The sequence below is a fragment of the Rhinoraja longicauda genome, chromosome 1 (assembly GCF_053455715.1).
Source record: "Rhinoraja longicauda isolate Sanriku21f chromosome 1, sRhiLon1.1, whole genome shotgun sequence".
Lineage (NCBI taxonomy): Eukaryota > Metazoa > Chordata > Chondrichthyes > Rajiformes > Arhynchobatidae > Rhinoraja > Rhinoraja longicauda.
Genome location: NC_135953.1, coordinates 110,569,611 through 110,641,699, shown reverse-complemented (window position 1 = coordinate 110,641,699; position 72,089 = coordinate 110,569,611). Strand labels below are relative to the sequence as shown.

General features: G+C 41.5%; 2 long non-coding RNA genes across 2 annotated transcripts; both read left to right on the top strand.

Moving 5' to 3' along the window:
* Positions 1-26,317: 26,317 nt before the first annotated feature.
* LOC144600348 (uncharacterized) lies at positions 26,318-32,216 on the top strand. The gene is made up of 4 exons (XR_013548119.1): positions 26,318-26,383; positions 27,338-27,400; positions 27,947-28,000; positions 32,138-32,216. It is a non-coding gene; the product is annotated as an uncharacterized LOC144600348 (long non-coding RNA).
* Positions 32,217-45,620: 13,404 nt separating this feature from the next.
* Positions 45,621-57,475, top strand: LOC144600354 (uncharacterized). The gene is made up of 3 exons (XR_013548125.1): positions 45,621-45,736; positions 50,903-51,023; positions 57,340-57,475. It is a non-coding gene; the product is annotated as an uncharacterized LOC144600354 (long non-coding RNA).
* The last annotated feature ends 14,614 nt before the right edge of the window (positions 57,476-72,089 follow it).

Sequence of the window (72,089 nt, the reverse complement as noted above, 5' to 3'; positions counted from 1 at the left end):
GAGAATAGTTAACCTTTGAATTTCTCAACCCAATAGGAGATGGTGGATCAGTCACTGAGCATATTTCATAAATTCAGAAGTTCATGAGTTATAGGAGCAGAATTAGGCCGTTCTGCCCATCGTCTACTCCACCATTCAATCGTGGCTGATCGATCTTTCCCTCTCAACCCCATTCTCCTGCCTTCGCCCCATAACCCCTGACACCCGTACAAATCAATTTCAGAGAGCGAGATCGATAGATTTTTGGATATTAAGGGAACTGAGAAACGAGGTGTCAATGGTGTTGAAGTAAAAGATAGGCCATAATCTTATTGAATGGTGGAACATGTGGGAGGGACCAAATAGCATGCTTTAGCTTTTAATTCTCATGATATGTTCTTATCTGCATTCCTGTTGAGGAACCTGTGAATGAAGAAGACCATGGAATCTTCTTTGATGAGTTCTTTGAATGACCAAATGTCCATGAGAAAAGAGAAGTATCTGCCTATGTGTGTCTTCCTGACCAGATCAGGAGAACTTCCCCACCACCTGAACCAGCATTTTGCGTTTGAGCTGGTCATTTAACTGCTCCCACTGAGACAGGAGACGTTGGTAAATTGGCAATTTTCCACACGATTAGTAAAATACACAATCCTTTGAATATCCATGCACATGAATAAGTTAGGTTCCCCGCAGCCCTGCACAGAATTGTCAGAAGTCCCAGGCACATCACTGTTTTTGTATGTCCTTCTGTCTCGTCTTTGGATTTTGGAGTCCGATTGCAGTGGGAAGAAGCCGTTCTTAAGTCTAGGCATCTGAGTGTTCAACCTCTTGAATCTTTTCCCAGAAAGCACGTGACAAATAGGAATGGCCAGGGTGGCAGGCATCCTTGGTGATTCTTCCAGTCTTCCTGATGCAACGTGTAGATGGACTGGATGGAAGGAAGTGACGAGCATGTGATGGACTGGGCTGTGTTTACTGTTCTCTGCAGGTTCAGGTAGTCAAGAGCAGAACAGTTGCCATACCAGGCCAACATGTATCCCACCAGATTACTTTCTGTAAATGGGCTGCATGAGTGTCAGCGGTCAGAGGGGATCGGGTGCCGGAGATCGGTCGAGGACGCGGCATCGAGAACAAAGAGGGACCAGGCATGGGGGGGGGAGGGGTGGGCACCAAGAGAACAAAGAGGGACCCAGCGTGGGGAGGCTTCCGAGAACAAAAAGCGACTATTGGGGACTGCATTGAACACTTTGTAACTTTGTCAGCACCCGAAACGTGGCGACTCTTTGCTTACTTTGTGTATGCAAAACAAATAATTTTAACACTGCAATACTCCACACCACAGTCACAACTATAACCACCCTTCTCACTTGCACTCACATCACTCTGCCTCCTGGCATGGACAAGATGGGCTGAAGGTTCATTCCACTGCATAACACCCAGCATTATCCCAACAAGTTATGTAGCCTCTGGGACCAGGCAAAGTTCCATAGCTTGCACAATATATCAATTTTATCAGGATAATCTGCGGTGCTGTGGCTTCATGCTGACCTCTATGGAGTTCTAGCCCCGGGATGTGCAGTGTGATTAGAGGAGTAATTTTGGAGAAGGCTTGTGTGTCAGCAGATGCTGGGATGAGGTTTAGTGGAAATGGTTGTGCGAACTATAGTTTAGACTACAGATGTTGGCCAAGGAAAATTATCGTCTGAAAGCTCGACAGGGATATCACCGGATGTTAGTGTGAAGCTGTATCAGTAATCACATGAACCACACAGCATATATATCTCCCGCAAGTGTGAAGGGAACTGCCAGCCAGTGAAGCAATGCCAATGCATTTTATCGTTCATTGGATCACTGCTTCTCCATGTCCTCAGATAAATTCTGGAGAGGATTTGGATATTAAAAAATAAATAAATGAAGAAACAGAATATACTGCTTTCTTTCCTCACAATTTTTATTTTAAAATTCAACAAATATAGTCACGGTGCAAAATGAATGGAAAATGATTTGGGAACTTTTACAATCAGCTTTAAATCTGGTCAATAAAAATGACACATCATGTTATCTGGCATTATGGAGAGATTTCATCTAATCTTCATAAGTTATCAACATTGCAATTGTTGCCGGGACATTTGTTCCAAATGTCAAATGTTAGAATAATTGTGAGAAGATTCGATCTAATTGCTTTCCCTTATATAAAAACAATTTTTTAGATCACTTTTGTGATTACACTGGGGGAAAAAAACAAGTGATGGCTACTTTCCTGTTGTATAAACAAATAATTGACATCAATCAGAAATAACCTTTCACAACCATACTATGATCGTATCCAATGAAATTCAATATTTGGCTGTTGTAGCTTCATTTCCTACATATTATCCCATTCTCTCAATCGGATTGACATGAACAGCCAAATTATGAATTTGAATTTGAAGTTGTGAATTTGTGGAATTCTCTGCCAAATCACTGGATGGATTTAAGAGCGAGTTAGATAGAGCTCTCGGGTCTAGTGGAATTAAGGGATATGGGGAGAAGGCAGGCACGGGGTATTGATTGGGGACGATCAGCCATGATCACAATGAATGGCGGTGCTGGGCCGAAGGGCCGAATGGCCTCCTCCTGCACCTATTTTCTATGTTTCTGTTTCCAAGAATAGAGTTTAGATTTGGGCAACTGCCAGAAAGAGCGTTTCAGTGCTTTCTGTCATCTCACATTTGAGTCAAGGTTGAAGAGAGAGTATTTTAAATTAATTAATTTCACCAGAGGACCTCCACTTAAAATGTATGAAGGGTTGAAACTTGTCATTTCTATTGTAATTATTTCATGTGAAGTATTTTGAATTTTGTTTGAGCAGTTTTGGTGGTGAACATTACAAAAGCAATTTGTAGCTCCTTTGAGAGGAAGCAATCATTTCAGTATCCATTTGTGTGAATATCTCAATGCATACAGGGCAGCACGGTGGCATAGCGGTTGAGTTGTTGGCTTGGAGTGGCAGAGACCCGGATTCGATCCTGACTGTGTGGGTTTTCTCCAGGTGCTCTGGTTTTCTACCACACTCCAAAGATGTACAGGTTTGCAGGATAATTGGCTTCGGTAAAAAAAGGTAAATTGTCCCTAGTGTGTAGGATAGGGCTAATGTATGGGGATTGCTGGTCAGCATGGACTCAGTAGGCCGAAGGGCCTGTTTCCGCGCTGTATCTCTAAAATAAAATTTTTAAAAGGCTGAAAGGTTGCTGAAAAAACAAACTTAAACAAGTCTGCTGCTTCCATGTGCACAGTCATATCATATCATATCATATCATATATATACAGCACGGAAACAGGCCTTTTCGGCCCACCAAGTCCGCGCCGCCCAGCGATCCCCGCACATTAACACTATCCTACACCCACTAGGGACAATTTTTACATTTTACCCAGTCAATTAACCTACATACCTGCACATCTTTGGAGTCATGATATAAATAAAAAGCTAAACATCTGATACTGATCTCACTGCCCAAAAAGTCACCCATTCTTTCTCTCCAGAGATGCTGTCTGTCCCGCTGAGTTACTCCAGCATTTCGTGTCTATCTTTGGTTTAAACCAGCATCTGCAGCTCCCTCCTTCACATATGTTAGGTGTGGGACCATTCTCAATACAAATAAAAACATCTCTGAATGACATCAAAGGGCATTAGATACTCTCTACGGTGTCAGCTGAATCTATAACAATTGTGGGAAGAAATAGAGGAAAGAGATTGAGAATCTTATGTCATGGTGTGATGACAATAACCTAACCCTTAACGTCAGCAAGGCAAAGAGATGTTTGTTAACCTAAAGAAGCAAGGTGGTGAAGACAGTCTTGTCCTCATCAAAGGAACTACAGTAGAGATGGCTGGCAGCTTCAAGTTCCTCAGCATTTATATCACTAACAATCTAACCTGGTCCCTCCATACTGATGCAATGATCAAGAAGGCATATGGCATATTTACTTTCCTAGGTGTCTGAGAAGATTCAGCATGTCCACGAGCATTCTCTACAACATCTAAAGATGCACAATAGAAAGTATTCTGATGAGATGCATCTCAGCCTAGAATGGCGACTGCTTTTCCTTTGACAGCCTGAACCTACAATGACTGGTGAACACAGTCAAGTCCATCACAAGCTTGTCACTTGCTTCCAATCTAGTCCACCTTCATGGTGCATTGCATCAGGAAGGCAGGAAGTATCGTCAAAAATGCCTGCCACCCTGGCCAGTTCCTTTTCTCTCTTCTACTTTCTGGGAAAAGATATGGGAGTTTGAAAGCTTGGACACACAAGCTTAAGAATTTTTTTTCCCCACAGCTAACCAATTCCTGAACCAAATACCACCTTCACTTCCCCTTACCAAAGGTGCTGCCAAGTATTTCTGTTCTCAACAATATCTCATTCAGCTATTCCATTGTTGTACTTTAATATTTTTTGCAATATTTCAGATTACACTACAATCTTGGACCATTCTGCTGTTTTCACTCATCATATTTATTGTTGTATTTATCATTACTGCATGCATACTGCTTGCTTTGTGAGCTTCATGTGAACAAATAATTTAATTGCACCTTAGTGTATATGGCAATAAATTAATCTAATCTAACCTTGTGGATTTCCTCCAGGAAAATACCTTGGGTCATGCAAAAGCTCCCTTGTGGCAGCACGTGTAGTCAACCCTTCTGTTACAGGCAGCTATGAGGAGCTTTGACGGACACTACTTGTAACCCTTGACGATGAGGTCTCTTTGACAGATGGGATATGAGATGCCTGGCAGAGTGGGCAGATTGGTATTTTGCGAGGTTGTGCGCCCCTTTCCCCACCTGTACAGGTATTCCCGATATATGCGCCCAATTCTCAGCCTCTTAAATACCATCATGAGTGCTTCTTCTCCATTTTGAGTGGTCATAAGCCAGAGGTTCTCAGAAGTCAATGTGGATGTTCCATTGAGCCTTTGAGCACTTGCCATTGCCCACCTGGTAAACCCTCCTGTGACAGGGATCCGAATAGATTGTCTGTTTTGAGAGTCTGATGCTGGACAAGTGAGCTACACACCCAGCACAATGTAAGGAGACTGTGTGCAGCTATAGTCTCAATGCAGGGGAGATACTGAACAAGAACTGGCTATCCATGGTCAAGAATCCATTGAGGCCAACTAGCAAAAATATTGAATGTTTCTGTCATCAGCAGGTGGGCATAACATAAAGAAGGTTTCAGCAAGCTGCTGGAAAGAGAAACCAAAGATTCTTCATGTGCAAACTTGACGATATCAGCAAGAACTGATATCAGTTCTGATTTCAACAAGAACTATGGATACTCTATCGATTGCATCTGGGCGGCCATGGTGGTGCAGCGGCGGAGTTGCTGCCTTACAGCACTTGCAGCATCGGAGACCCGGATTCGATCCCGACTACAGGTGCTGTCTGTACGGAGTTTTTACGTTCTCCCCGTGACCGCGTCGGTTTTCTTCAAGATCTTCGGTTTCCTCCCACACCCCAAACACATACAGTTATGTAGGTAAATTGGCTTGGTGTGTGTGTAAATTGTCCCTAGAGTGTGTAGGATAGTGTTAATGTGCGAGGGTTGCTGGTCGTTGTGGACTCTGTGGGCCAAAGGGCCTGTTACCAGGCTGTATCTCTAAACTAAACTAAAAACTAAAAAGCATCCTGCGGTGATATATCTGACATGCAAATAGTTTTAAAGCAACCTAATCTGATTCCCTCCTGGAACTTTGCTCCGAAGCCATGATTGACATTGACCAAACAATTTAGAATACAATGAAGGGTTGTATATATCAGTTTACCAATCAGGCCTTAAGTCTGTTCTGTCATTCAATTAAATGTCAGCAGATTTCTATTGAATTGCATTCGTCTACCATTTCTCAATAATTATATTCAAGTCCAGTTGATTTCTGATTAAAATGGGAGCGGTAAAAATTTAATTGAACAGCATGGCAATTAGTTCATTGATAAGTTTGCTTAATGAAACATTTCTGCAATTAAACTACAAACTTGTTTAATTGCATACTTATTTGCACCCCTGACCAAACACGTGGTTAATCTCCTCAATAAAAGAGATATCTACTGTGATTCCCTGAGTGTTGGGAACAGGCGAGTATAATAGAGGAGAAGTATCCAAGAGTACAGGTACACAGTCCCTGAAAAAGGTGTCTCAGTCAATTGTGTGGTCAATAATACCTCTGGTACATTATAGACAATAGACAATAGGTGCAGGAGGAGGCCATTCGGCCCTTCGAGCCAGCACCGCCATTCAATGTGATCATGGCTGATCATTCACAATCAGTAACCCGTTCCTGCCTTCTCCCCATACCCCCTTACTCTGCTATCCTTAAGAGCTCTATCCAGCTCTCTCTTGAATGCATTCAGAGAATTGGCCTCCACTGCCTTCTGAGTCACAACTCTCTGACTGAAAAAGTTTTTCCTCATCTCCGTTCTAAATGGCCTACCCCTTATTCTTAAACTGTGGCCTCTTGTTCTGGACTCCCCCAACATTGGGAACATGTTTCCTGCCTCTAACGTGTCCAACCCCTTAATAATCTTATACGTTTCGATAAGATCCCCTCTCATCCTTCTAAATTCCAGTGTATACAAGCCTAGTCGCTCCAGTCTTTCAACATTGGCCTTCATCAGTCAGGGTATTGGGAATAGAAGTTGGGATAAAAGGACACCAGGTTTCATCTGAGGAAGGGTCCCGACCCGCTGAGTTCTTCAGCACTTTGCGTCCTTTTGTGTAAACCAGCATCTGCAGTTGCTTGTTTCTACATAGAGGTCAGGACGTTATGTTGCAATCAGACAAAACATTGATGAAGCTACATTTGGAGAATTATGTTCATCTTGGACTACTCTGCTAGAGGGAGGATATTGTTCAGCTGGAAAGAGTGCAGGGAGGATTTACGAGGGCGTTGTCAGGATTTGAGGGCCTGAGCTAAAGGGAAAGGCTTGGACTTTATTCTTTGGAGCGCAGGAGGCTGAGTGGTGATCTAATAATGGTATATAAAATCATGAGGGGAATTGATAGAGTGAATGCACATACTTTTACTCAGGGTAGGTGAAACAAGAACCAGAGGACATAGGTATAAGGTGAGAAGGGAAGGATTAATAGCTACCTTAGCGGCAACATTTTCACATAGATGGTGGTATTATGGAACAAACTGCCACAGGAGGTGGTTGAGGTAGGTACTATAAAGGCATTTAAAAGACTCAGACAGGTACATGGATAGGAAAGGTTTAGAGATCTGTGGTCAAATGCATGCAAATGGGACTAGCTTAGATGGGGGCATTTGGGTCGCCATGGACAAGTTGGGCCATGGCCTATTTCCCTGCTCTATGACTCTATGACTCTCTGACTCCATGACTGTGTGTGTGTGTGTGTGTGTGTGTTCACACAGGGTGAGGTGAAATGTATAAAAGATTAATTTTTAATAATTTCTTGGAACTGAATTGTATTGCCTTCACTGGTGTAACAGCTCTGATTTGATCATTTGCTTCTGGGTTTGGAATGAGTAGAAAATTTGTTTTCAACTTCAAATTTCCTAGGAAGATATGGACATGCATCTTCTGCTGAATATTAAGCAGAAATCCATCCCAATGAACAGTATATCATTCCCCACCACTCAAACTTATTATTCACGGACTTTTGATAATTTTTTGGAATAGTCTTTTGAGGAAGATCTGCAAGGAACATGAGTTAAGGGCCTGTCCCACTTAGGCGATTTTAAGGCGACTGCCGGTGACTAGGCTGTCGCCGACAGTTCGCCGGGGTGTCGCGGGTGTGATCGTGAGGAGTCTTCCAAAAATCATAGTGGATCTCAGCGCGTCGCTGAGAAATCATCCAGTTTGAAATTTCTCGACGACAGCTGGCTTGTCAACAGGTATCGTTGCTTATTGCAGGCACTGTCACATGCTGTCCCCAGGTTTGATAGGTTCTCTTAGATGCATTTAGAAGCAGATAATATTAAAATAAGTAAAGTCATTTCAAAATACCATAAAATGCTTGTGTTTAACCAATTTACTTACTGTCAGGACATTTGACAGGTAGATTGGAGGCGACAGTTTGACGGTCAGGTAAGCGTGGGAATTTTTGCGATGTTTATGGCCATCAGCCATTACATTTAAAGTGGGCTCCCAACCCAGATATGCAACCCAGAAACCAGATATGCATCTCCCATACATTTTCAAAGAATGCTCACACACTTTACACAAAAATCCACTTAACCACTTTATAAAAAAAAAAAAATTTGATACTGCTATTGGTAAACTGGAAGTCAATCCAGTTTATGCTTTGTTACAGTGAAGCTTGGTTTTTAGGTAACCCATACAAGATGTTATAGTTCAAAACTCTCAAGTACTTACCAACTTGTCAGTGATTTCAATGAACATTAGGACGCCGGAGAAGCATTGACAGCGTGGGAATTTCGCGATGTTTCCGAAGACGCTGTAATCTCGACCTGACTCATCATTATCGTGGTCATTGTCGTCGGGCAAAAGAAAATGTTGGCGATCTGCTATGACTTTGACAGTCGTCGGCAGTCGCCAAAAAAATCGCCTAAAGTGGGACAGGCCCTTTAGTGTATGTGTCTAGAAACTGAACTGCACCTTTATTTTGGGCAAAACACAAAGTGCAGGAGACTGGAGGTGAAGAGAGAGATTACCGGATATACCGTAAGAATCAATGAAAGTATGCATGATTGAGGCACACATCAGATGGAAGGTCTTGTGTACCAGAGAACTCAGGAGATGCTACAGAGTGACCACAAGAAGAGGTTGTCTTAACCAGGAGTGAGAATCTACTCAGAATTAAACAGTTGCAAGAAATTTCATGATCTTCCAACAAGTGTCAAGGTGAGCTGCTGATCACACAAATACACGCATGCACACATTAACCCACGTGCACTCATGCACACACTAGCATTCATGCACACATGTACTCATGCACACACTGGCACTCGTGCACACATGCACTCATGCACACACTAGCACACATGTACTCATGCACACACTAGCACTCATGTACTCATGCACACACTAGTATTCATGTACACATGTACTCATGCACCCACTGGCACTTGTGCACACATGTACTCATGCACTCATGGGCACTTGTGCACACATGCACTCATGCACACACTAGCACACATGTACTCATGCACACACTATCACTCATGCACACATGTACTCATGCAGACACAAGCACACATACACACATGCACTCATGCACACACAAGCACACATACACACATGCACTCATGCATTCATGCATGCACTAGCACTCATGCACACATGCACACACTGGCACTTGTGCACACATACACTCATGCACACACTGGCACATGTGCACACATACACTCATGCACACGCTGGCACTTGTGCACACATGTATGCATGCACATATGCACTCATGCACACATGCACTCATGCCTGCACATATGCACGCACATTTTCTCCACTTGGAGTAGCAGGATATAGTGGGGGAAGAATAGGAAGAGCAAAGGAAGGTGCAGTTGATGGAGGAGCAGGAGGCAAGAATGGAGGGGGAGGAGGCAAATGTTGATGTGAATGCTGATCATGAGCGCGGTGTATCATTGCACCAGACACCCCATAACACCACCTCAGCAACTGGCATCACAAGGACACAGTTCAGGGGCAGAAACACAGTGACTTGCATTATCTGGATCAGCAGCAGGTATAAGGCACCTGGTGAGACAAGTCGCTGGAAGGGGTCCGCGCATCCAGACTGTCCCAGAGAAGTCATAGGAGGAGCACAATTTGGATGCTCACATGAACAAGCTGAAATATACACACATCAAGACAGTTTACACATTATCAGTCAAATCTGAGGGGATACTAAAATGCATGGATAATTCCATCTCCATGTTCTAACAGGCGGTGATCTGGGCCAGGGCCATTGACTTTGGAATGCAACTTGACCACTGAGGTTGGGATTCTTCATGATGAGAGTCAAGGTCAACTGAATAGTTTCCTGTTAGTCCTGTGGATTACGCCCACTCTAGCAGAAAGCTTGCCGGTGGTCTGCAGTGAGATTCGGTCTCCATGGGTTATAGTCAAGCCCTTGGGTGCCAGCATGAAGCAAACATAAGAGAAAGACACGTTTCTGCAATCAGTCAAACCTGAAGAGGATGCTCCATAGGTAGGCATGGTCTCAACCTGAAACGTCACCCATTCCTTCTCTCCAGAGATGCTGCCTGTCCCACTGAATTACTCCAGCATTTTGTGTCTACCTTCGATTTAAACCAGCATCTTCAGTTGTTTCCGACGAGGATGCTCCATATGTTCTTTTAATTGACAAGAATCAAAGGCTGAGAAAGGCTCTGTATATTAGTTCCTGCGTCTCCATGCATTTCCCCAGGCAATATCACACCATGAAGAACAAGTCCACAGTGGCAGACATTAGAGAGACTGCAGTTAACAGAGTCACATTTTTCTCCTTTCTAGGAGATGTTACAGTGTTGATACTCTGCAATCTTACAGTCTGCAGAAGCAGGGGACATATTCGTGTAATCACCATGTTGATAGTATTAACAGTGCATGTTTGTCAGTGCTCAAAGAAAACTAAGGCATCTATCTTTTTATCAAAGAAAGCAGTGTTGCATTGTCCATTTCTTTACCTCCAGCTGTGGAGGTCAGGGAGTGAGCACCTGGATGGAAAGCAATCCTTGTCTTTGAGAAACTAGGTCACTTGCCCAGCCCATTCACTGAAAATAAATTGTTCGTCCACTATTAACAATTGGAAAATATTAGAGAGATGACATACAGGGAACCTGGAGGGAAAATTTTATTTTCATTACACCGAGATCAAGGTTTCATACTGTTTCAGGGATCGCCAAGTACTACAATGGAATGGCAATCTCAGTTCTAAACTCAAACTAACATTGCAGCAGGCAGGCACCAGATTGTGACAAAGGATCAGAAGTGTAAGAGCTCTGAAACAGAAAGTTGCAGAAAAATGAGTGTGTATCCCTTACTGCACTTACTTACTTACTTACTTACTGGAACTCCAGTTTTGTGGGTTCTGAGGTTACTGCTGAGGAATAGTTTAGGAACCTCAATCTCCTTCAGAGGTCAGGTAGGAGGAGGCCAGTGGCGAGCTAGTGTGGTGGTACACTACTTCCACTGCTCACGCAAGGCATGTTCCCAGCACTTCGTCTGGAGGTTCTCAATATCATCCTGAATGTCCCTCCTCCACTTTGAGTGATCAATGTCTAACTGTTCCCAGAGGGCCAGTGGAGATATTGCACATCTTCAAGGAAGTTTTGATTATGTCCATGAATTATTTTCTCTTTACACTTGGTAATTTCCTTCCGCACCAGAGATTGGGCAGGCAGATGGCATTGTGAATATGGCCTGTCCAAACATATTTTCAGTGTCTACCTAAAGGTAACTCACCATCATTTACCTTAGTTGAACAGCAAGGCTCTAATTTTCAGAGCAACCAGCACCAATTCATCAAGGTGACACTGTAGAAAACCAGTCTGTATCCCTTAAAGAGGAGGTGAACTATTGATGCCACAGATCATGCAATGATTTTAAAGGTGGTTGTATGTTAGTAGAAAACATGGCATAGTACATCAAAGTAAGTTCTCTATTACAGTGAATATAAATAGAAATGGTTAACCATAGATAAGAACAAAATGTTATGAATCACAAAGAATAATTTCAGGAATAATAATTGTAAGCCATTTCACTCATAACATTAGAATTCTGAGGCAGCCAATGAAAAAAAACATGCATAATATTTATCAAGGCAAGGTATTGTAATTTATATCAGTAATTGCTTCATTAATTTGCACTGGAATAAACAAGCCAATTTATTGAGTGATTTATTATACTTTCCATTTAATTTTGAATTAAACAAATATTCTGCTTTAATTAATCACAACGGTTAGCTCAAGATAATACCTCATTATTTCATCTTAAGATGCATAACCAGGCTAGTTAGAATTTGATCCCTGTTGTGAGTTGATTCAAAGAGTTATCTGAATCTTCCTTATTATTACAACAAATATTATCAGTTTTTGTTCGTATTGCATTGAAAAAATTGTACAGGCATATTATCTTCTAATACAACTTAGAAAGAAGAAAGAAAAGAAGTCATGAAATGTTATGAAAGATGTAAATCAGTATAGGTGAGCTTAATTAAATGAAACAAGCTTCTGGATTGGGAAATTTGCAATGCTTTCATGGAAAATTGTAACTAATTTTATTTTCGTATGTTACCCAAGCTGGCTGCTTGCAGTTAAATCATATTGAGAATTTGAAACACATCAAAGCAAGTCACGTGACAAAGAGCATGCCTTGTACTTTTCCACTTTTTGTACACCGTTCAACATCTGTTGTTCTTCATCTGCCTCCTCTAACTTGGCATCTGTTTGAACCCTATCAAAATTATAAAGCTCCTTGAGACATATTGAGACATTAAAGTTGCTTTGTAAGGCCAAGTATTCCCTATATTCCTAAAAATCTGCATGATCAGTGCACTATGACTCAGTGGCAAAAACCAAACTGCTGGAAGATATGAGCAGGTAAAGCAGCATCTCTGGAGGCAAAGGGATAGCTAACATTTCAGATTGGGACTTTGTATCAGGGTTGAGAGTGAAGAAATAATATAAATAGTAGGTAGAAGTGAGAATGAGAGGTGTGACAAGGGCTGGTAGGCAATAGAAGGACTCAGGTGAGTGGATGAGATGGTGGGCAGATGGAACCAAATCAGGGAAGGGGAGGGTTGAGTGTTGAGACCGAGGCTGGTAAGTGATAGGTGGAAACAAGTAATGAAAAAAAAGCAGATTGAACCAGGGGAAAGAGGGAAGGAGAAGCGTGGCAACACAGCTTGGTATTTGATAGATTGAACCACAATGAGGGAGATATCAGGGGCAGATGGAACCAGGTGGGGAGTAGATAAGAAAGATGGATGAAGGTATAAAATACCCAGGTTGATGGATATGGTGGTATATCCATGGTGACAGATGAATCAGGTTAACAAGCCTTAAGAACAAGGAAGAGAGGGATGGAAATGATGAACAAAAGGAAAGAGATTTTGAGCAGATAGGTCTGTGTGGGTTACGTGAAACGAGAGCATGAGAATTAAACTCTTGGTCCTGATGCGGGATCTCAATCCAAATCATTAACCAACCCTTTCCCTCTACAGATGCTGTTTTGATCTGCTGAAACCTGCTGAAGGCAAAATAGACACTAATAACTTCAATAAACAATTGAGGAGAAACTTTTTTACCAAGGAGTATTTATGATGTATAGTTTGAAATTTTATGCTGTACTCAATACTACACACCCATGGTCAGCCATGACCGAGGGGGCCTAAGAAGACTCAATACTATATGAAGGCCTTTAGGGAGAAGCTGGATGAATGCACGAAGGAAAGGCAGAAGGTTAAGCTTAGATTAGCAAAGACGTTTAGCAATAATTAAATAAGCATGGAAGGAGAAGGTCTGTGTGCAGAATATTCACATGTATAAAATCATGATGGGGTTAGATATGGTGAGTTCACAGTCATTTACCCAGAATAGGGGAATCAAGGTGAGAGGGGAAAGATTTAATAGGAATCTGAGGGGCAGATTTTTTTTTAAAAAAAGAGTGTTGGGTAAATGAAATGAGCTATCAGAGGAGTTAGTTGAGGCAGCTACTATAACATTTAAAAGACATTTGGGCAGGTCTCTGGAAAGGAAAGGTTGAAAGGGATATGAACTAAACGTGGGCAGTGAGGACTAATGTAGATGGGTATCTTGGTTGGTACAGGCAATTTGGGCCAAAGGGCCTTTATCAGCGCTGTATGATTCTTATGACTCTCTGTAGAGACTAGTTTGGCCAAATTATCTGTTACTATTGAAGTTTTCTGTAACAAAAGTTCAAAACTTCCTGAAAGTGGCAACACAAGAAGGTGTATGGTATGTTTACTTTCATAGGTAAGGGCATTGAGTATAAGAGTCAGGAAGTCATGAGATAAGACTTTGGTTAGGCTGTATTTGGAGTACAGCGTGCAGTCTGGTTACCCAAATAACAGAAAGGATGTGGAGGCTTTGGAAAGGGTGCAGAGGAGGTTTACCAGAATTATGCCTGAATTAGCTGCAGGGAGCGTTTGCACAGACTTGGATTGTTTACTCTGAAAATTTATGCCAGGAAATCATGAGTGGCATAGATAGGAAAGACAGTCAGAACCTTTTTCCCAGGATGGAATTATCAAATACTAGAGAGCATAGCATTAAGGTGAGAGGGGCAAAGTTTAAAGGAGATGTGCAGGGCAGCTTTTCTACACAGAGAATGATGAGAGCCTGGAACACACTGCTGGGTCTGGTGGTGGAGGCAGATACAATAGTGGCATTTAAGCGACTTTTGGATAGGTATATAGATATGTAGGGAATGGAGGGATAGGGTTATATGCAGGCAACTGAGAATTGGTGTTCACGGCATGTTCGGCACAGACATTGTGGGCCAAAGGGCCTGTTCTTGTGTTGTACTGTTCTATGTTCTATGTTCAATGTTCTATATTGCTGTAAAATTATGGGCCAAAATTCACTCACCACTATTGTTGACATTGAACATTTGCTGTGGATCCCACTTTTTCAGAGACGAATTTATGATGAAATTTTCATGAGCATACATATGCAAATCAAATATTAACTATGCAAGTAGGCATTGAATCAAGATTGACCTTCACCTGTGTCATAAAAATTATATTACATTTTCTTAATTCTATGCTACATTAGTGGAAAATCTTAGGGCAAAGACGTCAATTTTAGATTCACTTGAAAGGAACACAAGTGCTTCTAGTTATACAACAGTTAATCATGGCCAGTATGCTTTGCACTCAATTAATTATCATGAAATTCTTTATTTTCCTAGATAAGAATGTATGTAAGAATATCTTAAGAAAAAAACCTACTTTATAAGCTGGCATTAGTTTCAACAGCTGGCAGTTTCTAAAGCATTAGTAGGAAAGTGTTTACATAACAAGAAAGCAATTTTTCAGTGGAAATGATGTCAGATGCTTCCAGTTCAGGATTTGGTGAATGCGCAAACTGGGAGCCGATGAATTATCATTTCAGTTCTTGCACATTTTATGCTTTTTAACTGTCAATAAGATAGGCATTACCTCAAATCCAGCAATATCGCAGAAACTGCCAGAAACGATGAACAGGAAGTGTCTTTTGATTGTATAACTTTGCTGACACATCAATAATGTCTACTGGTTCCATTGATATACTTATTCACCAGCCCTTATAAAGTATCCCATCTGTATCTTAACAGAAAATAAATCCCAGAGATTTCTTACGCTAGCTTGCAAGGAATTTATCAGATTCAGTTAGTAAGGGGGACCAAAGCAGAACTCTAAATATTTCATCTTCAAAAACTTGAGCTCATAAAAAAAAAAGCCTTCTGCCTCAACAAAGTCAGGGTCTTAAATCTCCATGTGATCCTGCTACATTCAGCAAAGTACATTAAGACAGGATAATGTTTTATTTCCCACTACAAATGTCACTCAGTTTAATCCACATAAAAAACAGAAAAATCCTGAAAATGTCAGATTATCTATAAGAAGGTGATTTGAAACGTAATCAGATTTGCACTTTGTGGTGCATCTTAGAAATCCTCATTTGTTTGGATATATCTTATCAGATAAGTATATGTACACATTTATATGTGAGCCATAAAGTACTGTCAATCAGCGCAATTATAAAATTGATTACCTGAGCTAAAATAAATGATTATCAGATTAAAGTGACATATAAACTATAGCAATCTGGTTGCAAAATGCTGAGCAGGTACTTTTAAATTGCTTTCAAAGCATTATTAATGATATAATCAAATTTACACCAGAGAAAGTGTAGTCTGCATATCACTTTCATTTTATGTGAATAATGAGACTCCTATCAAAGTCTACAAGTTCTATAAAGAATGTAAGGAAACATAGAACAAAAAAGTCAGTCCTTTATCTATCTGTCTTTCACGGATATGATCTGCAATTTGTTGAAATGGATGTCTCCCTGAACCATCAAAGTCCTTCTCTTGAATGTACATTCACAGTGTGTTCATGGGTGGCACAGAGGCACAGAAGTAGAGTTGCTGCCTTACAGCACCAGAGACCCAGATTCGATCCTGACTACGGGTGCTGTCTGTATGGAGTTTGTATGTTCTCCCCGTGACCACATGGGTTGTATCCGGGTACTTTGGTTTCCCCCAACATTCCAAAGATGTGCAAATTGGTAGGCTTCTGTGTCTTGTCCCTCATGTGTAGGATGGAACTAGTGTACAGGTGATCATTGGTTGGTGCGGACTCGGTGGGATGAAGGGCCTGTTTCCACGCTAAATCGCTAAACTAAACTAAACTAAACAAAGTGGTTAGGTAGGGGTTTTATGGAATTTGATCCAGCAGTGATCAATGATTGCTGCTAAATGTTCAAGTCTGTATGGTGTATAATTTGAAGGGAGATTTGAGAGAGAGGTTGGTGATGTTGTTGTGTGATTGATATATTCATTGTGTCAGGTAGCAGAGGTTCTGAATTTGTAGGGTCTCGACCCGAAACGTCATCCATTCCTTCTCTCCAGAGATTATGCCTGTTCCGCTGAGTTACTCCAGCTTTTTGTGTCTATCTTCGGTTTAAACCAGCATCTGCAGTTCCTTCTTACACATATTGAATTTGTAGAGGTACTCTTGAAGAACCCTTGGCAACTCGCTATAGTGCATTTTACTGCACTCCACAGCCTGTGTCAGTGGTAGAATGAATGAATATTCAGGTTGATGCATCAGGTGCCAATCTGCAACTGCCTTGTCCTCCTTGGCTTTGAGCATCTTGAGTATTGTTGAAACTGCACTCATCCAGAAAAGAGAGAAAAGATTGGATTGAGAGCAAAAGAGACAGAATTAATGGTCCCTTTACAACCTCTATAAACAATTCAACACATGCAGGAATAACAGTGAAGAGTTTGTTAGTTCCTTACAAGACCAGATGAATTGATTGTTACCACATAAAGTGCGAAGGAATTAATTTAATAGAAACCCAAGGGGCAACCTTTTCACACAACATGTGGTGGGTATATGGAATTAGCTGCCAGATTAAGTAGTTGATGCCAGTACAATAACAACATTTAAAATACATTTGGACAGGTACGTGGATAAGAAAGATATATAGGAATATGGGCCAGGTGCGGACAAATGGGTCAAGCTAGGATGAGCATCTTGGTCAACATGGACAAGTTGAGGTGAAAGGGCTGTTTCTGTACTACATGACTCTATGAGACAAGAATACAAATATTAACACTACAGCATTCTGAAGACATTGAAAACATTTAATTGATAATGATTGCACAATTTATTTTTGTAGTTCCCAGAAAGTCTCCTAGTTTTACTCAGTAAAACAAGACCTTGGAACAGCTCTTATTGAGAAGTTAAAATTTTCTTCCCAGGAGTCAGAAAGATCAGAAATGCTACAAAGGACCTCACCACTCTGCACTGCTGTTCCCCAATCCAAACGATTCAAATTGTCACTCACCAATACTGGCCTCTGTTTACCCTCTGATTCTCTCTACTAACACTTCCGGCCCTCACCTTAGCCTCAATATTCCCCCTTCAACTTTAACCTCCATCAAACCTCTACAACCTACTAACAGCCTCAGAACCAGCCAGCGGTACAATTTATGTCAGCGAAGAAACAATTGATCCAATACATCATGACAGTACTGTTCTCATCATTAGTCAACCGACTGTTGAATTGTCTCTGGTGGAATTATGTGCATGTGCATTTTTTCAATCCAATAACACAAACTGATGAAGCATGTCTTTGGGAACACTTGTTACTTTGTATTTTGGCAACAAAAAAAATGCTGTAGTCTACAATAGAACAAGCGCAACCCTCTTTTGAATTCAATGAAATAAATCTGCCAAAGCTCATAGCGCCTAGCAAATATCAATCACTGGGATTTGCTCTTTCTCTCTTTCCCTCTCTTACACTCACAGCGAATATGCAATGTCCCCTTTTATACAAGAAATTGCATTATTAACATTTTCTGTTAAAAGGGGGGAACACTGAACCTTTGGGCAGGGTTGTAAGATTATTGCTTTTTAATGGAAGATAGACAAAAAATGCTGGTAACTCAGTGGGTTAGGCAGCATCTCTGGAGAGAAGGAATGTGTGACGTTATGGGTCGAGACCCATCTTCAGACTGGTCTCGACCCGAAGTTACTCCAGCATTTTTTGTCTACCTTCGATTTATACCAGCATCTGCAGATTTTTTCCTACACATCTTGCTTTTTAATGGCTTCAGTTAAAGTGGCAATGCTCCCAGCATATGTATTCAGAGTTACTATTTTACTATTATAAAATAGTATTTTATTCAGGTTCCTTTGCCCCTGAACTGGTACATACATTCTAGAATATTACATAAGTCCTCTCTCCATTCCTCAAATTTTAATTTCTTCCTACAAGCAGTGATACTTTCTGCAGTTGGTTATAACTGGGATCTCTCAAGGAGCAATTTTAGACATTCAGATATTCAATCCGGTTGAGTGTAAGCCTTTTCCCACATAAATACACTTGCTGGTGGTGATAAGAGTCAAGAGAGTCATGTGTATTTAATTGCCATATGTACTGACAATGTAGCACTGAAATTCTTACTTGCTGCAGCTTAACACAGCCATATTTTCAATAATAGTGCAAACACCAAAGTCTGTAGTGCAACCAACGACACAGTCCTTTGAAGATCATTGTTGCTGAAGTTAGTCTTGTGCAGTGTTCAAGAGCCTGATGGTTGCAGGAAGAAGTTGTAATTGAACATGCTTTTTTTTTTAGTTTAGTTTAGTTTAGTTTAGAGATACAGTGCAGAAACAGGTCCGTTGGTCCAGCGAGTCTGTGCCGACCAACAATCCCTGCACATTAACACCATCCTACACACACTAAGGACAGTTTACAATTTTACCAAGCCAATTAACCTACAAATCTGTATGTCTTTGGAGTGTGGGAGGAAATCAGACTACACGGGGAAAACCCATGCAGGTCCCTTGGAGAAAGTACAAACTCCATATAGACAAGCACTCATAGTCAGGATCGGTGTGGTGTGGGTCTTTGACAATATTGGCGCTGATCACAGTTTACCACAGTTTCAGCAGTGAAATGAGAGTCTGGCCAGGGTGATGTGGGTCCTTGACAATATTGATGCCTTCTTAAAGATCATTTTGATGGTGGGGAGTCAGTACCTGTAAACTCCTTCATTCCTGGCCTTTGGAGTTGCCAAACCAGGCCCTGGTGCAACCATTCTGCAAACTCTCTACCATAACTTGAAGTTCGATAGAATATTCATCGGCATACCGAATCTCCCCAATCTTCTAAGGAAGTCGAGAGCTTGTCTGGTATTACTCATTCTGCAACCAAGCAGCAGTAATGTTAACTACAGCATCCCATTACTATCTGGATTTCAATCAGTTAATAAGTTTATTCTGATCTGTAGATCTCATTATCAACACGAGCCTATATCCAGCACAAAATCAAAGTCTACAGGAATTTCTATCAGACATTCAAATGTTCTCATTATCTACATTGTGATTGCAGGATATCAAATGTAAATAATTGTAAAGCAAATTTTCAGTAAAGGCTATACATTGTTGTACAATTTTATACTCCTTAATGCATAAACACTGTACTTAAATCATATACTGAAGACATTTTATACTTTAAAGCATCAATTGAATTAACAAGCAATCAAAAATGCAATTTGCTTCTCCCAGCTAACACAATAGATAATGCAAATTTGAACGGTAGAAACAAGGAAATACAAATGCTGGTTTACCAAGAGAAGACACAAAATACTGGAGTAACTCAATGGGTAAGGTAGCATCTCTGAAGAACATGGATATGTGACGTTTCGGGTCAGAATCCTTCCACGGGACCTTGAAGAAGGGTCCTGACCTGAAACGTCACCTATCCATGTTCTCCAGAGATGCTGCCTGACCTGCTGAGTTATTCCAGGATTTTGTGTCTTTCCAAATTTGAACTGTGTGCTTGTATGCTATGCCATTGCGCAGAGCCTAATAGTCATGCAGCAGTGACATCAGTCTGCATGCAGTATGTGTTTGCCACTGCTGTGGCAACAATGGAGCTTGAACACATGACATGGGGATGTAATGCTGAGGTTTTATAAGCTACTGGTCAGACTGTATTTGGAATATTGTGAGTGGTTTTGGTTCCCATATCTGAGGAGGAATGTGTTGGTGTTGGAGAGGGTTGAGAGGAGATTTATGAGAATGATCCTGGGGTTAAAGTATGATGAGCGTTTGATTGCTCTGGGCCTGTACTTGCTGGAAGATGAGGGGGACCTCATTGGAATTTACCAAATAGTGAAAGGCCAGGATAGAGTGGATACGGGGAGGCTCTTTCCACTATTGGGAGAGTCTGGGACCAGAGGTCATAGCCTCAGAATTGAACGATGTTCCTTAAGGAAGGAGATGAGGAAGTATTTATTTAGTCAGGGGATGGTGGATCTGTGGAATTGTGTTGTATCCAATTCCCATTATGGAAACACACAATAAAGCAATGTATATGAGGGTGTATGGAACAAGCTGCCCGAGGCGGTCATTGAGGCAGGTACTACAACATCATTTAAAAGACATTTGGACAGATACATAGAAAGGAAACGTTTAGAGGGATGTGTGCCAAACGCAAGCAGATGGGACTAGTGTAGATGGGGCATCTTTGTCAGCATTGGCATGTTGGACCGAAGGGCCGGTTTCTATGCAGTATGACACGATGACTCTAACCTTAATCATTGAATGTAGATTTTTTTTTTGCATGATAAAGTGAGACTCAGAAAAAGCAGAAGTTACCATGAACAACTTTTAATCGCCTTTTTGTGTGATGAGATTGTGCTGTGTTTTTCATCATCGTACAGGACAAAGTCATCTAAAGGGTTTTTAGCACAAATTTAAACATGATGCAAAGCAAGCAGTATAACAATGCTCTAGGAACTGTATTCAAAAGGCCAAAAAAATGCAGATGCTTATTACCAGAAATATAAACAGAAAATGATGGGGATGCTCAGTTGGTCAGACAGTATTGGTGGAGAGGAGAGGGAAACAAAATTAACATTTCAGTTCAACTATCCTCCATCAGAACGATATGACAATAAACAATAGGTGCAGGAGTAGGCCATTCAGCCCTTCGAGCCAGCACCGCCATTCAATGCGATCATGGCTGATCACTCTCAATCAGTACCCCGTTCCTGCCTTCTCAACTCAGAATGGTGGTAACAGGTTAACAATGTGACAACATACTTTTAAAAGCTACCTTCAAAGCGCTGCATGAATAATTGGGTTTATGCCTATAAAATTGTGTCAAATTAGTCTTGATACTACATTTACAATGGTGTGAAAAATGAGACTAATTTTAGCACATTAGTTGCCAAGCAGTCCCTAATTCGAATGGGGATCATAATTAAAGGAAGTGGCTTAGGTAATTGTGGAATATAAATTATATACCAGAGTTACAATCTGCACCCATAATGGGGAAGTTTTTGAAAGCCCTAATGTCTGATATTCTTGTGCAAATGAAAGTTTGCCTCAGCCATACTGGTCTGAACTTTAGACATGCTGACATATATGTTTTCTCCGATGCTGTAAGCCAATTAATTACTTCCTTCCTTGCAATCTTTGTCCCCTTCTATCAGTATTAGCTGTTGATTGAATTCAGATGGAACTATATCAGTTAGCTTTGGGGCAAGGATTTTAAACAGCTCATTTGTACAGATTAAATCAAAAATCACTGTGATAAACAATAGACAATAGACAATAGGTGCAGGAGTAGGCCATTCAGCCCTTCGAGCCAGCACCGCCATTCAATGCGATCATGGCTGATCACTCTCAATCAGTACCCCGTTCCTGCCTTCTCCCCATACCCCCTAACTCCGCTATCCTTAAGAGCTCTATCAGAACCTCAATGACTCAATGGTCAGAAGAAGGGTTCCGACCCGAAATGTCACCCAAGCCTTTCCTCCAGAGATGCTGCCCGACCCACTGAGTTACTCCAGCATTTTGTGTCTATCTTCCACATGAGATTCACCTTGGTTTATTTGACGTTTTCCCAATGACAGCTGCATGAGCAATGATATCACAGTCACACATTTCTTCCACAATCAGTAGAAACAGGGACTTCAATGTGTAACCAACAACCTTTGTCAAATGTTCACAACAAGAATAAAACTAGGAACGAATGACACAAAGATCAACAATAACATGCTGTAAAAGGATCACTGACATCAATATCTTGCTCAGTGCATCCGCTAATGTCAGTTCTAAATACTACCCCAGTGGCTGTACCTGATCTCAATCAGGTCACTCCTTAACTTCCTATGCTCAAAATAAAAAAGTCACATTCTCTCCCTTTAGCTCAAACCCACTAGTCCAGGTATCATCCTAATGCATCTTCTCTACACCTTTTTCATCTATAGGCTGGGAGAACTTTATGAAGCACTATTTGAGGATACCCAGCTTTGTGGGATCCTTTAAAATTGTGATATTGTTCTTGTGCACTGCCATTTCTTGGACACCAACACACAAACAACCCACCTACGCTGCAGCCACTTCCTCGCCAACCCCTTAACCACATTGATGTAAGAGCGAACTTGGGTTCCAAGTCCATCACTCCTTGAAAGTGACACCACGTGTAGTTAGAGTGATAAAGAAGGCATATGGTTTGCTTGCCTTCGTTGCTCAGAACATTGAGTATACGGGTTTACATAAGAAATTACAGGAAGAATGTGAATGTTTTGGAGAAGGTGCAGAAGAGGTGTCTGCATTCCCAGAATGCTACCTGGATTAGAGGGATTAGAGGGTATTAGCTATAAGAAGAAGTTGGACGAACTTGGATTGTTTCTCTGGAGGTTGAGGGGAGATCAGTTAAGGGCCTGTCCCACTTTATGCCATTTTAAGGCGACTGCCAGCAACTAGGCTGTCACCGACAGATCACCGTGTGTCGCAGGCATGATCGTGAGGAGTCTTCCAAGAATCGTAGTGGATCGCAGCGCATCGCTGAGAAATCATCCGGAGTTACATTTCTCAGCGACAGCTGGCTTGTCGTCAGGTATCGTTTCTTATTGTGGGCGCTGTCGCATGCTCTCCCCAGGTTTGCTAGGTTCTCTTAGATGCATTTAGAAGCACGTTACATTAAAATAAGTAAAGCCATTTCAAAATACCATAAAATGCTTGTGTTTAACCAATTTATTTACCGTCAGGACATTTGACAGGTAGATTGGAGGCGACAGTTTGACGGTCAGGTAAGCGTGGTAATTTTGCGATGTTTATGGCCATCAGCCATTACATTTAAAGTGGGCTCCCAACCCAGATATGCAACCCAGAAACCAGATATGCATCTCTCGTACATTTTCAAAGAATGCCCACACACTTTTCACAAAAATCCACTTAACCACTTTAAAAAAATTTTTTTAATACAGCTACTAGTAAACTGGAAGTAAATCCAGTTTATGCTTTGTTACAGTGAAGCTTGGTTTTTAAGTAACGCATACAAGATGTTATAGTTCAAAACTCTCAAGTACTTACCGACTTGTCAGTGATTTCAACGAAAATTAGGATGCCAGAGAAGCATTGACAGCGTGGGAATTTTGCGATGTTTCCGAAGACGCTGTAATCTCGACCTGACTCGGCATTGTTGTGGTCATTGTCGTCGGGTAAAAGAAAAGTTTGGCGATCTGCTACGACTTTGACAGTCTCTGGCAGTCGCCTTAAAATCGGCTAAAGTGGGACAGGCCCTTTAGAAGTATGTAAAATTATATGAAGCATAGATAGGATAGATAATCAGAATCTCATTCCCAGAGTACAATGTTTTAAAAGTAGAGGGCATAGTTTTAAGGCTAGAGGGACAAAGCTTAAAGGGGATGGGCAGGACATGTTTTTTTTTTACACCGAGTGTGGTTGGTGTCTGGGACATGCTGCTAGAGATTGTTCGTGGAAGCAGATATGATAATGGCATTTAAGTGGGTTTTAGATAGGCATATAGATCTGCAGAGAATTGAGGGTTATGGATCGTGTGCAGGAACATTTTATCTTGGCATCATGTTTAGTTTATCTGGTCATCATGTTTGTATTGTGGGCTGAAGGACCTGTACTGTATGATCTGTGTTCTATCTATGGAAGAGTCTGCAGTTCCTGCACTCGCCTCATTATCCATCTCAGACTCTAGTAAACCTGGAGTAGAATTAAATCATCCTCATTCTCTAGGGACTGCTTAAGAAGGAGATCTAACCAGGTTCCTGGATTCAATATTCAAAGGGCAGTACATTGCTCAAAAATAAATCTGAAAACTTGTCTTTGATGCTTTGTATATATTAAAATTTTACAAACCTAAGGTGTCAGCCAAACAATTTGATTTAATGAGGCTCTCTGTGCAGTCACTCGCAAAGTGTTTTTATTTTCAATGTTTGCAGTTAATTTCAGAGAACATTGGGTATTGCCTAACACAGGTCCTGCAAACAAGAATGTCACAAACAGTAAATTCATTGGCAGCACTGTGCTGTTTCCTTCAGAGCTCTATTGACCCAGATTCAATCCTACCGTCAGTGGTGTCCATGTGGAATTTTACCTTCTTCCAGTGAGATTCCTCCCAGACCTCAGGTTGGTAGGTTAATTGGCCACTATACATTTCTTCCAGAGTGTTGGTGAGTAGTGGGGTCTGGAGGAAATTGATGCAAACATGAGGTTAATAACAAAACATGAGATTAATGCTAACAAGGGCTTCAACCTTCAATAAGCTTTGGACACACACTGAAAACGTTTTTTTCTTGTTTATTATATTGTTAACAGCATACTATGTATACATATTCTGTTGTGCTGCTGCAAGTAAGAATGTCATTGTTCTAACTGGGACATATGACAATAAAACACTCTTGACTTGTAGTGGAGAGACCTAAAGGTTGAATGGCCTACTCCCACTCCTACAATTACATGTGCTTCTCCATTGGGTCTGTATATCATTGGGGTGCTTCTATTTCACCAGTTCTATGTTCCATCGTTAATGTGCATTGATGCCACCTTATGGGACTGTTTGTTTTAATAGTCCAAAATATTTAATCCAGATTTTTGTTTTAATTTAGTTCAGATCCTGTCCTTATGGGATCTGGATCTTTTGCGATGTGTTACTAGTCCTTTCTATTCAAATAACAAAACTTATTCATGTGCAAAGCATGTAAAAGTTTAGTGGATATAAAAATACAACTCTCAAAGTACAAAGGATGATGGGCATTTATGAACTTGAGATTTACAAGGCGGCACGGTAGCGCAGCGGTAGAGTTGCTGCTTTACAGCGAATGCAGCGCCGGAGACTCAGGTTCGATCCTGACTACGGGTGCTGCACTGTAAGGAGTTTGTACGTTCTCCCCGTGACCTGCGTGGGTTTTCTCCGAGATCTTCGGTTTCCTCCCACACTCCAAAGACGTGCAGGTATGTAGGTTAATTGGCTGGGTAAATGTAAAAATTGTCCCTAGTGGGTGTAGGATAGTGTTAATGTACGGGGATCGCTGGGCGGCACGGACTTGGTGGGCCGAAACGGCCTGTTTCCGGCTGTATATATATGATATGATATGATATGATACAAGTTTTCAACTAAACTGCGAAGACAATAAATAAACTTTGTTCACGATTCAAATCATGTCGAGTTTATTGTCACATGCACAAGTACGGTGAGGTACAGGTACAATTAAATCTTGCTTGCAGTAACATCACAGGTACATAGACACACACACAAAAACATTAAATATACATAATTTGCTCATAAAAGTCTATAGGACAGTTAAAAGAAAGAAGCATATGCAAAAAGAAACATTTATGCAAAATATAATTAGGCATAATCTGTCTAAAGAAGGGTCTCGACACGAAATGTCACTTATTCATTTTCGCCAGAGATGCTGTCTGACCCACTGAGTTACTCCAGCTCTTTGTGTCTATGTTAGATAAAAACCCAAGCCCATGGAAGTGCAAATAGAGGTGATTTTGATCAGTGCGACAGATAAGCCAAGGTCCAAATTAATTGAAAAGTTAAGAAGTTGTTGTTTCCTAAAGTGGCGGATGGAAGGGCATACATGATGTAAATGAAGGCAACACATCAATCAGATCATGCATTTCTTGTTAATAACCAGCCCTTCATCTAATAGCTGATGCAATAATAGTGGAAGATAGTTACAAAGTGGTTTGCTGGTTGTCTCAGTGCAGCTTTTAATCCATCCATCATCCGACAAGCCAATTAGAGGTGTCAAAAGATTCAGGTGATTAAGCTCCTGTGAGGGTGACTCCTCATATTTACCCCTTTGCCATTTTTCAATGATGATCAACTCTGCAATAACGAAAACTAAAGCAAGGTATTTGAGGCTTTTTTTCCCTGCTCACAATCTTTCAGTTCTTTCTCCAATGGGCTTTTTGTTCAAACTTTGTTGTACTCGGAAATATGTGTGCATTGGGGATACTGTTATACTATGTTATACTCTGTTCTATTTTGCAGCTAATTATATACTTGTGGCAGTAATGTACAATCTTTCCATAAAACAATTAGAAGTTCAAATGCATTTGGGTAGATAGTTAAATGGCCTCTGTCTAATCATTTATAACCATATTATTATGCTGCTTATTACATGCATCTTATTATAAGCTATGGAGTTCTGAGAAGAAAAATCATGGGCAATTTTCAGGCTACACAGAGGAAATATTAAAATTACTGTTTAGCTTGAAAGGAGAAGAGGAATTACACGGAGACCTTCAGTTGAATAATGAGGCTGTTATTTATCAAAGCACTAAGCTGAAGACTGAATTCAACATGACGAAGGAGACACATTTTTAAACACACTAAGGTGCTAATTATACAAAACTGTCAGAAGATGCAAATTTATTTAGCTAAAATTAGACCAAATAATGTCACTGCAATCAAACATTCCAATCCAGGCATTACAAGCGGTTGACGGATGTTATTATTTCTGCCCTGGCAGTGTTTAATTTTGCACAGGATTTGTTGTTTTCCCTCACGTATCTGTAATAATATATTCCTGGTAGTTTATCATACTGTGCTTTAGTACGTCTACATATTTTATGTGAGACTATTACAATAAAGGCCATTTAACATCACTCTCTTCAAGTACCTGGCATTGCAAAGACTTCTGCTGTGCATTTCCACTTATCATAGTACATAAAAAAATCCAGTAGGTCACCTGTACCTGAATCTGCACCTTTAATTACAGCACTTCTGAATGATTCATTCCGAAGACAAATGAGCTTCCACTGTGATTTCCTCATGTTAACAGATTATTATTTTTCACATGCAGGAATGAACATTTCATCAGATATTAACTTGGCCTTCCTTCCGTTGCAACGCAGCAAAGCATAATGTAAGGAATCTTTCTGGAGGCTGCATTTTGAGATCAAAAAAGAAATAAGTATTTTGGCATAAATTACTCAATTTGCATGTACAGTCATTAATTGCATAATTTGATATTTAAATACAAAAACCCATTCTCTGCAATACGAAGATGAAAGAAATTTCACTTCTTTTGGCAATGAATATATCTGGAATTTATTTTTACGTTGATAAACGTAACTTACTGGGACCAAAGAAAACACAGCATTGAAAAGTTAATTTAAGCTCTGAACTGGTCATATGATTTAGTGAAATTATGAGATTTCTAAATATGTTGCTCGCATTATGCAAAACCATTGCTTGAGGCATTTGAAGCATTTAAAAAAAAATTGACTTTCTCTTGTTTGAATCCCGTTAAGTTGTTTTGATGTATTTTGCAAAATGGCATGATTACTGTCTTATTCAAATAAGATTCTTTTACATATTTATTATCTACAAATTAGGGTTTTTGGTCTGATTTCACTGAAATGAACACCGCTACCAAGGTGGTTTGAATCACTGTTTTGTTTTTTTACAGAATTGTACTTCCCATCAATCCTTTGAGGACATTTGTGCCATTTCATCTCAGAAGGTCAGGACTGGGAAAAGGAAAATTCAACAAAAAAAAAATTAATGTTAAATAAATGTGCAAAAATAATGATGACATTAGCAATGTATTTGCATGCATTCTACGAGAACACTTTGGGCCTTGTTTTGTTTTGCAGTGTACAATCATTTTTATATTGAACAGTTTTTGTTTGTTTATGATGTGAACTATTGAGTACATATTTACAAACCTGCAGGTAATAATTTAATTGTTCCAATTCAGTACATTTAACAGTTAAACAGTCTTGACTCTTGAAGAAAATAAGACTGTGTGGGTTTGCCATGGTTTCCTCCTACATTTCAAAGATATGTGGGTAGAATAAATTACCACTGTAAATTTCCCAAAGGTGTGGGTGAGTAGTAAGAATCTAGAGGGAGCTAAAAGGAAAATTAGGAAAATAAAATGGGATTAGTGCATATTTGGGTTGGTGGGTTCTTGATTATCAGCGCAGAGTTGTTGTCGAATGCCTTGTTTCTAACAACATAACCCTTTTTCTCAGTTATGACCTATGGTGTTTTGAGGAAACTCGTGCATTACTATTGTACCTTCTTTACATCTACACCTCCCAACAGATGAACTGTTTATTATTATACATTTATTGGATGTAGATAATCCAGACAAGACCATCATATATAGTCTATTTTTTATTGCATTTGAGAAAATGGTAAAGAGCTACCTTCTATTTTCTACCTTTTTTCAACTCTGGCCATTGTTCAACCATCTGCCTATCAAAAATGCCCCCCTCCTGTGTTCAACTATTACTTGCCACACTTTGTCCTGCCCCTCCTCTCTTCTAGCTTTCTTCCTGCCTCCCTCCCCCTACAATCCATGTCCCAACCTGAAACATCACCTATTCATGTTCTCTGGGGATGCTGCTTGATCCACTGAGTTACTCCAGCACTTTGTTTCTTTTTTTTGTAAACCAGCATCTGCATTTCCTTGTATCTACTTTCTTGAACTATTGTCCTTATGGTGAAGCTATTCTTACAATGTTGATTCGGAGGAACAGGATTGACCCAGTGACAATGAAAGTGGCGGAATACTTCCACATCAGAATGGTGTGTGATGCATAGCGGAACGCTGCAGGTGCTGTCCTGTACATATGCTGCCCTTGATCTTGACCATGGAGATCAAAAGTTTAGAATGTGCTTTCAAAAAGGTCTTGATGAGTATTCGCAATATACTTTAGAGATCCTCTGTACTGCAACCATGGGGTGTCAGTGGTGGAAGGAAAATGTTTAAGGTAGTGGATTAGGTACCGATCATGTATGCTGCTTTTGCACAGATGGGGTTGAGGTTCTTGAGTATTGTTTTGAAATGCATTAATCCAGTCAAGTGGAGCATATCCTTCATATGTAATACATTTTAATGGATTATTATTTTGAAAGGAGTGCCAGATGTAAAACATGAACAGTGGATTTACTATATTGGCCCAGATTTAAAAATACAGAGAATAGGTAAAGGATTTTTTTATGGCCTGGTAAATAACAGGCATAGCCTTTGTGCAACTAAACTATTAAGTTTTTTTTTTTACAGATGGTGTGATGAGATCAATCCAGTGCCAGCGTATTTCTTTGTCATAAGCCAGCTGGAGGTTTACAAATGTTCATTAACATTTGCTCTCTTTAGCAACAGTTGGTTCGAGCTTGATACAGCAGATGAGGTCCTTCAGCACCTTATACATCACACCCTTCACCATTAAAATAATGCTGTGGGATATTGCATATAAAGATGCCAGTACCCATAGGGGAGATTCTCTCTACATTTTTTTAGGAAGAGATTATTGTTGCAGGTGAAGAGTCATGGACCTTAAGCATTAATTTTGTTTCCCTTTGTACAGATTCCGCTGACCTCCCGACAGGGCCGTTTTTACAGCATTATGGGCCCCCGGGCAAAGCAGTGTACTGGGGCCCCTACCGTTACTCTCCCCCACCCCCCTTTCCCTACCAGCCCCCCCCTGTCGTGCCGGCGAAAAGCACTTACCGAAAAGCACTTAGCGATGGACTTAGGGTGCTACATTGTTGCGAAAAGCACTTACAGATCGCTGTGAGAAACACTGAAAATGTTGCGTAAAAAGCACTTATTGAACCTACATTTTTAAAGTAGTATTTATTTATTGCAAGTCACTTAACATACACATATCAGCATGGGCCCCCCGGGCAAGTGCCCATCAGGCCCATGTGTTAAGATGGCCCTGCCTCCCGATTGTTTCCAGAATTATCTATTTTATTTTCCAAGTCAAGAATGTGCAATTGTCACATGAACCGACAACAGAACAATGAAATTCCTACTTGCAACAACATGGCATGCCTGTAAAAACAAGATGCATAGATAATATGTAGTAAAAATAAATTAAATAAATTGATAACCCCAATACTTGTGCAAAATTAAGCCAAAGTCCTTAGTATCCCTTAGTATCCCTGTGCCTGCATAGATGCTGCCTGAATGCAGAGTTCCTCCAGCATTGTGTTCTTAATCTTAATTGCAGTTGCCTTGCCTCTTTAGACAATAGAGCTCACTGAGTATCTTTCACTTAAGTTGTTTCATATTGGTAATTGGCGGCTTCTCTCTCCATCTCAGCAGCTTGTGCAGATCTGCTTGACTGGATTCTCTGGCTAACTCTCTGTTCTTGGCGTTCCATCTTTCATGCAAGAATGCCAATTAATAACATTCTAAAAATGTTTGATAAACACCTATTTCATTTAGCGTGACCTGTGTAACAAGTGTATGGGGAAACACGCAATCTTCTCGTGCCGAAATAATCAATAACATTGACCCTTGGAAAACTGTGATGAAATATTTAGCATAAGGCTGCACTGATACCAATGCTTCTTTCTCTCTGCTATTTTACAAAGGGATATTTTCACTCAAAATTTAAAGGTTAATACTCCACCAAAGAATTTCAGATGAATAAATCCACTATCTATTTGCAAGTGGCCCACACTGAGAATGATTCATCTTTGAAAAATTACAGCTACTCAGGTTGGAGCTTATTCGGTAAACCTCCCATTGTAAATCAGAAATATGCTCGGAACTTTTATGTGTCTTTGAAATTTCTTAAAACGATGTCCATGGTACAAAGTATCTCATCCTCTAATTAACGTAGCTATTTCACACCATAGTGAATCTGAATCTCACCTGCTTTCCAGTTTTAACTCTGTCATTTTAATTACTGCCCATCTCACTCTCACTACCAACATTTAGCAAACCAAAACTTCAGATATTAAATGTGCAGCTTTTAAATCAAAATAAAGTCAAATTGCCATTATAAAATCATTTCTGACCTGAGCTTGTAAGCTAAAGAACAAAAATAAGGCAAGAACACTGGATCAGTACAAATTAAACGTTATTCATAGTATTTATGCCAGGTAATGGATGAACAATTCAATGGTCCCCTTCATGATGTTTCAGGTTTCGTATTGCAACTTGATGTTGCAAAGAGGTTGCAGCAACATTCAGTTTTGGTAAGTCACAAGGTGTTGGAGTAACTCTGCAGCAGGGCGGCATGGTGGCGCAGCTATAGAGTTGCTGTCTTACAGTGCCGGAGACCCAGGTTTTTCTGTACGGAATTTGTACGTTCTCCCCACCTGCATAGGTTTTCTCCAGGAAGTTCCGATTTCCTCCCACACTCCAATGACGTACAGGTTTATAGGTTGATTAGTTTTGTATAAATGTAAATTTAGGATAGGTAGGATAGTGCGAGTGTGTGGGGATCACTGGTTGGCACTGACTAGGTGGGCTGAAAGGCCTGCTTCCGCACTGTATCTCTAAAGTAAATCAAACCAAACTCAATGGGTCAGGCAGCATCGGTGGAGGGAATGGAATGGATAGTTTCTGATCCGAAATGTCGCCTATCATTCCATTCTCTCCATAGATGCTGCCGGTTCCACTGTGTTCCTCCAGCACCTTGTTTTTTTGCTCAAGATTACAGTATCTGCTGTTACTTGTGTTCCATTCAGTCTTTGTAATCCTCTCAAGCTCTTGCAGAATGTGAAATAGTTATAATGAAGGTCAATCATAAGAATAACAGTTTTATGCTTGTTTTATTTTATTTCTCCTTAATGTTCTCCTTAAGCCGGGAGTTGGGATCAAGCATGATTATCTTTCACCTTGGTTTTGCAGGTTATAAGATGTCTTATGTGGCCAATGTTGGAACTGCAGACTCTTCCACAGATGAGGCAAGAGGAGACCATTAAGAAGGGTGAGTGGGTAGTTTGGGAAGTGGTTCATTCTTTTCAATAATTAAACAGGATCCCTGAGCATTCCAGGTGCTTGGGCTCAAGGTTCTCAATGCCACCTTTTAAGCTCTTTCACCATTTTGGCAGTCAAGGGTCAGAGATTCTCTGGAGTCAGTGGGGCCATGAAGTTTCATGGTGGCTTTGAGCACTGCCTTGAAACTTTTTCTCTGGTCACCTTGAAATCTCTTCTCATGACAGAGCTTGGGGTAGAGTAACTAATTTGGAAGTTTGGTAGTGGGTGTGTCCTTACCATCATAGTGTAACTAATGTCTCAAATCTGGAGATCAGAACAGGGTACTGATTGAGAATGATTAGCCATGATCACATTGAATGGTGGTGCTGGCTCAAAGAGCCGAATGACCTACTCCTGCACCTATTGTCTACTGTCTATTGTCTATTGTCTATGTTAACTTGAGAGGACTGACATCCTTCCAGTGAATTTGGAGGATATTGCAGAGACCATGTGGGTATTTTTCCAATGCTTTGAGGAACTTGCTGTAGCTTGTCAAGAGAATACAAGATGGCAGGGAACACTGCTGCCTACTACATTAGTTTTTTGTGCCAGGTCTGAGGTCTTAATTTTTAAATATTCTTTCCCTCAATCGGTCCTCAATTGCATCATCAATGTCTGCCTTATTCAAGACGTGACTCCTAAGAAGTTGAAAGCAGCCATGTTTACCAGACCAGGTAGTGGCTCTGGAGAAAAATGATGGGTGATGTTTTGGGTCACACATCATTTTTCTCCAGAGATGCTGCCTGACCCGTTGAGTTACTCCTGCACCTTGTCTCTTTCATCGGCATAAGCCAACATATGCAATTCCTTTCTACACAACCATATGTACCAGGGTCTTGCCTTGAGTTTTTATTGTTGGAGGGTGACATAGTGTAGTGGAGGCAGGTTGGTATATTCTTTCTGTCTTCTGGATGTTGAATAAAGCCCATCCTCTAAACTGCTACGGTGAAATCATTGACAATGGCTTGAAGCTCTCTTTCTAGGTGTATGCACTCGTTGTGTGCACATGTTCGGGTAATCATGGGTTGGACTGTGGTTGCTATAGATAGGTGATGTTTCGGGTCGAGATCCTTCTTCGGACAGGTCTCGACCCAAAACAGCACCTATCCATATTCTCCAGAGGTGCCACCTGACCTGCTGAGTTACTCAAGCACTTTGTGTCCTTTTGCACATTCTGAAGTCAAACTGTCCGCAGACAGAATTTTACATAGAACAGAGAACATAGAATAGTACAACACAGGACCAGGCCTGTCAACCACAATGTTTGTGCCAAATATGATGCAAAGATTAACTAGCCACATCTGCCTGCACATGCTCCATATCCCTCCATTTCCTACATATCCTTGTACCCATCTAAAACTGTGTGAAGGAACTGCAGATGCTGGTTTAAACCAAAGATAGACACAAAAAACTGGAGTAACTCAGCGGGACGGGCAGCATCTCTGGAGAGAAGGAAAGGGTGATGTTTCGGGTCAAGACCCTTCTTCTGAAGACCCAAAACGTCACCCTTTCCTTCTCTCCAGAGATGCTGTCTGTCTCGCTGAGTTACTCCAGCTTTTTGTGTTTATTTTCTGCCCATCTATCTGCCTCCATTAGCACCCCTGACAGCACGTTCCAAGGGCCCACCATCCTCTGTATAAAAAACGTACCCTGCACATCTCATTTAAATTTTTCTCCTCTCACCTTAAAGCTTTGCCCTTTAGTCTTGGACATTTCTGCCCTCTGAAGAAGGGTCTGATTATCTACCCTATCTACGCCTTTTAAATTCCAGCATTCCAGAGAAAACAATCCAGTTTCAGCTTCAATTTCCCCCAATCTTTAATCCTCTACCTCGCCAACTATTTGAAAACTCTTGGGAAAACAACTCGCAACATCAATATATGCAGTAACTCTTATTCATGAATATTTCCATAAGCTTTATGTGTTTTATAATTTTCTTAAAGTTATTTTTTTCTTGATTTTACGACTTTTTTTGTGATTTGAACTAACACCTAGATTCATATTTCAGAAAAGATTATTTGAAGTTTCTAATCCTGAACTCTGTAAAAAAAAGTGTTTTTTCAGATTTTACAAAGAAAGTGCTCCCAATAAATAACAGTGGATCAAATTTAATTGTCAGTTGTTGTCAGAAGTAACCAATTTTCTGGCATGGGTTTACAATTTTGGGAAAAGCTTTGCAAGTGTGACACAAAAACAATTAAGCACATTACGTGGGAGGGGTGTGAATCCGATCCAAACAGCCTGAATGCTGTCTTGAGTCGTGCTTCCCCTCAAAAGCAAACAGACATATCAGCTAAACTCAGGCATGCGGTTTGGAAGAAATAAAAGAAATAAATGCCAGAAATGTTTTTCACCAAAAGAAAACAGCGATGCAAATGGCATCACATGTTCCTATTAAACAAATCCCAGCATTGACAGGTAATGGGAGAAAGTCTCAGCACTTTAGTTGCTACCTGGGGTGGGGGAGTAGGGTGCAGGAAATAGGGAGCCATAATTCAGATGCATAGAAGGATGAGAGGAGATCTTATCGAAACGTATAAGATTATTAAGGGGTTGGACACGTTAGAGGCAGGAAACATGTTCCCAATGTTTGGGGAGTCCAGAACAAGGGGCCACAGTTTAAGAATAAGGGGTAGGCCATTTAAAACTGAGACGAGGAAAAACTTTTTCAGTCAGAGAGTTGTGAATCTGTGGAATTCTCTGCCTCAGAAGACAGTTGAGACCAATTCTCTGAATGCATTCAAGAGAGAGCTAGATAGAGCTCGAAAGGATAGTGGAGTCAGGGGGTATGGGGAGAAGGCAGGAACGGTGTACTGATTGAGAATGATCAGCCATGATCACATTGAATGGCGGTGCTGGCTCAAAGGGCCGAATGGCCTCCTCCTGCACCTATTGTCTATTGTCATACATATTTTGGATGAGGCCCTGCATCAGAACTGAACATCAGAGTGGTGTGTCTTCATGCTTTGAGGTCAGAGGAGGAATGTTAAAGAAGATGTGCAGGACAATTCTTTTTACACAACGTGGTGGGTGCCTGGGATGCACTGCCAGGGGTGGTGATGGAAGCAGATACAATAATGGCATTTAAAGAGTTTTTAATCAGGCATATGGAAATGTAGGGGATGGAGGGATGGGGATATGTGCCACGTGCAGGCAAAGGAGATGAGTGTAATTTGGCACCATGTTCAACATGAACATCATGGGCAGATGGGTCTGCTACCTTGATGTACTGTTTTATTTTGCTCTCATGGGACTGCAACGGTAGAAAGAGAAGACAACACGTAGGAATCAAGAGAACAGACTTGTAATAATAATTTCACAAGGGAATTAATAGGCCATAGTAAATTGTAAGTAAAGTTAATAACACTGAAAAAAACATATCGAAGGCTACATGCTGCACAATGTTTCTTTTAATTATCCCTTTCGAAAAGATCTTACGTGTGTGGTCTCGGAACCAGCTTCAGGTGGACAAAAAGAGGGAGGAGATTTCTAAGATCAATGCTAAAATTTAAATCAGGGGCCGAAAGTTCTCAGGCAAAAGCTAAAATAATTCTACAGCAGTCTTATGTTTGCATTGAGATAACTTTGAAAAGGTGAGATCAGAAAAAAGGGAAGCTGATGTGATGAGCCACGTGAAGACCTGCATCATGTGGAGCAGTGGAGCAGTGTTGGAGTTGCAGCCTTACGGCACCAGAGACCCGGGTTCGATCCTGACTATGGTTGTTGTCTGTAAGGAGTTTGCATATTTTCCCTGTGACCGCATGGATTTTCTCCGGGTGCACCGGTTTCCTCCCACATTCCAAAGACTCAGGTTTGTCAGCTGTATAAGAAAATAACTGCAGATGCTGGTACAAATCGAGGGTATTTATTCACAAAATGCTGGAGTAACTCAGCAGGTCAGGCAGCATCTCGGGAGAGAAGGAATGGGTGACGTTTCGGGTCGAGACCCTTCTTCAGACTGATGTCGGGGGTGGGACAAAGGAAGGATATAGGTGGAGACAGGAAGATAGAGGGAGATCTGGGAAGGCTAACTGGCTACTGTAAATTGTCCCTAGTATGTCGGATAGAACTAGTGTATGGGTGATCATTGGTCGGCACAGACTCATTGGGCTGAATGGCCTGTTTCCGTGCTGCATCTCCATAACCTAAGCTCAACTAATCTTACTTCTATACAGAAAGAATGAATGCAGTGTATCAGGATGGAGAAAGAAAAAGAGTTCATCAAGCATGATGTAGTTATGGACCAAAGGTAGGGAAAAGATCATAAGCTCCGCGTGAAATGGAATACAATCTGCCTCATCTTTCTCAATAACATTCAGCATGAGGGCAACAGTATGCTGGATGGTATCACCAACTTCACCCTACCTCTGGACTTTATTCCTTATTAATCTAATTTTTGGTTCCTGGATTCCACTCATATCATTTTTTATAGATTCTAACACACGCTAAAGTATTTTAGCCAAGCTATCCAACATTCCCTCTTCCATCATCTTGGACATGCATCAATGAGATCTGGACCATTTGCTGTAAAAACCATCAGTTTCTCTGACTTGCACAATATCAAAATCTGCAGAATGATATAAGATTAATCAAAGTCTATCAAACTGAGTTGTGTCTGCTGGATTGGCACCAAACCTAATAACCAACCTTTATTATCTGTCAACGCTTGAGCACATATACCATTCCTTTTCTTCAGCATTAACCTCACGGTTATCTCAAGGATTATTTATACATAATTGGTTTAGAATAATATTTGCTTGTCATTTTAAAGAACAAAATATTCTAGGATCTTTGTGTGCACTGGAACCCAATTATGTTCATTTATTTTCAGATCTCTAATCCTAAACAAAATAAATGGGCAATTTATCCCTCCACCCTCACCTTTGTGAAAGAGTCTTCATACTTTGCATTTGCTGCTCCAAATATCAATGTCTAGCACAAGTTAAAATCTCTGCAAGTTACTTCTTAGTTTAGTTTAGTTTAGTTTAGTTTAGTTTAGTTTAGTTTAGTTTAGTTTAGTTTAGTTTAGTTTAGTTTAGTTTAGTTTAGTTTAGTTTAGTTTAGTTTAGTTTAGTTTAGTTTAGTTTAGTTTAGTCAACGCAGAAACAGACCCTCTGGCCCACTGAGTCCACACCGACCAGCGATCCCGCACACTAACTCTATCCTACTCACACCAGGGACCATTTTAAATTTTACCGATGCCAATTAATCTACAAATCTGTATGTCTTTGGAGTGTGGGAGGAAACCAGAGCACCCGGAGAAACCCCACACAGGTCATGAGGAGAACGTACAAACTCTGCACAAACACCACATTTAGTCAGGATCGAAACTGGGCTTCTGGCACAGTAACTCTACTGCTGCGCCCCTTGATAATCTCTATTTTTTTGTTAACAATGTTTACATGAAGTTAAAGGTTTTATTTAATTTATTCTTTCATTTGAAAAGAAATTGAAATTACTTTTCACTCTCCATTTTGTTGGAGAGAATGATTCCTGTTCATTTAATCATCCTTCCCTTGATGGCTTGGCAATCATGCACTCAGAATAATTTACATTGCATGTTACACCTCTTTCTATCCCTTTGAATGTATTAGAAATCCTGTGGGGACATGGTGAGCATTACAAGTGTTCTGTAGTATTCAGAATAAAGAATATTTAATAAGAGTTGCAGTGATAAGGGAGTTTATTTTCATCCATTTAATGATGTGAGTGAAAATCCAGGTTTCACTTTCCTTAAAATACTTTATTGAGTGGATGAAAATAGTTTTTATTTCATGAACCTTGCTCATAGATCTGATTTACTGGATGGTTTACTTTGACTATGGTAGAATAGGAGTTATGATATTGCACTCGTAACCCAGAGGACTAACCCAATGATCCGAAAATATGGAATTAAATCCTTCTGCAGCAAGTGAGGAATTTAAATTCAGTTAATTAAACGAATCAGAATCAGAATCAGAATTACCTTTATTTGTCATCCAAAAAACAAGTCTTTTGGACGAGATTTCGTCACCCACAGTCCAACAATAAGAGCAATAAAATATGCAATTACACAACCACAACCAACACAAAACAAAAAAATAAATAAATCTGGAATGTAACAGTAATGGTGAATGTGAAGCCTCCAGATTGTTATAAGTACCCACCTTCTTCACCAATGTCCTTTTGAGAAGAATGTTTACAGTCCTTACCCATATTTGGCTCCTGATGCACACTGATACAGTTGATTTTTAACTGCTTATGAAATGGAGAGCTGTAAACGTAATTCAATTGTATCAAACCAGTACAACAGGCCACGATCACCTCACAACCTGCTGTTGTTCAAGGTGGCATCTCAAAGCAACTTTCTCAAGAGGTGATACAAATGCCCAATTACTGCAAGAGTAACATCCCGAGTATCTTTAATACTTATTTATTTTGGGGGATATTGATCAGCATTTATTCTCCATCCTTATTTGTCCTTGGGAAGTTTATGTTGAATTGCTGTTTAGAACTTCTGGTTTAGATATTCATACAGTGCTGCTTGAGAAGATAGTGAGTTCAAGGAATTAGACCCAGCAGCAATAAAGCATATTCATGGAGTTTGGAACCGCTGTCACAACAGCCTTGATGAATAACTGCAGCACATTTTGTAGATGGTACACACTACAAACAAACCATATTTGTTTGGAGGAAATTAATGTTTGGAGCGTTGGCTGTGTTGCCATTCAGGCTGGCTGCTTTGTTCTACATGGTGTTGAGTTTCTTGAGAGTTAAGAGCATTGCACTATTCCAGGCAAGTGAAGACTATTCCATTATAGAGTCATGCATCATAGAACATGCACAGACACTAGGGCTGCACAGTGGCGCAGCATTAAAGCTGTTGCCTCACAGTGCCAGAGACCCAGGTTTAATCCTGACCTCGGGTGCTGTCTGTGTGGAGTTTGCACGTTTTCCCTGTGACCACTTGGGTTTCCTCCGTGCTACGGCTTCCTCCCACATTCCAAAGATTTGCAGGTTTGTCAGTTAATTGGCCCCTGTAAATTGCCACTAATTTGTAGTGGGATAACTAGTGTGAACAGGTGATCATTGGTTGGTGTGGACTTTGTGGGCCTGTTTCCATGCTGAATCTCTAAACTAAACCAAACTAAGAATAGGCCCTTCAGCCCACCATGTTAATGCTGACTATCATGTCTATTTAAACTAATCTCACCTGCCTACATTAATTCCATATTCTTCTGTGGCATTTTCATTCAATACCTGTCCAGATTCATCTTAAATGTTGTTCCTACCTCCACCTTGCAGTTTATTTCTCATACTGAATACTCTTTGCATGAAAAAAATTACCCCTCAGATCCCTTTTAATTCTCCTCCCTTTCACCTTAAACCTATACCCTTTAGATAACCTTGCCCTGTGAAGTACTATGGCTATCTACCCCAGCTATCTACCACAACCATGCATAATTTTATATACCTCTATTATGTCACTTCTCAACCTATGTTACTCTAAGGAAAACAGACACAGCCTATTTAATCTCTTTTTATAACTCACCCTCCCATCCAGGTAACATCTCGTGAAGTTTTTCTGCATCGTTTCTAGCTTAATCCCACCTTTCTTGCAGTGTGGCACCCAGAGCAGCACACAGCACTCCAAATGCAGCCTATTGCTACCCTCGCTTGGACCTTGTACATAATGGACAGGCTTGGCGGTATTACTTTAGACTTAAGCGGTACAGTGCAAAAACAGGCCCTTCAGCCCATCGAGACCATGCCAACCAGCGATCATAATGTACACTAACACTACCAATTTTTTATTACCGATGCCAATTAATCTACAAACCTGAAGATAGACACAAAATGCTGGAGTAACTCAACGGGTCTGCTAGCATCTCTGGACTAAAGGAATAGGAATAGGAAAAGCAAAAAGAATAGGCAATGTTTCGGGTCAACACCCTTTTTTCACTCAAGAAGGGCCCCAACCCGAAACGTCACATACTGTATCCCTTTTTTCCAGCAATGCTACCTGATCCGTTGAGTTACTCCAACATTTTGTGTCTATCTTTGGTGTAAACCAGCATCTGCAGTTCCTTCCTACCCAACGCACAAACCTGTATGTCTTTGAAGTGTAGGATGAAACCGGAGAACCTGGAGAAAGCCCATGTGGTCATAGGGAGAACGTACAAACTATGTACAGACATAGTCAGGATTGAACCCGGGTTTCTGGCGCTGTATGGAAGCAACTCTACCACTGCACCACTATGCCGCCCTTTGTGTTACTGTGCCACCCTCTGTGTCACTGTGCTGCCCTGACGCATGTTACGATGCAAGTCATTTTCCACAGGAAACTCAATCTCTGTCCTGCTTTTTTTAGGCAGTCTTTATGTGACTGGTTTCATTGAGATTCTGGTCAATGATAACCACCAGGATGTTGAGGATGATGGACTTAGCATTTGCAATGCCACTGAATATCAAAGAATGGGGGTGACACTCTTTGTTGTTGGAGATTGATACCAATCATTAATCCATGTTGCTAGGTAGCCTGCCTGCTTGAACCACAGCCACGACCCCAAACATGCCTTGTGGCATGAAGGCAAGAGACTGCAGATGCTGGAACTTGAACAAAAGTGCTGGAGGAATTTAATGGGTCAGGCAGCAACTGGGGAGAAAATGGACAAACAACATTTAGAGTTGGGACCCAATGTGCCAGGAAGGATCCCAACCTGGAACATTGCCTGTCCATTGCCTCCCCAGATGCTGTCTGGCCCATTGTTTCTAATGCATTTTCAGTTTTGCCCATGTCTTATGGCATGCTTCATTTGCCGAGGAGTTGTGAATGGAACTGAACAATTAACAATATACATTTATAATTTGACGGAAGGAAGTCAATTAAATAAGTACTGATAAACGACAAACCGTCTCTTGCACTACTGTGGACTTGTTTTTGCATTTGTGTTTGCACTAATGTTTTGTTTCTTGTACAGTCTTTTCTTTTTCACTGTCTTGTATAACTTAATGTATAATTTATGCATACGCATTGTCTGAATCGATGCACCTGTGGCGTTGCTGCAGGCAAGGCTTTCATTGCATCTGCGGAAACTGGCCCTTCAGCCCATCGGGTCCGCACCGACCAGAGATCCCCATACACTAAAAATATGTTACACACAAGAGACAATTTACAATTTCTACCAAAGCCAATTGCCCTACAAATCTGTACATCTTTGGAGTGTGGGAGGAAACCAGAGCACCCGGGGAAAACCCACGCGGTCACAGGGAGAACATACAATCTGCGTGCAGACAACATCCGTAGGCAGGATCGAACCCGAGTCCTGGCACGGTAAGGCAGCAACACTACTGCTGGCGGCACCGTGCCGCCCCTGCTGTGCCACCTCTCTAACAACAATGAGTGCAACCCCCGTTCTTTGATATTTCGTGGAATTACCAATGCCATGCCCAGCATTATCAACATGCTGGTCGGGCCTCGGACATTTTCCTGGTGATTCCCGCAGTACCATTGTAGGCTTGGTTGATTGACCTGCAACAACCACAGCCATCTTTCCTTGCGTGAGATATGACACCAGGCCCTGGAATGTATTTTGCTATGACATCCATTGACTTTAACATTGATGCCACACTTGGTCAAATGCTTGATTCCAAAGACAGTCACCCTCACCTCACCCCTGCGATTCAGCTCCGAGGCGAATGTTTGGCCAGAGCTGTGAAGAAGCCTGAAGCAAACTGGTCTTGATGAAACCTTGGCACTGAACGCAAGATCACAATCTCCCTGCAGATTTTGTGGCAATATCCATTTCATACAGGATTGTTGCCTAAGCATACGAAACTTGTCAAAATATTTTGGCTTAAGCCCACGCTATTATGTTTCTCAAGTGAAAACTTACAACATATTTAAAGAAAAATCCCTAACAACGCCAACACGAATATTTCATCAAAGAATGAATCAGACTGACTGCAGTAACCCTGATTAACTCTTGCCATACTGGATTGCAGTATTTAAGATCAAGTTAAGTTAATTGTCATGTGCACAAGTATGGTGAGATACGGGGACAATAAAAGCCTTGTTTGCAGTAGCACCACAGGTGCATAGATTCACACATCATAAATTATACATAAATTATACAAGGCAGTGAAAAGAAAAATACCGCTCAAGAAACAAGACATTAGTGAAAAACACAAAAAAAATCAAGTCCACGGTAGGGCAAGAGGTGGTCTGTAGAGTTCCATTGCAGAGGAAGGATTCGGGTCATGGAGAGTTAGTTCAAAAACCTGATTACATCAGAAAGTAGCTGTTTATGAATGCTGGTGGTGTGTGACTTCTGGCTACTGTACCTCCAGGCCATTGGAAGTGGTGAAAACAAGGCCTGAATGGTGGGGATGTGGGGGCTTCACCTCAAGTAGGTGATTTTAATGGTGGGAAGGTCTATGCCCGTGATGGACTGGGCTGAGTCCACCATTGTCTGCCGCATCTTGCGTTCTTGTGCATTTGGAATTGCCATACCAGGTCATGATGTAACCAATGCTGCTACAGAAGTTTGTTCGAGTATTTTGTAATGTGCCAAATCTCTTTAAACTTCTCGGAAAGTGGAAGTGGGGATGCATCTTCTTCATGATTGCATTCATATGCTGGGCCCATCTGAGGTGTTAAGGTCCAGGAAGTTGAAGCTACTAAATCTCTCCACTGCATACCCCGTCAACGAAAACTGGCACATAGTCTCTGACCTTCCCCATTCATGTCAATGCTTTCGAAATAAAAACACATATTGGTAATCTTTTCATGATCCTCCTGTTGTAATAATGTGAGTGATGAATAAAATTGTCACATTGTCTGCAAAGGTGGGTTAGCATTTTCTAATTGGGATAAATATAAATAGGTCATGAATGTTGAGTATCTCACTAACCCTCAGGTTATCTATCAACAGATTGTGCTAACAATATTAATTAGAATTCAACATTTGTTATATCTTTACTTTAAAGTTAATTAATTATCAATTTATAAAACATAATTTATTACAATACAATTCAGAAAATGGAAAAGGTGGACGTGGAAGTAAGAGTTTTAGAACTTTTAGAACTATCACATGTGAGAGGCCTACAATGGATTTGAGCGACATTATTTTATATTTCATAATTATGAACCTATGATATCAAATAAGTATATTTTCTATACTGTAAATGTATATGAACTGGTGTGAAGGGGTGCAGTGGCGCAGCCATAGAGCAGGTAAATCATGAGATGGGGAAGCACCAATTGAAGTATCAAGCCTGTGTTGGAAATTAGGCTCAGTTTCGCAGAGCACAAGGTTTATTTTGGTGCTGATGCTGTGCACTGGTCCAAAGAACTTGGTAGAAATATTCCTTATCCAGCAGGCTACTGCCGTGATTGGCAAATGACTGAAATGTCTGAAATGTCTTTACTTCACACTACACTGTAAATGGCTCGATTGTAATCATATATTGTCTTTCTGCTGACTGGTTCGCACACAATAAAAGCTTTTCACTGTACCTTGGTGCACGTGACAATAAACTAAACTAAACTAAAATCTAAACTAAACATAGAATCGTGGAGAGATACAGTACACCAGCAGGCTCTCTGGCCCACCAAGATCACACCGACCACTGACTGTCCATTTATATTACATAGCTATTTGTTATTTGTTTCTCTAATTTATAATGGCCAATTAACCTACTACCCCACATATTTTTGGGATGTAGGAGGAATCCAGAGCACCTGAGGGAATGCCTCATTGCCACAGGAAGAACACATAAGCTTCATGCAAACAGCACCAAAAGATATGAGGCAGCGGCTTGACTGGCTGCAAAATTGTGCATCTTGTATTCCGACTGTATTTCGCAGTTGTTCAGATTAGCCACCAAAACAGTCGTAAACACAGCCTGTTCCAGGTGAAATCAATTTTCATTCTCACAACACTGAACAATTCTCTCAGTTCCTTTCACCAGCATAATCAAGCGCCAGTCTCACCCCAGTCTCCCTCTTCTCCCCACTCCCATCAGGCAAGGGGTGCAGAATTTTGAAAACGCACACCTCCAGATTCAGGGACAATTTCTTCCCATCTATTATCAGGCAACTGATCCGTCTACTCACCAGCTAGAGTGCAGTCCTGACCTCCCATCTATCTCTTTGGAGACCTTTGAACTATCTGTAATTGGACTGTATCAGACTTTATATTGCACTAAACATTATACCCTTTATTCTGCATCTGCACTCTGCGGATAGCTTGATTGTAATCAAGCTATCCACAAGTTTAGTCTTTTCATTGACTGGATAGCACAGAACACAAACCTTTTCACAGTACCTTGGTACACATCATAATAATAAACTAAGCTAAGCTAAGATAAAAGATGGTATTTGCATTTTAATTGGAAAAGCATGTAAGACAATTACAACAGGAAATAGAAACACAAATCAGTTTCATCACTGTCTCTCTTTTTGGGACAAATTAAGATTTTAAATGAAGATTTTTTAAATTGTAGTTTCTGCACTTTTTTCCTTCTGATTGCAAGACAAATTGCCAATCATTAGCTCAATCTATTTTGAGTCTGAAGAAGGGTCCTGACCTGAAACATCATCTCCCTTCACAGAGGTTGCCTGACCTGCTGAGTTCCTCCAGCACTTTGTACTTTGTTCAAGATTCCAGCATCTGCAGTTTCTTGTGTCTCCATTAGCTCAAACTCCCAGGACACTTGTGGAAAACACTTGCATCGACTGCAATGCTTTGTGAAGCTGACATTTTTGCATCGTCAGCCAACATTGATTCCTCTATTTGATCCCCTCATCTAGTTAACTTATGCAGGATGTGAAAAATAGAGGCCTAAATGTTCAACCCTTGGGATCTCCACTTGTCACTTCCAAATTCCATGAACATCCATTTACAATTATGCTGGCTGAAATCCTCAAGCCAATTTTGATCCACTTTACTGCTTTTCATTTAATTCTATGAACCCTTTCCTTCACAATTTTCACCTCAGATATGTTGCAAAATGTCTTTTCAAAGTCAATATCCATAATAACTACTGGATTGCCCCTAGCAAGCAGTTTAGCTATTTCCTTCAAAATATGGTCCATGAGATGACCAAGTCATTCCACAGTAACGTCCTTTCTAATCTTTAATATTATTATCTGCGCTACTGAAACAACAGACACACTTGACTTAAAATAGTACAACTGTGCTCCTATGTGAATACTGACGAGGAGAACTTATTAAAATGTATAATAAAGCCATCTTTCACCAGTACACGGTCCTTCTCCCATTAATGCTTTCTCAGTTATGAATAGGCAAGAAAATGTTTTATTATGTCCCTGCTGCAATTTACTTTCTTTACAAATTTATTTTCATTTCTAGGTTTAATTTAAAAAACTCTGCCTTTACATCATTTCGCCTTTTGTGATCTTATACTCATGTAGCATGGAAATGGGACCTTCGCCCGTTCAGCTTGAGCCAACCTTCAAACATGCAGGTAAACTAATCTCTAACTGATAATGTTTTATTTTACCCACGCTCCTATCACCTGCACCCCCCGGATTCTACCATTTACCCACATCGTTCTACAGTGGCCAATAAACCTAACATCTTGCATGTCCTTGGGATGAGGGAGGCATGCAGAGGAACCCTAACCTGTCGCAGGGAGAACAGTATGTTTGCCTTAATCGGTTGGGGCATTTGGGATACGAATCCGGAGGTCATGTTGAAGCTTTATAAGACTGGTTCGGATGCAAATGGAGTATTATGTGCAGTTCTGTTTACCCCATTATGGAAAGGTTGTTATGGAAAGCATTGGAGAGAGTGCAGAAGTTATTTACCAGAATGATGCTTGGACTTGAATATATCAGCTACATGTTTAGTTTGGAGAAACTTGGATTGTTTTCACTGGAACATCAGAGTTTGAGAGAGACCTGATAGAAATATATACAACTCTGAGAGGTGTTAAAAGGGAAGACAGTCAAAAACCTTTATCTTGTAAGTTTTATTAAGTCAGAAGCATTGTTTTTAAAAAAAAAAGTTTTTTTGCATGTCTTTGTCAAATATTTATGAAGTGGTAGGAAACATCCTGGCATCAGCACACAAGGGAAAAGCTTTGTAGCATTTTTAATCATGTTAAATTTGTTACCATGGTTTGCTGGATAGATGTTTTTAATGAATTTGTCATATGTAGTGCTGTTCTATTTTTTGACAAAATTTAAAATGTTTATAAAGCAATAAATCTGAATTAACAACATAAAACATCAATCACCATTTTTGATGCTTTATATCTTTATTATATCATATTCATTATTTATGTTATTATATGAGACTTTTCCTACAAGTTTGAAATGTTTTAAAAGCTAGGTTGTACCAAAGCAATCTTTCATTAATTTAATTCAAAAATAGAAGAAACAAATATAAATCACCCTGAATCATAGAATCGCTATTGTACAGAAGGGGGCCATTTAGCCCATCACTTCCATATCAGCTTCAGGTCGTGAACACAAATCAGTCCAATTCATTTGGTCTTTCACCATAGTCTTGCAAATTGTTTTCTCTCAGGTAGCAAGCCAACTTTTTTCAAGCAACGGGTGGTAGGTGTATGGAACAAGCTGCCAGAGGTAGTTGAGGCTGGGACTATCCCAACATTTAAGAAACAGTTAGACAGGTACATGGATAGAACAAGTTTGGAGGGATATGGACCAAGAGCAGGCAGGTAGGACTAGTGTAGCTGGGACATGTTGGCCGGTGTGGACATGTTGTGCCGAAGGGCCTGTTTCCACATTGTATCACTCCATGACTCTCTGATTAAGCGCAGATTAATTCTGTTTCCACCACCCGTTAAATTCCAAATCTGAACTATTTTATGCTTATAAAAATCTTTCCAATCCCCCTTGTTTCCATTGCTCCCAGTCCTTGAACTATTTTCTTATACAAATAATAATGCAAGAGTATAAAACAACAGATGATAGAAAAAACAACCCAACTGCTGGATATATTCAGGACTTCAGATGGAATCTGAACCATTAAGTTCTCTTGCGCCTGAAGTTTCGTGATCTGCTGAGCATCACCAGCAGTTTATGTCTTGTTAATAATGAGATCTTGCTTTCCTATCATACGTTCCCTATACCATATCACCTCCCAACTTCGTCAGCTCTGACAATTACCCAAGCTTCTTCAGACTCGGCTTGCAAATAAGTCTTCACTACCTGGAACCATTTTAGAGAGCCTTTTCTGCATTAAGGTTTTCCTTTCCCTTGTAACACACATTTTAGGAAGAATATGAAGTCCCTGGAAAGAATGAAGGGCTTTAGATTTGCCTTTACCTCCACCAAACCTGTCTGCAACATCATGGACCATGGATTGTGAGGATCAAACCTGCAGCTATCACCCACATTGTTTTGTTCTAGCACTAGCCTTTGTGCTGTCAACCAGTTAGAAAAGTGAAAATTATATTGGTAATCTCCTTTGAGTCGAATAACCAGTCATAGATCCTTACAGTGTAGATCCTTTCGACCAAATATGCCCATATTTTGCACATCAATGTGTTAATTTGTCTAAATTAGTCCATATACTTCTATGCCTTGAGATCTCAGCACTTGAAAGCAGTGTAGTGGCTGCAGGAGGTGGCAGCTCAAGTTTACCTTTACCCTTTGGAAGCCGAGGCACCTGCTAGAATGCAGCTGAATAAGCAAACTTGCAGGCAACTATGGATCCCCAGGTCTTTCTGTTCACCAAGGTTCTTTCGTCAATCACAGGCTGCAGCTTAGAGCAGTGGCAGATGCGAAAGGATCCGCACTGGATGCCACCATGACATCATACCTCAGCGGCAACTTTTTCGATTTGAAAGACTTGTTCAGGTGCACGATAGAGAACGTTTGGAGTGATATGGGCTAGGCTCAGGCAAGTAGAAATAGCTCAGTTCGACAACTTGTTTGGCATGGTCAAGTTGCACTGAAGGGCCTGTTTCCAAGCTGAGGCCCTGTGAAAGTTTGTATCCTTGAACCAAAGTCAGGTCTATGATGGAAATCAACGTAACCCTCATGCTTCCCCGACCAGTCACAGATAAATAAATGATTGCATGTGCAAACGTGCCAAAGGCAAAGGCAGTGAAGACACATTACTTTCCAGCTGCAGCAGGTATCTTTAAAACTAACTGGATAGAACAATTTTAAGTCAAGACTCGTATTAATTGCAGTGAACACGAATGGGTACGTCAAAAGATTGTGGAAAATGTAATTTTTACTACTCAGGAATTTTGTTAATCTGTACATTTTGTTATCTCCCCAACTGTCACTCACAATTGACCATATGTGACAGCTAATTATATATTGCTTGATATGTCACCATTGGGGAAAGCGAGGGCATTTAAATACCTCGTTTTTTTGATGAATCAATCGGAACAGTGGACTTAGAGATACCAGCTACTGTCTTATCTGTTTATTCCCGTCACTGTCTGAATGAATGCTAGATGAAGTCCTTACTGCTCATCAGGATGAGAATATGCTGGTTTCACATAACAACAAAGGAAAGGATCGCAATTAATCCACTTTGTTTGGCTCGGAGTTAAATTCTAATCCGTCAAAGCTCAAAATGTCCAATGAAGAAATATCCTCAGAATTATGTCTTCATACCCGAGTGGAGAGTAGAGCACAAAACAGACCACCTTACCTGCGCGCCATATGAGCCTCCTCTCACCCCTCTTCAGCTAATTATTTATTTTCATTTATTTTCACTCCTCCCTCGTGTATTTTGTGTCGCTTCCTGTTTTATGCATCAATATTATTCACTTCAACTATTGCTTGTGAAAATGAGCTTCATGCTCTCAGTAAAGGAAACAGAATGCTGGAGTAACTCAGCGATTCAGGCAGCATCTCTGGAGAACATGGATTGGTGACGTTTCAGGTCAGGACCATTCTTCATTCTTTTGATGTCCCAACCCTGCAGAGATGCTGCTTGACCCACTCAGTTACTCTGGCACTTGGTGTCGTTTTGTGTAAACCAGCATCTGCAGTTCCTTGTTTCTTCATACTCTCACTTCTCAGAGAGTGATTATTGACCAAGAATGTCTTTCTAAATTCCCCATCAGATTTATTGGTGGATTATTTAAAATTTATTAATTTTATTAATGAATGTTCCCATGTGTTTTGTGTCCTCGCACATAAAGGTACCCTCTAACTACCATGTTCAAACTTGCATAATTTACAGACTTCTACCAGATCACCCCTCAGCTATCACATATGTTTTCCTTAATAGATATAACCTCAGTTCTGGTACAATTCCTAACAGTATTATTTGCTAATTCTTTATCACAGCACAGTGACATGGTTTTATGGTTATTCCAGCAATGGATTCGTCCTCTTAATAATATAAATGAGAAGGTTGGTTTGGCATAAAAATACCTTCAGAATTGATTCTATATTTCAAACTCACTTTCTCTGGTAATCCCCATAACTGTTGAAATCTGCCCCCCCCCCCCCCCCCCCCCGAAAAATGCTAGCAACTTCAGCCATGAATGTACTCAAACAATCAACCATTCACAACTTCCTGGAGTAGAAAATTTCGAAGTATGTGATCTTAAAGAAAAACATTTCTTCTCATAACTTTTATTTTCCCATTGCGTAAAGAATTTGCAGCCTGAGTAAACTGCCTATCACAACCTATTGACATAATCTCACTTGAAAACGTATACATTTTATTCTTCTGAACTCCAGTAGGTAAAGGAGGCGCTGACTCTTTCAGGGCCACACATACTGTACCTGCTTGCTGTTAATGTATCAAAGAGGATGTGGAGAACAGGAGAATATTTCACTCATCATAGGATTTGATCCCATTGGGCTGCATTCATTTATAAAACATTGTTTTTTACATCATGAAATATATGGGAGATATTATGAGTGAAACATATGATTGCACGTGGGATGTTGCTTTATTCTCCATTTAAACAATAAATGTAATTTGCCCATGTCAATGCTGAGTAGTTATTATGACAAAAAAAGATGCAGTATACCATTGGCATCCATCATGTGTCTCCCCTTGGCACAGTTAAAGGCATCATTATGACCTGAATACAAAACATTTACCATTGCTGCTTATAAAACTCAGGACAAGGAATTGAAAAGAGATCTACAAGTACAATTAGAGCATTCACATACTTCTGATGCATTAACTTTATTCTGATCAAACAACCAAGACAGTTAAATAACACACTTTCGTGAAGCATCCTATAGTGTTCTACATCAAGGGGCAATCTCACTGATCTACTTTAGTTTCCTGTTGCCCAGGGGATATATTTAAGATTCTTAACCTCGCTTTCTAATGACTCACCAGCTTTCCCCAATCCTTTTAATCATAATCTCCCTTGAATTCAGTCATCCAATACTCTTTATTCATCTACTCTGCTCAAAAGTAATTATGAAGTTTTCAGCAACATCACTTATCTTTCTAAATAAATATCAGCTTCTATCTTTCCAAACCTTCAGAACCTTCTGCACACAGCCAAAACATTATGATCTGACGAGCCAAAACATTATGACCACCTGCCTAATATGCTGTTGATCCTCCGTGTGCAGCCCCATATGCAGCAGGGTGCGATAAACTGCATATTGTGACACATTCCTCCTGTGACCACCATTAAAATTTTCTGTGATTTGTGCCACAGTAGACCTTCTGTCGGTTCGGACCAGACGGGATAGCCTTCGTTGCCCTTGCGCATCAATGAGCCCTGGGTTCCCAACACCCTGTCACCGGTTTGTGGTTTGTCCCTCCTCGGACCACTGTCGGTAAGTACTCACCACTGCTGACCGGGAGCACCCCACAAGCCTTGCCATTTCAGAGATGCTCTGACCCAGTCGTCTGGCCATAACAATTTGGCCCTTGTCAAAGTCGCTCAGGTCTTTACTCCTGCCCATTTCTCCTGCATCCAACACATCAACATGAAGAACTGACTGTTCACTTGCTGCCTAATGTATCCCACCCCTTGACAGGTGCCATTGTAACAAGATAATCAATGTTATTCACTTTGCCTGTCAGTGGTCATAATGTTTTGGTAATGTATGTTCTGTCTGCTGGTATTGCACATTGATCAGTATTGTGGCTACAACGTCTTTGAATACCTGTTAAAACTGGAATGAAAGGATAGAAAGCCATGTGCCCAAGGTGGTTACACAGAAGCAACATTGTAAGCCATGTCGATGCAAGTATTAAGCTACAATGAAGCATTGGAAGTCAATCAGTAGAAGTGTGAAGTAAAGCACTTAGAGAGGACATTGGATGGTGAACATGCATGAAGGACAAAATGCCCTTTCTACACCAGACCTTGATGGTTAATTCATTATTTCTTCCAATGTGTTGGCATAACCTTTGGCACTCTGATGAAGAGAGTGTTTGAAGATCAAGACCTCAAGCAGCAGTGATCTGCTCCATCCTGCAAGAAAATGAAATGTGAGCTACCCACATCAAGCTCCAGAAAACATAGGAATGGTACCTCCAATGCTGTCCCTGCAAAACACCCCCAAGATGGTTCAATCGTTCAATGGTGGATCATTGCATTTACACATGGAGGCATTGCCAAGTTTTGGTGACATTTCTGAAGTCCAAAGTCCAGTCTGCATACATCCTTAGTCTAGTTCCCGATCCAGGTAAACCCCAGAGTTCTACAGGGCCCTACACTGTTGCCTTCGACCAATGGCTCGTGAACTGATGTCCCTCTCCTTGCCCGGCCATCTTTGTGCCCAGGGGTCGCTTCCTGCAGCCAGCCTTGAGCCAAGATCACCTGCAAGATAAGCTAACTATTGGTCCCTGCATAAAGGCCTTGATTGTGCTTAACCCATTCTGATGGGCTCAGGTAGTCAATACTAGACTCATAAAATAGATTGCTCCTAATTTTGCCATAGAAAGAGATTATTAAGTGGACTGAAGAAACACTTCAAGGATGGTCTCAAATCCTCCTAAGTTGGTGGACCAGCAGTTTGAACATATTAGTCTTTGAATGGACTTTTCAATAGGCAGTAAAGGCTGCAATGATAGATTGGATGCAATAGTGAATTTTGTTATTACAGTCTTTACTCACTGAGAGGTGGCTCCCATATATGAGGTTTGATTCACATTACCTTATTATGAATCTGGATTGTTGGGGACCATCATAACGTAGCAGGGGTAGGTTGATGATAGGTCTTTGTTTTCCAAATATTTAATACAAGCTCCATTCTCAATTCAATGAAGTAATGGACAAGGGTTTAGACTTTGTGAGCACATATGTGCAAACATCAACTGCTTTCCATAAATCAATGACTGAATTTGGAGCAACCTTAACACAACAATGAAAAAGTTCAATGGTTACCTGCTCAAACTATAAATGAATCCTATTTCTGCAAAGAGCCTGTTGGAGTGGATATGAAGCATTTTAGCAAGGAAGATATGAAGTGGATTGCTGTGATGACATAAACTGGCAGTGAACTTGTTCCCAGCTTCTGGAATGATCGGAATTCGCCCAAATTACCCATAGCTCCGAAGATAGACATTAAAATGCCCAGCGGGACAGGCAGCATCTCTGGAGAGAAGGAATGAGTGATGATTCGGGTCGAGAGCCTTCTTCAGACAGGTCCCATAGCACCACCTGTTAAAAAAACCATCATAGTCTGGCATGTCTCGTGAACCCAGATTAGCTCAATTCATACATAAAAGCCATTTAATCTAGGGTGGATTGCTCAGGTACAGGTAATTATGCTATAATGCGTATTTCCATAACACAAATTTGATATAACACGTAATGAATCGGGGAACATTGTTTGCAACGTGTGGGCCAAATTGGTTGTAATGTGACTTTGATCAGGAATAAGAGAACCACTTGAACATTACTTTGGAAATGCACAAGCAAAAAATAAAACCTCTCTTGAATTTAATTAGTGTAGGGAAAATAAAACACGTTTCCATGTGACCTCCCTATAGTAATCAGACACCATTGTTTCTTCAGAACACAGCTGTTAATTTAAACTCTGGTGGCCATTGAAACTTGCAAGCATTCACTTCGATTGACACTTGTGCAATCATGCTCAATTAAACAATGTAACATATAGCCTTTAATATTCTTAAGTGTAAGAAAAATATACTATTGCTGTTGAAAAAACCTTTATTTTTTGAAAAATCCTGTGGGAAAAATAACTTTCATTGCGAGTGAAACTCTCCAGCCCTTAACCCCTTTCCCCCAATTAACACAACCATTTTTTAATGATATGATTTGCTGTAACATGAAGTTTATTCGGAACACACATTTGCTTTATAACTGAACTACCTGTAATTATTTCCCAGTGATAACGCACCCATCAGAAAATTGGCCTCGGCACTTTCAAACTTTTGTCTGTGTCAGTTGTGTACTTATGACTGTCAAAAGCCTACTGTTTCCTTCCATATTGGAATAAAATGAAGCTTTTGAGTGCAACCTACGAACCACGTTGAACATGCATTATATAACAGAAGTAATAGGAACCTGAGGGGTAACTTTATCACACAAAGGGTGGTGGGTGTATGGAATGAGTTGCCGGAGGAGACAGCTGAGGCAGGTATATCACCACATTTAAGAAACATTTAGGCAGGTACATGGATGGGACAGGTTAAGAATGATACTGGACCAAATGGACCCATTGGGCCCAAACCTCTCCTGCATTGGCATAGCTCCCCCCCCCCTCTCCCCCCCCCTCTCTCCCCCCCCCCCTCTCTCCCCCCCCCCCTCTCTCCCCCCCCCCCCTCTCTCCCCCCCCCCCTCTCTCCCCCCCCCCTCTCTCCCCCCCCCCCCCCTCCCCCCCCTCTCTCTCCCCCCCCCTCTCTCCTCCCCCCCCCTCTCCCCCCCCCCTCTCTCCCCCCCCCCTCTCTCCCCCCCCCCTCCCTCCCCCCCTCCCCCCCCCCCCCCCCCCCCTCCCTCCCCCCCTCCCCCCCCCCCCCTCCCCCCCCCCCCTCCCCCCTCCCCCCTCCCCCCTCCCCCCCCCCCTCCCCCCCCCCCTCCCCCCTCCCCCCTCCCCCCTCCCCCCCCCCCTCCCCCCCCCCCCTCCCCCCTCCCCCCCCCCTCCCCCCCCCCCCCTCCCCCCTCCCCCCTCCCCCCTCCCCCCTCCCCCCTCCCCCCCTCCCCCCTTCCCTCCCCCCCTCCCCCCTTCCCTCCCCCCCTCCCCCCTTCCCCCCCCCTCCTCCCCCCCCCCCCTCCTCCCCCCATCTCCTCCCCCCATCTCCTCCCCCCATCTCCTCCCCCCTCCCCCCCCCTCCCCCCCCCCTCCCCCCCCCTCCCCCCCCCCCCTCCTCCCATAACATGGTGAGGAATATGCCCTAAAGAACACGCACGGTGGCATGGGTGGCCTGGTGGTGCAGCAGTTGAGTTGCCCCCTTACAGCGCTTGCAGCGGCAGAGACATGGGTTTGATCCCGACCACGGGTGCTGTCTGTACAGAGATTGTTTGTTCCCCGTGTATTTTCTCCGAGATCTTCGGTTTCCTCCCACACACCAAAGACGTACAGGTATGTAGGTTAATTGGCTTGGTAACTGTAAAAATTGTCCCTAGTGTGTGTAGGATAGTGTTAATATGTGGGGATCGCCGGTCAGCGCAGACCCGGTGGGCCGAAGGACCTGTTTCCGCACTGTATTTCTAAACTAAACTAAACTAAACAAATAACCCTGCTCCTTTGTAAAAATATACATTTCATGACTGACGTTAACATAACATAACATGGGGAAATGCTTACACAGTAGTGTGAAGAAGTTCTTCTTTAACAGGTAAGGCTCTACAAAATAAGTGAGTAATTATGTTACCATGGTGTTAAGCACAGGATAAATGAAACTTAGAATTTGAAGCCCTGACAGCTGACGACATTCATATATTGCAGCCAGAGATTGGAATATAAATTACTCTGTTCTCCAGGCTATGATTTTTGTTCAGTAAAGGGAATGGGTGGTTAGCCGACTGAGCATAGAATCCAGACCTTCTCTGTGTTTCCACTTTCTAGTATAGTAGCAGAAGCTGACCAATGTTCAAGATGTTTATGCTTAATTAAGTTAGACCTATAACCAGTGCACTTTGCCCATTACCTTGAGGTAAGTAAGCAAAACCTTACTAACCATGATGACTTTAAAATTATGAATGTCCTGACTTGATCAAAAGAAATGATAAGGTCCACATTAACAAATCAAGAATGTGAGGTAATCAAGAGGAAAAAATATGACCCTAATTAAGCCGCCATCCATTTGACCTGATCAATCCAGCTGCAAACATCACATACAGATGATGTAAATAGAAAAACAGTATATATATTAGAAGGCAGTCAGGGTGGACAGGAGTTCAAGAGATGAAGACAGAGAATCCACTCCTCAGCTACAGTCTAAGAAGCACTCTCCCCAGAGCCTTATTTCTGCTACAAACAACTTGTTCGACTGCAACTCAGTGGCATGTTTTTCTAGTTTGTAAGAATTGCACGTGTTTTGGAAATCTTTTGAAAATTAATAATCTATATTAAAAATTACTCCTCAGAATTAATAATCTATATTACTCCTCAGAATTAATAATCTATATTAAAAATTACTCTTCAGAAAAGGGACGAAGATAGTTGTATACACTGGAATTTAGAAGGATGAGAGGGGATCTTATCAAAACATAAGATTATTAAGGGGTTGGACACGTTAGAGGCAGGAAACATGTTCCCAATGTTGGGGGAGTCCAGAACCAGGGGCCACAGTTTAAGAATAAGGGGTAGGCCATTTAGAACGAAGATGAGGAAAAACTTTTTTAGTCAGAGAGTTGTAAATCTGTGGAATTCTCTGCCTCAGAAGGCAGTGGTGGCCAATTCTCTGAATGCATTCAAGAGAGAGCTAGATGGATCTCTTAAGGATAGCGGAGTCAGGGGGTATGGGGAGAAGGCAGGAACGGGGTACTGATTGAGAATGATCAGCCATGATCACATTGAATTGTGGTGCAACCTCATAGCATCTTCCTCACAGTTCACACTACCACCCAGCTTTATATCATCTGCAAATTTGCTGATGGTACTTTTATTCCCTTCATCCAAGTCCAAACGAGACAAAAACATGTCCTTAGCATGGCTAAGAAGAGCAATGCTTTTTTAAAGAGATAGCCTGGGATTTGCTTCTGTTAGTCCATGAATTCACGCTCAGACCAGGGCTGCACATTTCTCCTCTAGAGCAAGTGACAAGCCTCAGGATGGACAGTGGATGTGCTTCAGCCACCAGCTACCCTTCATTTCCCATTTATACTCTTACATTCCTCTCCATTTCAATGGAAGTTCATAGCATAGCCAAGCAAATAATAACAGATGCTTTACAAGCAACTGTGTTGGCACTTCCGTGAAAGCATTTACCTATTAATACACTTTCATGTATGAGCTTAACTGTTATACTTCTGATTAAAAACTGAAAAATATGCGAAAAGAAACTCAACAAGTTGGGCAGCATCGATGGAAAGATGAATAATTAAGATTATGGATCCAAGATCTTTCATCAGGATTCTGAACTTCCAGTAATTGTCAGGTGCCTGTCATTCCTTTACCATAATTGTTTATAATCATCACAGAAAACGACACATCTTCAACCATTTTGCTTTCTGCATGTCGTTGTTATATTTTCAAATTATGCATGAAAAGACACTGATTGGAAACTAAAACATTTATCACCCCACTGCATTAAAATGTATGTTTTGGAATTCATGTTTTATGTCCAACAGGTTTATTCTGTCCAAGTGCCTCTGCCAAAAATCCTGCTAAAATCCACATCACCTGGCCATTTTTATATCAAACTTGTTCATGCTTCACATTTTTTTTTTTAAATTGCAAATGCCGGAAAACTGAAGGCCTGAAATGTTACCTCTGCAGTTTTGAGTGATAAAATGCAAAAGCGGTAAATATAGTTCAGATACAGATCAGTCATGACTAATATTAGAATGGAAGTAAATAAATTCTAATCTGGCCATAAAGTTGCCATTCAACTGATTCAGTTCTTGCGTCTCGGTGTCAAATAATTCAGGTTGCAGTAATATCAGAAAATGCAGGATATACTTCGGCATTGTTATTATTATTATTATTATTATTATTATTATTATTATTACAGATCAATGATCTTTCATCAGAATCGGGAAAATTACAATTGAAACAAATTTTAAATTATGAAGGAAATGGAGAAGGGTAAAGAAAACAGGGATGTTGGGATAAGGCAAGAACAAGGAGAGATGGAGAGTGCAACCTGAGAGAGATGTGCCAGGAGAAAGTGTAAATAGGAAATGATGCATTTTATTTGCCATCCAACCTGATAACAGTTCCACTGAAAATTATCATTAAATTGTGAATAACTTGTTCATATGCCGAATAAACATGCATATGCAAATCATTTCCATGTGATGTAATGATCTTTTTCATTCATCCTGGACAGATGTGTTTTCAATCTTTTCAATCTTTCACTTGCATAATTAAACTTCATTTACCATTTCTTAGCTGAATTAATTACTCCTAATCCTCTTGGATGCTGACAGGTCTCACTCAGTATCTGTCAGCTGGCCGTACTTATGGTATTGAGAAGCAAAATAATTGTAGAACGTGGAAATCTGAAATAAAACATTAATAATACATAATGGCATCACCTGCACACTTTGGAAGAAACGTTGTTCCATTGACTAAGAGTCTGCAATCTAAATCGTTAACTTTGTCTCAATTTGCCCTGAAGTTGCTGACCTGCTTTTGTCTGTTCCCTTTGGTTGTCTGTGAATTATTCAACAAGGTTTTAAAGTCTTGGAGCCTGGAAAGAATGGATTTAGCAAAATAATTTCAGATATTAGAGCGTGATATCTGAACCATGATCTTTATGATGGATTAAATGGGGTTAACATGTGGAATTCATTGCCACAGGGCTGTGAAGGCCAAGTTAGTGAATATTTTTAAGGCAGAGATCGACAAATTTGTGACTAGAATGGGTGTCAAGGGTTATGGGGAGAAGGCAGGAAAATGGGTGTCAAGGATTATGGGGAGAAGGCAGGAAAATGGGATAAGGCAGCAGAGATCAGCCATGATTGAATGGCGGAGTGGAGCCGATGGACTGAATGGCCTAATTTCACTCCTATAACTTGTGAACTCATGAATTAACATCAGAATAATACCAAAGGCCAGAAATGTGTGAGAAATTACATCTCAGAGGCATATGTGACTGAAGGAATCTTTCGAGACAGGGAGGGTAAGGCTGACGAAAATTTGAAAGCAAAGGCAGAAAGATTTTTGCTGAGTCCAGCCTTAAACAGAGACAAATGCAGGTCAGAGGATTGGTGAATGAGATTTGTCGCAAGTTAACATTAGCAACATTTAGAATAATATTAACTTATGGAACGGTACAAAAAAGCTTGCTATGATCTTTGCAAAGCCATCAGGCAGGCCATGACAAAATACAAGGACTTACTTGAGTCACTCAGACATCCGTTGACCGTGGCAAGGGTCAGATACTATAACGGGCTGCAAAGCAGAGTCTGGAAGCATCGCCGGTGATAGTGTGGTCCTCCCAGATGAGCTTACCGCACTCTATGCTCACTTTGAGCGGAAAGCCAATGGAGCGAGGACATCCCTCCTGTCAGACTTGAGTGTGCCACTTCCCAGGGATATTGTTGCAGAAGTTAGATCAGCTCTCTTGAGGGTGACCCACAGAAAACAGGTGGCTGAGATAGAATCCTTGACCGCATCCTTCAGAATTGCGTGGACCAACTAGTGGGAATGTTCACGGAAATCTTTCATTTCTCCCTACGCCGTTCAGAGATACCCGCCTGCTTTAAGAAGGCAACTATCATCTTGGTGCCTGGAAGTGGCGGGATTTTCTCTGCCTGGCGGGGGCTTCAATGTCGGGAGCCCCAACCGCCCCGACGTGGCAACTTCAAACAGCTTGGCCGCAGGAGAAGACGGCAGGGGAAGAGAAAAGACATTCTGGCCTTCCATCACAGTGAGGAGGTGACTGGAGGAGACACACTGTGATGGATGTTTTGTTTTTTTTGTATTGGTTTGTGATTGTGTGTGTTATTGCTTATTTTTATTGCTCTTTTGTTGGACTGTGGCTAACGGAATTTCATCCAAAAGACGTTTTTTGGATGACAATAAGGGCTATTCTGATTCTGATTCTCTGGTGCTGGGCGGCACGGTATAGCAATGGTAGAGTCGCTGCCTTACAGCGCTTGCAGGGCCAGAGACCCTGGTTCGATCCCGACTATGGGTGCTGTCTTTATGGAGTTTGGACGTTCTCCCCGTGACCGCATGGGTTTTCTCCAAAATCTTCAGTTTCCTCCCATATTCCAAAGACGTAGATGTTTGAGGGTTAATTGGCTTGGTATAAGTGTAAATTGTCCCTGGGCCAAAGGGCCTGTTTCCGCGCTGTATCTCCAAAAAAAGCAAGATCTCATGCCTTAATGACGACCATCCAGTGGCCTTAATATCCATCATCAGGAGGTGCTTCGAGAGCCTGGTTATGACTAACATTAAATCCAGCCACCCAAGCAACCTTGATGCAAAGAAGTTTAACTATCGCCACTACGTCCATGGCTGATGCTGCCTCCCCAGTCCTACATCCATCCCTGGAGCACCTGGTTAAGAACGGCATCTACATCATAGATTACAGTTCTGCTTTCAATATCATTATCCCAACCAAGCACATCTCCAATCTCATTATCTCATTGAACTTGGAGTGAGCACTCCATTTGTGAGCACTGTGCATTTGTGAGTTGTGCTGAAGAATTTCACTGTGCTGTACATACATGACAATAAAGAATCATTGAACCATTGAAAATCTGAAACTCACTAGTTTTATTTTATTCTTTCCACCGGGTGGCTCCATCAGTGATGACAGCCTCTGTCTTTTCGCCTTTTTTGTCATTTTTATTGTTTTTTAAAAGTTTGTGTTTATGTTCTCTGTTGGTTTATGTGGGTCGTTGGGGGAAGGGGGAAGGGGGAGGGGGAGACTTTTTTCAATCTCTTACCTTGCCGCAGATGCGATTGTTTTCTGGATCATATCTCCGGTCACTCTGCTGCCTAACATCATTGAGCTGGCGGCCTTGCTCGAGACTGACTTTGAGCCCACCGGGGGCCATGGACTTACCATCGGAGCATGCGATCCCTTGCTTGGGATCGACGCTCCCATCAATTTCAACATCGAGGAGCTCGCAGTCTCGGGTAGAGGATGTTGTCAGGAAGCTCCAAAGTGACAGGAGGTTCGACTAGCCCCAACTCCGGGTCAGATCGTCCAGCGCGGGGGAGCTGAGATCCCCCCCGATGTGGAAGATTGATCGTCCCAATGCGAAGGGCTCGATCGCTGGCTGCAGGAGCCTAGATCGCCCCGACAACGGAAGGTTCAAGTTCCCCGACCGCAGGAGAATAAAGAACGGAAGAAGTTTAAACTTCCATCACAGTGAGGAATGTGGGAAGTCATTGTGATGGATGTTAATGTTAAAAATTTATTTGGGTGTCTTGTTGCTCTTTATTGGTATGACTGTAGGCAAATCAAATTTCTTATATGTTGCAAAACATACTTGGCTAATAAAGTACTATTATGATTATGATTTATGTTATCTCAGTTTTGCATCCGACACTCTAGGGGCAATTTATAGAAGCCTATTAACACCCAAACCTGCACGTCTTTGGAATTTGTGTGCAGATTAAATGACTTGTTGCTTCTGGTCAAGATCCCTTCATCTGAACCTATTGGCCGGAAATGTTGATTCTCTTTCTCTCTCCATGGACACTGCCTGAATTGCTGAACTTTAAGGAACATATTGGGTTTGAAAGGTTTCCAGAGGCAGCTGGAAATGAAATTAAGGTGTACAGCTTTCTGTTTCTTGAAGCACTGGCAAAAGTGAGGCCATAGTCTCAGAATAAAAGGATGTACCTTTAGAAAGGAGATGAGGAGGAATTTCGTTAGCCAGAGGGTGGTGAATCTGTGGAATTCATTGCCACAGATGGCTGTGGAGGCCAAGGCAATGGACATTTTTAAGGCAGAGATTGACAGATTCTTGATTAGTATGGGTGTCAAAGGTTATGGGGAAAATGGGGTTTGTGAAGGCTTTTACTATCCTCCTTTATATTATTGGCTAGTTTCCTCGTACCTCATCTTTTCTCCCCGTATTGCCCTTTTAGTTATATTCTCGCTCTTTAAAAGAGTCCCAATCCTCAGGCTTCCCCCTCTTTTTTGCTTTGTTGTACTTCTCTTTTATTTTTATGCTGTCCTTAACTTCCCTTGTCAGCCACGGGTGCCTCTTACTCCCCTTGGAATCTTTCCTCCTCTTTAGGATAAATTGATCCTGCAAACTCTGCATTATTCCCAGGAATACCTGCCATTGCTGTTCCACCGTCTTCCCTGCTAGGGCCTCCTTCCTGTCAATTCTGGCCAGCTCCTGCCTCATGCCTCCGTAATCCCCTTTGCTATACTGTAATACTGACACTTCCGATTTTCCCTTCTCCCTCTCAATTTGTAGAGTAAAACTTATCATATTGTGATCACTGCTTCATAATGGCTCTTTTATCTTGAGTCCCCTTATCAGATCAGGTTCATTACACAATACTAAATCCAGAATTGCCTTCTCCCTGGTAGGCTCCAGTACAAGCTGCTCTAAGAATCCATCTCGGAGGCACTCCACAAACTCTCTTTCCTGTGGTCCATTACCAACCTGATTTTTTCAGTCTATCTGCATGTTGAAATCTCCCATAACCACCGTAGCATTACATTTGTGACATGCCAATTTTAGCTCTAGATTCAACTTGCACCCTATGTCGAGGCTACTGTTTGGGGGCCTGTAGATAACTCCCATTAGGGTCCTTTTACCCGTACAATTCCTCATTTCTATCCATACTGATTCTACATCTCCTGTTTCTATGTCACCCCTTGCAAGGGAGTGAATATTATTCCTTACCAACAGAGCGACCCCACCCCCTCTGCCCACCTGTCTGTCTTTTCTATACATTGTGTACCCCTGAATATTCAGTTCCCAGCCCTGGTGCTCTTGTAGCCATATCTCTGTAATTCCCACAACATCATACTTGCCAATGTCTAACTGAGCCTCAAGTTCATCCACTTTATTTTTTATACTTCGCGCATTTAAATACAACAGTTTATCTTTGGTAGACCCTGACCTTACTCTCTTATCCCATCTAGAACTTCCCTTCCCATTTATTCGAGAGTCCTTTGCAATTTCTCCTGTATTCGCTTCCCCTTTAACTCCATCTTCATATTCCCAATTTGTCAACCCCTCCCCCCCCACTACTTAGTTTAAAGCCACAGGTGTCGCACTAGCAAACCTGCCTGCCAGAATGTTGGTCCCCCTGCTATTAAGATGTAACCTGTCCCTTTTGTACAGGTCACCCCTACCCCAGAAGAGATCCCAGTGGTCTAGAAATCTAAATCCCTGCTCCCTGCACCAGCCCCTCAGCCATACATTCACATCCCCGATCTCTCTGTTCCTGCCCTCACCAGCACGAGGTACAGGTAGCAGTTCAGAGATAACCACCCTCGACGTCCTACTTATCAGTCTTCTTCCAAACTCTCTCAACTCACGTTGCAGTATCTCCTTCCTCTTCCTCCCAACGTCCTTCATGCCTATGTGCACAACTACTTCCGTTTGATCGCCTTCCCTCGCTAAGATGTTCTGAAGCCGGTCCGTGATGTCTTGAACCCTGGCACCAGGGAGGCAACAGACGATCCTCAAGTCCCGCCTGCCACCGCAGAAACTGTCCGTACCTCGGACAATGGAGTCACCCACTACTATGGCTCATTCTGACTTCGGTCTCCCCGGTCGAGTCTCCTTGCCTGGATTAGAGCCACCAGCCTGTCCACCACTCGGACTGGAAGCATCTTCTGTCCCGACAGCTCCCAAGAGGGTGTACCTGTTTGCAATAGGCACAGCCCCGGGGTTTCCTTTAGTCCACGTTTTCTCCCCTTTGAAACGGTCTCCCACCTTCACTCGACCTGGACCCTTGGCGTGACAGTAGGTCCTGTCCAGGAAACTCTCACATTCCCGGATGGCCCTAGGACATCCAGCTGCTTTTCCAACACCACCACACGTTCATTCAGGAGCTGCACCTGGACACAGTTCTTGCAGGTGTAGCTCCCAGAAGCTCCAGCGGTGTCCCTACCTTCCCACATCCTGCAGGAAACACACTGCACCAACTTATCTGCCATTACTTTAGTGTCTAAAAACAAATCAGGCTCAAAGACAAATGTAACCTCCTCACCTCAGCCTCCTCGCCAAAGACTCACAGCCAAAGACTCGCACTTTACACACAGGACACTTGAGACTCACAGCCAAAGACTCGCACTTTACTCACAGGGCACTTCCCTTGACAGGGCCGCACCCCTTCTGCAAGCTTTGCTTACATCAGTCACTAAATTGACTAATTGGCCAATTTCCCAAACTTCTAATTTAATTGATCAGCCAATCCACGTACTCACTCCTTTCCTGCCTTCCTCTGACGAGCATGGAGGTATGCGCTTCACTGATTGCTTGCTAGCATCCCTTTGGCGCTCTTTTTAATGGACTTTTACCTTCAATTAACACTTACCTTCTTTCAGCCAACGGTTGTCCTTGCTCCTACTCTCCCGACCTTTACTGACTGAGTGATGAGTCGAATGGCCCAATTCTGCTCCAATAACATGAACTTATGGACTTTTGATCTTGGATGCATAGTCAAGCCACCAGCACATGGAACAATTAAACCAACAAGAAGCAAAGGATGTGTGGTTTAATGACAGAATAAGTGCCTTGAAGCTGTGGAGAGTCACTAGGAAAAACAGTGCTCTTTATGGCTTGTGTCAACAATTTAGCCTTGTTTTATCTACTAATACATTGCAAAATATCGACAAATTGTTACAAATGAAATTTGTTCCAGCTGTTAGCTATGTAATAAATAAGTTGCATCAACGGCAAAACTTTCACAGTCATTCATCACTCTATAGACACTGATGAACCAAAACATTATGACCACCTGCCTAATATGCTGTTGGTCCTCCGTGTGCCGCCAAAACAGGGCTGACCCACCGAGGCATGGACTCTACAAGACCCCTGAAGATGTCCTGTAGTTTCGGGCACCAAAACTTTAGCAGCAGATCCTTCAAGTCCCGTAGGTTGCGAGGTGGACTCACCATGGATCATCCCACAGATGCTCAATCGGATTGAGATCTGGAGAAATATGGAGGTCAGGACAACACAGTGAACACTTCATCATGTTCCTCAAACCATTCCCAAACAATGTGTGCAGTGTGGCAGGGTGCATTATCCTGCTGAAAGACGCCACTGCCATCAGGGAATACCATTGCCATGAAGGGGTGTATCTGGTCTGCAACGATGTTTAGGTAGGTGACACGTGTCAAATTGACGTCCACATGAATGGCCGGACCCATGGTTTCCCAACAGAACATTGCCCAGAGCATCACACTCCCTCCACTGGCTTGTCGTCTTCTCACAGTGCATCCTGGTGCCATCACTTCCCCAGGTAAGCGGCACACACGTACACGGCCATCCACGTGATCTCAAAGAAAACGGGACTCATTGGACAAGTGACCTTCTTCCATTGTTCCAAGGTCCAGTTCCTACGCTCGCGTCCCCAATGTAGGCGCTTTCTATGGTATACAGGGGTCATCATGAGCACTCTGATCGGTCTGCGGCTATGCAGCCCCAAATGCAGCAGGGTGCGATGCATTGTGTATTGTAACACATTCCTCCCGTGACCACCATTAACATTTTCTGTGACTTGTGCCACAGTAGACCTTCTGTCGGTTCGGACCAGACGGGATAGCCTTCGTTGCTCGCACGCATCGATGAGCCTTGGGCGCCCAACACCCTGTCACCGGTTTGTGGTTTGTCCCTCCTCGGACCACTGTCAGTAGGTACTCACCATTGCTGACCGGGAGCACCCCACAAGCCTTGCCATTTCAGAGATGCTCTGACCCAGTCTTCTGGCCATGACAATTTGGCCCTTGTCAAAGTCGCTCAGGTCTTTACTCGTGCCCATTTCACCTGCATCCAACACGTCAACGTCAATAACTGACTGTTCACTTGCTGCCTAATATATCCCACCCCTTGACAGGTGCCATTGTAACAAGATAATCAAAGTTATTCACTTCACCTGTCGGTAGTCATAATGTTTTGGCTCATTGGTGTATACTCTGATGGACTGGATTTCCAGTTTCTTATTATAAGTTCCCATTTTATTCCCAGCAAGAAAACCAGACAACTAACATAATAGAGAAACTGTCATCTCAGTTCAGTTTAGTTTAGTTTCGAGATACAGCACAGAAATAGGCCCTTCGGCCCACCGAGTCCGCACTGACCAGCGATCCCCGTACACTAACACTGTCGTACTCGTTAGGGACAATTTACAATCTTTACCAAAGCCAATTAACCTACAAACCTATACGTCTTTGGAGTGTGGTAAGAAACCAGAGCACCCAGAGAAAACCCAAGTAGTCATGGGGAGAATGTACAAACTCCGTACAGATAACACCCTTAGTTAGGATCAAACCCAGGTCTTTGTTGCTGGAAGGCAGCAACTCTACTGCTGTGGCACCATGCCATCAAGTTGTTTAGTTCCTTTCCCCAAAGAGGAAAAAAAAATCAAGATATGGTGGTACTTTAGGAAAAATCTAAGTGTTGGCCAAGGGGAATATTTGTGCTTATGTAAACTTTATGTGCACTGAAAATAATTCCTTGTCCCTCAATGGAATTAACCAAAAACTTGGTCTATGAACGTCAAATTACATTTTGTAGCATTGTATTTGAACCACAGATTTAATATTGTACTGCAAACATTTAGTTCTATATATATGTGAGTATTCGTGGAAATTTTACACTGTTGAGATTAGCATTTGAATGCATTTTGAAAAAGACTGATAGTATTGAGTGATTGCAACCAGCAGCTATTTAAATTCTGGCTCCATTGACATTAACCACTGTTAAACCTAGGTTTCACTGACCAGCTATGTAATGTTCCAAAAAAGTCCAATACCTTTGACATAAACAACAGCCTGCCTCCTGCCACCAATTGCCTTACATCAAGCCTTGTGGTAATATAAACAGCAGCTTCCATGGTGTTTTGGATGCCAGACCACCAGTTGTCCTCTTGCGCCAAAACAAGCTGAAAGAGAACTGTCAACAAAGAATATTAAAGTTAATTGGCAGACCAGTCAAAAGAAAGTTCACGTTCACAAGTTTTAGTAGGATTAGGCCATTCAGCCCATCGAGTCTACTCTGCCATTCAATCATGGCTGATCTCTGCAAATCCCATTTTCCTGCCTTCTCCACATAACCTTTGACACCCATTCTGCACTGTAAAAAGTCTCGCAGAGTAAGGGGTAAATGCTATTTTAAAGTGTATGAATTTTTCTGCTTTGAGCTCTCGTTGCACTTTTGTGAAAGCAGAATTCTGCACTGTAAAAAGTCTCGCAGAGTAAGGGGTAAATGCTATTTTAAAGTGTATGAATTTTTCTGCTTTGAGCTCTCGTTGCACTTTTGTGAAAGCAGAATTCTTAAGTGTTTCAAATTGTTTCTCTTTTTCTATCTGTCATTTTTTAAAGTAATTGTTTCCTACACAACTTTGGTCTGCACTCTGCTTCAGAGATTCCCTCTGTTGCATCCACCCCTTCTCCTTTCTGCACTGAGGAAAGAGATGGGATTCACGTACTTCCAGCAGTTCTATGATTGTCAAGCAGAAGAACCCAGTGGAAATGCACCCTCAGTGATATGTTCCCTTGATATTAAAACTCAGCATGTTCCTAACGACTCTTATTAATTTCTATAAATGCAATGTAGAAAACATCCTATTGGGATGCCTTAGCAATTATGGCATCATGAAAAGAAATACTCTTCAAAATTCCTTATACTATGTAAAAAGAAAGAGGAGTGACACAAAGTATAACATTGTATGTGTGACTATTTTCTGCTGTCTAACCTCAGTCTGTTATGCTTGATCAGGCTGATCCACTTTTGTCTATGAATAGAAGAAAAATCTTCAAAGTCAGTAATAGTCATGACAGGACTTGGTGTCATTGTAAATTCTCCATGTTCAAACAGGAAAATCTTTAAACAAGGATGATGTCCAAGGTGCTTTTCAAATATCATTGTCGGGGAAGGAGAGAGGAAAAAAAGCACAGTGCAAAATTAAATAGAGTTATACAGCACGGGAAACTCTCCATTCCACCTGAGGTGGCTTCCTGAGCCACTCTCATTTGCCTGCATTTGGCCAATATTCCTCTAAGCCTTTCCTCTCCACTTTCTCCATGCCAACCTGTCCAGATGTCTGTTAAATGTCATCGGTACCGATCTCTACCACTTCTATTGGCAGTTTGTTATATATGCCCACCACTCTCTTTGAAACCTTGCTCCTCACATCTACTTTAAAAAATTCTACCGCAATATTTGGAAATCTTAGACTATTTAAATAACTCTATCATTGAGGTAATCTAATGCCACTTAATGTGTCAGGTGTTTGTAACTGGAAGATTTGTCTGTTAACTGAATCAATTCATGGTCTTCCACCATGAGACTGATCCGGGCTGCCTATACCTGATCTAACTCCCAGTTCGCTCTCTGCTCAGACTCTCGGTTCACCCCCTGCTCTAAGTGCTTGAGTACTTACAAAATTAAGTTAGAGCATGTTTGCCGTGGATAACACTGGTGCCGGCCAGATATGCAACAACAATGCGACAACAATGAGGTGATGTACAGGAAAGAGATTGAGAATCTTATGTGATGGTGTCAAGACAATAACCTCGCCCTTGACAACAGCAAGATAACCGAGTTGGTCATTGTCCTAAGGAACCATGGAGGTGAACACACGCTGTTCACATCAACAGAGCTGCTGTGGAGATGACTTCAAGGTGATATGTATCCACCAACCAGCAACCTAACCTGGTCTCTTCACACTGATACTGTGATCATGAAAGCCTATCAATGTATTTACTTTCTTAAGAATCTGAGAAAATTAAGTAGGTTCACAAATGTTCTCTTGAACTTCTACAAATACACTATAGAAAGTGTTCTAACGGGGTGCATCATAACCTGATGCGGCAACTGTTCTGCTTTTGACTGTCTGAGACTACAGTGAGTGGTAAACACAGTGAAGTCGATCACAGGCTTGCCACTTCCTTCCATCCTGGCCATCTCCACAGTACATTGCTTCGGGAAGGCCGAAAGTATCACCAATGGTGCCTGCCATCATGGACATTCTCTTTCTCTCTTCTGCCTTCTGGGAGTAAGTACAAGAGCTTGAAAGCTTGGATGTCCAGACTTAAAACAGCTTCTTCCCCTTTCATTTTTTTTTTTTTTTAATATTTTATTTTTGAAAAGCATATGTACAAATCGAAATAAGAAAAAACACATTTGTTACAAAGTTCTTACATAGCTTCCATTTAAAAATTTTTGAAGAGAGAAAGTAAAAATAAAAATATAAAACTATAAACTTGGGGAAAGAGAGTAAGAGGGTTAAAAAAAAAAGAATTTTTAAAAAAAAGGATCTAACAATAAAAATTAACGGGAGTAGATCTTCCCCTTTCATGATCACAGTATCAGTGTGAAGGGACCAGGTTAGGTTGCTGGCTGGTGGATACATATCACCTTGAAGCCATCTCTACAGCAGCTCTGTTGATGTGAATAGGAATGGAATGGAATGGAACACAGCTACCAGACTTGGGGGGCATCTACAACACACGATGCCTCAGAAAAGCCACCAGCATCCACAAAGACTCTTCACACCCCTGCAACAGTCTGTTCGAACTCCTTCCATCGGGCAGACGATACAAGGCCTTCTACGCCCGCACCTCCAGACTCAGGAACAGCTTCATCCCCAGGGCCATAGCTGCTATGAACCGGTCCTGCTGAGCCGGATGGTCACATCACACAGTGATCCGGCACAGATCTACTTGCACTTTATTCTGTCTTAAAACTGTTACAATTTGTTTTGTTGGGTTGTTGTTGTTTAAATTAATTAAATTATTGCATCGTATGGGAGGCGCATTCCCAATCTCGTTGTACCCCTGTACAATGACAATAAAGATATATTGTATTGTATTGTATTGTATTGTTGTTCAACTGCTGAACCAGTCACCTCTTTCACACCTCATTCCCGGAGGTGCTGCCACATACTGTTACTCATAATTCTGTCCCCCTTGGTTATTCTATTACTGCACTTCAACATTCTTTAGCAATACTCGTTTTTTACATTACAATCATCCAGCGGTTTTGTATTAATTGCTCGTTTATTGGATTTATGATTGCAATATTGGTGTATTATATTGTTTAATCTGTGAGTTTAATGTGAACAAGGAATTTCCATTGTATTCTGGTGAATATGACAATAAACTAATCTATATTAATGTCCACCTTTAAGTATCCCCAAAGCAATGAGTACTTTCATTTGTCATTAACATTGTCACAATGGAAACGAGGAAGACTATTTCCAAGTGCAAATCTTTCCATGTAACCTACTTGGGAGCTCACTGTAGGATATGGCTTTTATACACATATTCCTTTTTTGACATGCAAATCAAATCCAATGGAACCAGAAATTCTTGATCACACCAGTCTGATCCTTTCCACTCATCGCTGTAATGCCATGTTTCACGGGTCTTGGCTTTTATGACTGTTGACAGATTAATTTTCCTCCTGGGATAAATAAAGTTCTATCGTATCATATTGTATCGCGATCTTAAGCTGTGAAGTTCTGGTCTACGATGTTGGAACCAGCAATCCCAAGCTTCGTACGTGTATAAAAAAGTATCCTGATGAAACAATCCAGAACTTTTTGAAAGGTGAACAAAACAAAATGTCACCAGAAAAATATTCATAGACATTTTCACAGATCCTTCACCTACATTAAAATACATGCGAGCTATGCATTATAAAATGTTCTTCATTTACATATGCAAAATGTCAAATTCTGTAATGAAGATAAATCACTCCTTGAGATGTTTTTTTTTCCACGAAACATTGGTGAAAGGATATTTTCCATGGAAGTCTTCCAGTGAATTTGTATTATTTTTCAAAAAGAAAGATTTGGATTCATGTTGTGCCATTCAAGATGTTCCAAAGCACTTTGCAGCCTATTACACACCTTTTGAAGTGTAGTCATTGCAGAAAAGTAGGATGATTGGCATCCACTTTGAGCACAAGGTCCTAAAAGCAGTAATGCGACCAATTTTATGCTAGTTGAGGGATAAATATAGAATACTGCTTTAGGAAGTAAGCCCATGTGTCAACAATATTTTATGCCTATGTGCTGTTGTACATCTGAGCTCAGTCATAGATCTGATCTATAATCTGGAACTTTTCACAATGTTTCGGGCAGTGGAGTAGTGGTAGAGCTACGGTCTAACAGTGCCAGAAACCCGGGTTCGATCCTGAATAAGGGTGCTTGCCTGTATGGAGTTTGTACGTTCTCCCCGTCAATTGCATGGGTTTTCTCCAAGATCTTCGGTTACGTCGCACACTCCAAAGACTTACTGGTGTGTAGGTTAATTAGCTTGGTGTAAATGTAAAATTGTCCCTAGTGTGTGTAGGGTAGTGTTAATGTGCAGGGATTCCTGGTGCAGACTCGGTGGGCCAATGGGTCTGTTTCTGTGCCGTATCTCTAAACTAAACTAAATTAAACTCCTTCCAAGGACCCCAACAGTCTTTTCAGGTGAGGCAGAGGTTCACTTGTACCTCCTCCAACCTCATCTACTGTATCCACTGTTCCAGGTGTCAACTTCTGTACATCGGCGAGACCAAACACAGGTTCGGAGATCGTTTCGCTGAACACCTCCGCCCGGTCCTCCTTAACCTACCTGATCTCCCGGTTACTCAGCACTTTAACCTCCCATCCCATTCCCAATCTGACCTTTCTGTTCTGGGCCTCCTCCGTTGACAGAGCGAGGCCCTGCACAAATTGGAGGAACAGCACCTCATATTTCACATGTGTAGCTTATACCCCAGCGGTATGAACATGGACCACTAACTTCAAATAGCCCTTGCTTTCCATCCCCTCCCCCTTCCAATTTCTCCTACCAGTCTTATGTCTCCGACTATGTTCTATCTCTGTCCTGCCCACTCCTCTGATATCAGTCTAAAGAAGGGTCTCGACCCAAAACGTCACCCATTCCTTTTCTCCAGAGATGCTGCCTGCCCCGCTGAGTGATTCCGGCATTTTGTGTCTCCCTTCGATTTAAACTAGCATCTGCAGTTCTTTCCTACATAATTTAAACTAAGCTTCATTCGTGGGAACAAAAAATGACTAAGTATGATATAGTTCCATCCCAGTGAAGAATGGTTTGGGTCTAGTCAGACAACATTAGCTGGTATGCTTCAGGAATACCCCTATCCTCCACAAATCTCTGTTGCACTTGCTGCAGATGAGGGCAGGAGGCAGAGAAAGTCTACACAAGAAAAGAACCCAAGAAAACGGCAGAAGGCATCCACCGCCCTGTGAGGAAAAACGTCACCCACTTAACTCCTTTCAATCAAACATCAGTTGTAAAGGGCAGTCTGTTTATCTGTTGCCTGTGAACCAACATCGATTGTCTCATCTAAGGTTTGTAAAACTGAGCCCTTAAACTGGTCCCATCATTCAATGTGGTGTAAAAAGCATAAAGTGATAGAGTACTGCAACAGGCCAAGGCAGCATCTCTGGAGGGCATGGATAGGCAACATTTTGGGTCGAGACCCTTCTTTGGACTGATTGAAGTAGGAGCAGAGAAAGCTGGAAAAGGGATGAGGATGGGATAAGGACCCACAGTGATGGGCAGATACAGCTGAATAGAGTTTGATTAGGAGAAGTCAGATTAGGAGAAGGGGAGGTGCAACGTGACCTGGGTGTCTTTGT